Source organism: Heterodontus francisci, chromosome 34 (genome assembly GCF_036365525.1).
Source record: "Heterodontus francisci isolate sHetFra1 chromosome 34, sHetFra1.hap1, whole genome shotgun sequence".
Classification (NCBI taxonomy): Eukaryota; Metazoa; Chordata; class Chondrichthyes; order Heterodontiformes; family Heterodontidae; genus Heterodontus; species Heterodontus francisci.
In genome coordinates this window covers 48,810,157-48,882,245 of record NC_090404.1, presented here as the reverse complement: position 1 = coordinate 48,882,245, position 72,089 = coordinate 48,810,157, and positions in this window count along the sequence as shown.

The window sequence follows — 72,089 nt, the reverse complement described above, 5'->3', positions numbered from 1 at the left end:
TCAATGGTGAAGCCTCCGTGAATAGTTTAATGCTGCTACAGATTTCACAAACCTCCAACTGCTCAGCTAACAGATCACTTCATCTACAAGGCATGTAATAAATAGAATTGACAGCCTCTTCTAGCCACACCTCACAATCATTGAAATTTCTCCTCCTAAGATTATAATGTACATCATTAGATAGTGGGATTGTTTAACTCATAAAACACCAACATCTCTGCTGCTGCATGTAATGCACAGAGAAGTAGGACTCGTGATTCCAATAGATACAGTGTAAACTGATACAACATCACATCAGCACATTTCATTTAACAATGTAGCCTAGTGATAGTGAATGCATGCTCAGTAAAGCAGAGAAGGAGATGTGAAAGATTCAGCAGCAAACTCAGTTCAGTGGCCATACATCTGCAGCAGCGTAAGACATACACAGCATGAAATAAAATTTCATAACAGTGATAACCAATAAATACATTGAAATCCCAGTTAAACTGAAACATATCACTGGGGAGGCAAGACATCTACTGCCTCCTTGTAACACTGAGACTGTGAGCTGTCTCATTATCAATCACTGAAAATACATTCATAACAATATTCCAGGACAGGTTAGTTCCACAACATAAAACTGTTAACAGCTCCTAATGGTCTGACTCCTGCTCCTATTCCAGGCACCTGATTCCAATTCATTCAATAGAGAGAACAATCCAATAACAATACCAGGGTGGGATAATCAAAAATTACTATTGTGAGATACAACGCAGTTTATAGAAGATTGAAAAAGCAGAAACTGAGAACTTTCCATCATTAAACTGCTGGAACAGACAGCTGTGTAAAACACACAGTGAGACAAAAAACCGTGTACAGCAGCAGAGTTGACACTGATTACACAATTAACAGCTGAGATAACAGCTTACCAGGAACTCCAACAGCTGCAAGAATTGGATAATGAATACATCCTATCTGACCCATTACTGGATGCCCCATTTCTGTGGGAAGCAATGACTTCTGTTGGTCTGCAACCGACAGCTCCGGCAGGCACTCTGAGCTGATCCATTCCAATGGGTCCTGATTTATACAGGGGATAAGTCTGCACTGACATGGTTCCCTGATCATTGCGATGAGATTGCGATGAGTTACACTCAATTAAAAAAGAAACATTGAGGGAGGGACAGGACTGGCAGCTCAATATTCCAGGATATAGAATCTTCAGGTGCGACAGACGAGGGGATAAAAGAGGAGGTGGCATTGCACTGTTGATCAAGGAGTCACTTACTGCAGTAAGGAGGGATGACATCTTGGAAGCTTCCTCAAATGCGGCCATTTGGATAGAACTTTTTAAAAAATGGTGCAATCACTTGGCTGGGAATGTACTCAAGGCCTCCAAACAGTCAGGAAGAGATAGAGGAACAGATATGGAGGCAAATCTCTGAGAAGTGCAAAAATAATAAGGTAATAATAGTAGGAGATTTCAACTTCCCCAATATTAACTGGGATAGTCTTAGTGCAAAAGGCTTAAAAGGGGTAGAATTCTTAAAATACATGCAGGAGAGCTTTTTGAGCCAGTATGTAGAAAGTTATACAAGAGAAGGGGCAGTACTGGACCTAATCCTCGGGAATGAAGCCGTTCAAGTGGTAGAAGTGTCAGTGGGGGAGCAGTGGTTGGCACCTCAGCCTCACAGCTCCAGCGACCCGGGTTCGATCCTGGGTACTGCCTGGAGTTTGCAAGTTCTCCCTGCGTCTGCGTGGGTTTCCTCCAGGTGCTCCGGTTTCCTCCCACATGCCAAAGACTTGCTGGTTGATAGGTAAAGTGGCCATTATAAATTGCCCCGAGGATAGGTAGGCGGTAGGGAAATATAGGGACAGGTGGGGATGTGGTTGGAATATGGAATTAGTGTAGGATTAGTATAAATGCGTGGTTGATGGTCGGCACAGACTAGGTGGGCCGAAGGGCCTGTTTCAGTGCTGTATCTCTAAACTAAACTAAATTCTGTAAGACTTAAGGTAGTTACAGAAAAGGACAAAGATAGACTGGAAGTAAAGGTAATGAATTGGGGGAAGGACGATTTCAATATGATAAAACAGAATCTGGCCAAAGTGGACTGGGAACAGCTCCGTGCAGGAAAGTCTACAGCACATCAGTGGGAGTCATTCGAAGAGGAAATTGTGAGAGTTCAGAGCCAATATGTACCCATTAAGGTGAAGGGTAGGACCAACAAGTCCAGGGAATCCTGGATGTCAAGGAATATAGAGGGTTGTATCAGGAAAATAAAAAAGAGGCTTACGGCAGGTCCCAAGCGCGGAAAACAGCGGAGCCACTGAAGGAGTATAGCACGTGTAGGGTGACACTTAGAAAATAAATCAGGAGACTGAAGAGGGGACATGAAAAAACACTGGCGGGAAAGATAAAGGAAAATCCCAGGGCGTTTTCTAAGTATATTAGGGGTAAGAGGAATAATCATTGTTTGGAGCCGGAGGACATATTTGAGGTTTTAAATGATTACTTTTCATCGGTGTTCACTATGGAGAAGAACGATGTAGGTGTAGAGATCAGGGAGGGAGATTGTGATATACTCTAACATATTAGCATTGAAAGGGGGGAAATATTAGCTGTTTTAGCGGGGTTAAAAGTGGATAAATCCTCAGGCCCAGATGCAATGTATCCCAGGCTGTTATGTGAGGCAATGGAGGAGATAGCAGGGGCTTTGACACAAATTTTCAAATCCTCTCTGGCCACAGGGAGGTACCAGAGGACTGGAAGACAGCGAATGTGGTACCATTATTCAAGAAGGGTAGTAGGGATAAACCAGTTAATTACAGGCTGGTGAGTCTAACATCAGTGGTTTGGAAAATATTGGAAAACATCTGAGGGACAGGATTAATCGCCACTTGGAGAGGCAGGGATTAATCAGGAATAGTCAGCATGGCTTTGTCAGGGGAAGATCGTGTCGAACTAACTTGATTGAATTTTTCGAGGAGGTAACTAGAGGGTAAAACAGTAGATGTACTATACATGGATTTCAGTAAGGCTATTGATAAGGTCCCTGAGGGGAGATTGGTGAAGAAGGTAAGAGCCCATGGGATCCAGGGCAAATTTGGCACATTGGATCCAAAATTGGCTTAGTGGCAGGAGGCAGAGAGTAATGGTCGAGGGCTGCTTTTGCGATCTGAAGCCTGTGACCAGTGGTGTACCACAGCGATCTGTGCTGGGACCCTTGATGTTTGTCGTGTATATTAATGATTTAGACATGAATATAGGAGCTATGATCTGTAAATTCACAGACGACGCGAAAATTGGTGGTGTTGTAAATAGTGAAGAGGAAAGACTTAGATTACAGGGAGATATAGATGTGGTGGTAAGATGGGCAGCGCAGTGACAAATGGAATTTAATCCTGAAAAGTGTGAGGTAATGCATTTTGGGAGGAATAAAAAGACAATGGATGGTAGGACCCTAAGAAGTACAGAAGGTCAGAAGGACCTTGGTGTGCTTGTCCATAGATCACTGACGCAGAAACACAGGTAGCTAAGGTCGAAAGGAAGGCATATGACATGTGTGGGAGAATTTTGCTGAGCTTTTCTAATTATTACTTAACTTTGTAGAAACAGAAAAACAGGACACAACTTGTAGCTAATCTAACCAAAACCAACGGTCATAAATTGTACACAGTGCAACTAACCACAATCAGACGTTACGGCCAGTAATGGTGCCTGGAGTGGGCATTGAATTAAGGAACTCGCTTATTATTGTTAAAACTGATGTTTTGCTGACCTCGGACTCTGCATGGTGCACAGTTCAGTAGGCGGTCTTGTGATCATCTTGTGGGCGTTTATCTAATTGTGAAATTGTTAGCTCTGCCTCTGTTCTCCTATATAAATCCACGGCGATCTTTGGGAGGAGCACTGGACCGCCTTTAGGAAAGGTGTGCACCCCATGATATCATGCAATAAAGTGTTTGTTCTTAACGTTTGAGTCCGGAGAATTTGTTCAACAATTGGGCACAATCTGAATTTTCTCCAACAGATTTGGCGTAGTCGGCAGGCTCCCTTTTGGACGGGATCCTGAATGAACCTAACGGGGATAAGGAACCTAAAGTAGAAAATCCAGTAAAATGTGGCGAATTCAGTGTAGTAGTAGTACCAAATTCCGGGAATTTGGTTATCCTAATTTCAGTTTGCACGAGCTGTTCCTCCACTGGGTGGAGTAAAGAGGCTGTGGGACAAAAGGAATTAGGACAACTGTCTGGGACGGTGAACGACTGGGGCTGTAACTAAATTTAATACCAAACTGATACGACAGGCACGTGATCGTTGCTCCTGAGTGCACGAGCTGGAATCTGGCCCGAGAGAGAGAGTCAGTGGGACGGAGGGAGAACGAAAGTACGCTGGCCTGAGAGACAGGGGTGTGCCGGTTAGCTGACCTTGAGAATTTAACATTAACTGCGCCTGTTCATATCCTTGTGTCTATTCGTTTTGTTGTGTCTTGTTTGATTTCCTTTGTTTTAATGCTACTTGATTCATAGAAAAGAACTCGTTAGATTAGAAGGTTTTGAGAAAGTAGGAGGAGTAGAAGGAAGAGTGGACTGAACGGCTTCCAAGAAGGAAGGGTTGCCCCCGGGGACAAGTAAACCATGTCCTCTGGAAAAAGGCGACCCACGTCCGTTTGCCTCATCGAAGGAGACGCAGAAGCGCCACGGTAGATATGTGTTTTAAAGATAGGTATGTTTTAGAGTAAAAACAAGTTACTGTGTCTTTGATTCGTCTGTGAGAATGTTGGAAGCTTCCATGAATTGAATATCTGGGTTTTACAGTTTGTGTTCTGTACAGCTTGTGTTCTGTAGAACTGACTGTCGTTAACTCTTTGTTGTCTGGCTTTAATGTTAAAAACATGAGTTTATTAAGTTATTTGGAATTCAATGAGTGTGAAAAGTGATTGTTGAGTGTGTTCATTTCGATTTAAGATTGTGCACCCAGGAATGGGATATAAAATTGAATTATATTTTAAGTTAAAGTTTTATTTTTAGTTGGTTTTGCAACTGTGAAAAGGCAATGAACAATTTTCTGAGGGATAAGCTTCAGCCTTGAAGGTCTGAAGATGTCTGGCAGAAATCTAATTTGGGGTTTGGAACATTGTTTTAATTGGAAACTCTGCTATTATTTTATTTTACAGTCTAAATTTGAAGACATGTTTTATTGACTGTTATATTGTTTTAAGGGAGAGATAAATAAACAAAGGAGATATAGGAAAGATTCTGTCTGTTTAAAAAGCTGGTGTTAAATCTTTTGTTGCAAGAATGTTGAATAACTTTTTCTTTAGCTTTTGGTTTTATTACAGTCATTTGAAAAGGCGCCTGAAGAAAGAGCAAGAAAATGACGTAATTTACCTCTGTTTTAAAATAAGCAAGTGCTATTCTGTTCTGTGTGTAGTTAATAAGTATTATAAGTTAGTAAGTCTGAATTGAATTAATACTGTTAAGGTCAATTGACCTGTTTAAGTTGAAGAACTGGAAATGTCATTTGCAACCATAATGAACTTTCAAGTTGAGCATGTCGAGTTTTGGAGGAGTCTTATGTTCCGGACAGAGGACTCATTCATATAACATCGGCAGTTTTGATTTAAATATTTATTGCAGTGAATTGGAATTGGAATCATCTTTGTTATAAAAATCCTTGGATTAGGAACCTCTTACAAGAGATACAAAAAGTTTGGAAACAATTGGAGTTTAATCTAAAATGCTGTCTTTCCTATTGGAGATGCTTTCGTTTGAAGTTGAAAATGTTACACATGATTTTGTTGTTTTTTTAAACCCTAAGGATACCAAAAGTATTGAAAAGGTTTAAAATAGATAGTTCTTTTCGATCAGAAAAGAAAGGTTTCGGAAAGTGACGAAGCTGAGAATGTTTGCTCCGCCCTCTTGGAGACAAACAAAGAATTTAATTCGCTGCAGCTTTTTGCATTGCTGAGAGTCAAATTTATACATATTGGACATTGTTAAATTTTACATTTCTAAATAGACAGATAGAATTGGACAAATTAACCCATTGGGCTCAGGGGCAGAGCCACAATGGATTCTTTTTAAGCAGGTGACGGCAGGTTCCAAGGCCACATGAGAACTGATGCCACAGCGAGAGATTCAGAAATTGGGTTTTTAAATTCTGAAAGTAGCTGAATCTCTTATCCCAGCAGCTTTGAGAATTAAAAAAATGCAATTGCAGACAATCCTCGAACTCCCCCTAGCGCAAGGTATTAAAGCTCTAAAAAAAAAGGACTGTTCCTATTTCAGGTTGTGAGATTAAACGGACAAGCACCAACCCCCACTGTTAACCCCACATTCTAATTACTAACCAGTAAGGTTACGACCCAAAAGCCACAAGTGACTGGTGTCCCTTGCCCTGCCTTGACTACAGGACCAGAAAATGGACTTGCAATAATAAAACCTAATAAAATTGTGTATGATAATATAAAGCTTGAGTTGGTACCGGTAATATTGATTTTCTCAGATATCCAGCTACCAGACTGGTGCCCTGAGAAGACCCGAGAGTTGTACAAGGTATCACTGTAACAATTGTTGAGACAGGAATTTGGTAATGAGAAAATGATAAAAAGATTACATAAAATACAATGATATTTTACCCTATGTTATGGAAATTGGAAAAGAGGTAATTGGAACAACATTGTCCATTGTCTGAGTGTCGTCTGGAAAACCAGGTGATCATATGTCCTCGTCCTATATATAAAACGGCAGAATCAAAATATGGATTTAATACCACTGTAAATTGCACTATGGAAACTAGGAAAGCATTGTCAGGACTAACCCATGTAGCATATATGGGAAAGGGGAGATATTGCTTAACCACCACAACGAAGGAATACCAGTATGGACATAAACAGACTTGTCCGGTGAGCATCAGTGCATTTTGGTTCAACCCACAAATACCAACCCGAGTAGGGAAGATGGAGTTGGTACACATACATGAGCAAAGGACAGAAACGATAACTGTGACAGAAAGTATTAAGGAGGATTTGACAAATTACCTCTGGGACTATGAATATACTATTCAGCCATTGCCCACACGCTTGGGTAAAGAGAGACAGCAGCAAGAAGTCATTGCTGTAGTGTACTAAAATTTGGAACAACAGTCGAAGATGCGACAAGATGAGATTGACAAGATAAATGATTCTACCTGGCAGGAGGACTGATGGAACTGTGGGTCAGACGTGCAGATACACCCCTGGTTTAGAATTATCTCCCATGTCCTGATAGTGGTTTTGGGTATCCTGGTGTTAGATGTGACATACTTAATTTGGCAACTTAAGAAATTAATTAGGCAATGCAAGAGGATGCATGAGCACAGGTTGGACAGCTACCCGAAAAGCAATTAGTTTCCGAACTTGCTCTGTAAAAGGAGGGACAATTAGTTATGCCATAAAAGGGTAATTGCAAAACCTTTTATATACTTAAAGTGAGCAAATGAATGATCCATGTACCTTAAGAATGAAATTGTATTAGGTTTGTACAATCGACTATGTGACAGCGATGCTTAACTGAGATGGTAATTGGACAAGTGCACCATCTTTTATGTTGTATACAAGTATTTGAAGCCCCTGCAAAACTTATGCCTTTACAGAGTTCCAGCTGCCCCCTTGTGATATAAGCCGGCAACGAATCGAATGTGACCCCTCTGGGTGTTGAAGGCTGTTTCTAGACAAATAGAGACCATTAAAGGCACCTAGGTGGGAACAAGGGAAGGATTCTTAAAAGGGATGTAGAAGAGTCAAGAGGGGACTGTGAGAACAGAATTTTAGACTTTTAAGAACAGAATATTATGGGGACATTTAAGCTGAGTTAATTAATCATGTATTGCTAGCTTGGCCTTGCAGCTGGTACAGCGCGATGGCAGAAAAAGATATTTTGCTTCAATGATTACTTTAACCCCCATACCTCTCCCCTCTACTCATGATGATGCTGTGTTATCATGGTATGATACAAGGAGGGATTGTTGGAGAATTTTGCTGAGCTTTGCTAATTATTACTTAACTTTGTCGAAACAGAAAAACAGGACACAGCTTGTAGCTAATCTAACCACAACCAACGGTCATAAATTGTAGACAGAGCAGCTAACCACAATCAGACGTTACGGCCAGATATGGTGTCTGGAGTGGGCATTGAATTAAGGAACTAGCTTGTTATTGTTGAAACTGATGTTTAGCTGACCTCGGACTCTGCATGGTGCACAGTCAAGTAGGTGGTCTTGTGATCATCTTGTGGGCGTTCATCTAATTGTGAAATTGTTAGCTCTGCCTCTGTTATACTATATAAATCCACGGCGATCTGTAGCTCTTTGGGAGTAGCACTGGACCGCCTTTAGGAAAGGTGTGCACCCCATGATATCATGCAATAAAGTGTTTGTTCCCAACGTTTGAGTCCGGAGAATTTGTTCAACAATTGGGCACAATCTGGATTTTCTCCAACAACATGTCTGCCTTTATTAACCAAAGCATGGAACATAAGAGCAGGGAGGTTATGATGCAGCCATATAAAACGTTAGTTAGGCCACAGCTGGAGTACTGTGGACAGTTCTGGTCACCACACTATAGGAAAGAAGTGATTGCACGGAAAGGGTGCAGAGGAGATTCGCCGGGATGTTGCCTGGGCTGAAGCATTTCAGCAATGAAGAGAGTCTGAAAAGGCTAGGATTGTTTTCCTTGGAGCAGAGAAGGCTGAGGGGTGACATGATTGATGTGTACAAGATTATGAGGGGCATTAATAGGTTCGATAGGAAGCATCTTTTTTCCCTTAATGGAGGGGTCAAGAACCAGGGGTCATAGATTTCGGGTAAGGGGCAGGAGGTTCGCGGGTATTTGAGGAAGCATTTTTTCACCCAGAGGGTAGATGGAATCTGTAGTTGCACTGCCTGAAGAGGTGGTGGAGGCAGGGCCCTCACTACATTTAAGACGTATTTAGATGAGGACTTGAAACTCCATAGCATACAGGGCTACGGGCCAAGTGCTGGAATATGGGATTATCATAGTTGGGTGCTGTATGGCCGGCACAGAGACGATGGGGGAAGAGCCTGTTTCTCTGCTGTATTACCCTATGACCCTGTTACATCAGCAGCTTTGACACTGATGCAAATGCTTGGGTGCATAAAACACAAACATCTCAGTATCCAGTGTACTTTCTTCGTTAGATCAATCTCAGGAATAAAGCTGAAAGCCGTATTCATACAGGACTAGTCCCACAATAATGTGTAGGTTAATTTAGAATTTTCATATGATTGTATTGTCCATGTTTAATCCTGTCGGTTCAATGATACATGTAACTGATTTGCCTGCAGTTTACACTGAAAACACGATGGTTTCTCAGATATTAAACACTGTGGTTACTCATATATTAAACACTGTGGTTACTCTGATAGTAAAGACTGTGGTTACACTGATATTAAACTCTGTGGTCACTCTGATAGTAAACACTGTGGTTACTCTGATAGTAAACACCGTGGTTACACTGATATTAAACACTGTCATTACTCAAATGCTAAACACTGTGGTTACTCTGATGTTAAACACTGTGGTTACACAGAAATTAATCACTGTGGTTACACTGATATTAAACACTGCGTTTACTCTGAAAGCAAACATTGTTGTTGCACTGATATTAAACACTGTGGCTACACTGATAGTAAACACTGCGGTTAATCGAATATTAAACAATGTGGTTACTCTGATAGTAAACACTGTGTTTACACTGATATTAAACACTGGTTTTCCTGGAAATGAACACTGTGGTTACTCTGATGGAAAACATTGTGGTTACTCTGATATTAAACACTGTGGTTACTCTTATAGTAAACACTGTGGTTAACCTGATATTAAACGTTGTGGTTACTCTGACACTAAACATTGTGGTTACTCTGATATTAAACACTGTGGTTACTCTTATAGTAAACACTGTGGTTAACCTGATATTAAACATTGTGGTTACACTGATATTAAACACTGTGGTTACTCTAATATTAAACACTGTGGTTTCTCTGATATTAAACTCTGTGTGTGTCTCTGATATTAAACATAGTGGTTACTCTGATACTAAACACTGTGGTTACTCTAATATTAAACATTGTGGTTACTCTGATAGTAAACACTGTGGATACGCATATATTGAACACTGTGGTTACTCTGATATTGAACACTGTCGTTGCACTGATATTAAACAGTGTGGTTACACTGATATTAAACACTGTGGTTACTCTGATATTAAACACTGTGGTTACACTGGTATTAAACACTGTGGTTACTCTGATATCAAACACTGTGGTTACTCTGATATTCAACGTTGTGGTTTTTCTGAAAATGAACATTGTGGTTATTCTGATATTAAACACTGTGGTTACTCTTATAGTAAACACTGTGGTTAACCTGATATTAAACATTGTGGTTGCACTGATATTAAACACTGTGGTTTCTCTAACATTAAAAACTGTGGTTTCTCTGATATTAAACTCTGTGTGTCTCTGATATTAAACATTGTGGTTACTCTGATATAAAACACTGTGGTTAGTCTGATCGTAAACACTGCCGTTACACTGACATTAAAGATTATGGTTACTCTGATATTAAACTCTGTGTGTGTCTCTGATATTAAACATTGTTGTTACTGTGATATTAAGCACTGTAGTTTCACTTATATTAAACACTGTGGGTGGCTCTGATATTAAACATAGTAGTTACTCTGAAACTAAGCACTGTCGGTTACTCTGATAGTAAACACTGTGGTTGCACGGATATTAAACATTGTGGTTACTCTGATATTAAACATTGTGGTTACTCTGATATTAAACATTGTGGTTACTCTGATATTAAACACTGTGGTTAACCTGATATTAAATATTGTGGTTACACTAATATTAAACATTGTGGTAACACTGATATTATTCATTGTGGTTTCTCTGATATTAAACTCTGTGTGTGTCTCTGATATTAAAGACTATGGTTACTCGGATATTAAACACAATGGTTACACTGATAGTAAACACTGTGTTTACACTGATATTAAACATTGTGGTTTTTCTGATAATAAAAATTGCGGTTAGATTGATAGAAAACACTGTGGTTACTGTGATATTAAACACTATGGTTATCTGGTATTGAACACTGTGGTTACACTGAAATTAAACACTATATTTTCTCTGATAGTACACGCTGTGGTTTCTCTGATAGTATACACTGTGGTTACCCTAATATTAAACTCTGTGGTTTCTCTGATAGTACACACTGTGGTTTCTCTGATAGTAAACACTGTGGTTACACTGATATTGTACATTGTGCTTACTCTGATATTAAACACTGTCGTTGCACTGATATTAAACAGTGTGGTTACTCGGAGAGCAAACACTGTGGTTACACTGATATTAAACACTGTGGTTACACTGATATTAAACACTGTGGTTACTCTGATATTAAACACTATGGGTACTCTGATATTAAACGTTGTGGTTACTCTGATAGTAAACATTGTGGTTACTCTGAGATTAAACACTGTGGTTACTCTAATATTAAACATTGTGGATACTCTGATATTCAACGTTGTGGTTACTCTGATAGTAAACACTGTGGATACGCATATATTGAACACTGTGGTTATTCTGATATTGAACACTGGGCTGACTCTGATATTAAACACTGTCGTTGCACTGATATTAAACAGTGTGGTTACTCGGATAGCAAACACTGTGGTTACACTGATATTAAACAGTGTGGTTACTCTGATAGTAAACACTGTGGTTACACTGGTATTAAACACTGTGGTTACTCTGATATTAAACACTGTGGTTACTCTGATATTCAACGTTGTGGTTACTCTGATATTAAACACTGTGGTTTTTCTGAAAATTAACATTGTTGTTACTCTGATAGAAAATTCTGTGGTTTCTCTGATATTGAACATCCTGGTTGTCTCTGATATTAAACACTGTGGTTACTCTAATATTAAACACTGTGGTTTCTCTGATAGTACACACTGTGGTTTCTCTGATATTAAACACTGTGGTTACTCTAATATTAAACACTGTGGTTTCTCTGATAGTAAACACTGTGGTTACACTGATATTAAACATTGTGGTTACTCTGATATTATACATTGTGCTTACTCTGACATTGAACACTGTGGTTACTCTAATATTAAACACTGTGGTTACTCAGATATTAAACGTTGTGGTTACTCTGATAGTAAACACTGTGGATACACAGATATTGAACACTGTGGTTATTCGGATATTGAACACTGGGCTGACTCTGATATTAAACACTGTCGTTGCACTGATATTAAACAGTGTGGTTACCCGGATAGCAAACACTGTTGCTACACTGATATTAAGCACTGTGGTTACTCGGATAGTAAACACTGTGGTTATACTGATATTAAACACTGTGGTTACACTGATATTAAACACTGTGGGTACACTGATATTAAACGTTGTGGTTACTCTGATAGAAAACACTGTGGTTTCTCTGATATTAAACATTGTGGTGACTCTGATATTAGACACTGCGGTTACTCTTATAGTAAACACTGTGGTTAACCTGAATTTGAACATTGTGGTTAGTCCGATCGCAAACGCACTGTCATTACACTGATATTAAAGTCTTTGGTTACTCTGATATTAAATTCTGTGTGTGTCTCTGACATTAAACATTATTGTTACTCTGATATTAAGCACTGCGGTTTCACTGATATTAAACACCGTGGGTGTCTCTGATATTAAGCATAGTGGCTACTCTGATACTAAACACTGCGTGTTACTCTGATAGTAAACACTGTGGTTTCGCTTATATTAAACACTGTGGTTGCACTGATATTAAACACTGTGGTTACACTGATATTAAGCACTGTGGTTACTCTGATAGTAAACACTGTGGTTACATAGATATTAAAAATTGTGGTTACTCTGATATTAAACACTGTGGTTACTCTTATAGTAAACACTGTGGTTAACCTGATATTAAACATTGTGGTTACACTGAAATTAAACACTGTAGTTACTCAAATATTATACATTGTGGGAACACTGCTATTAAACATTGTGGTTTGTCTGATATTAAACACAGTGGTTACTCTAATATTAAACACTATGGTTGCGCTGATAGTAAATACTGTAGTTACACAGATAGTAAACACTGAGTCTAAACTGATATTAAACACTGTGGTTACACTAATATTAAACACTGTGGTTACTCTGATATTAAACACTGTGGTTACACTAATATTAAACACTGTGGTTACTCTGATATTAAACACTGTGGTTACACTTATATTAAACACTGCGGTTACTCTGATATTAAACATTGTGGATGTCTCTGATATTAAACACTGTGGTTACTCTGATATTAAACACTGTGGTTACTCTGATATTAAACACTGTGGTTAAACTAATATTAAACACTGTGTTTACTCTGATATTAAACACTGTGGTTACACTTATATTAAACACTGTGGTTACTCTGATATTAAACACTGTGGTTACACTAATATTAAACACTGTGGTTACTCTGATATTAAACACTGTGGTTACACTTATATTAAACACTGCGGTTACTCTGATATTAAACATTGTGGATGTCTCTGATATTAAACACTGTGGTTACTCTGATATTAAACACTGTGGGTGTCTCTGATATTAAACACTGTGGTTTCGCTTATATTAAACACTGTGGTTGCACTGATAGTAAACACTGTGGTTACACTGATATTAAGCACTGTGGTTACTCTGATAGTAAACATTGTGGTTACATAGATATTAAAAATTGTGGTTACTCTGATATTAAACACTGTGGTTACTCTTATAGTAAACACTGAGGTTAACCTGATATTAAACATTGTGGTTACACTGAAATTAAACACTGTAGTTACTCAAATATTATACATTGTGGGAACACTGCTATTAAACATTGTGGTTTGTCTGATATTAAACACAGTGGTTACTCTAATATTAAACACTATGGTTGCGCTGATAGTAAATACTGTAGTTACACAGATAGTAAACACTGAGTCTAAACTGATATTAAACACTGTGGTCACACTAATATTAAACACTGTGGTTACTCTGATATTAAACACTGTGGTTACACTAATATTAAACACTGTGGTTACTCTGATATTAAACACTGTGGTTACACTTATATTAAACACTGCGGTTACTCTGATATTAAACATTGTGGATGTCTCTGATATTAAACACTGTGGTTACACTGATATTAAACACTGTGGTTACTCTGATATTAAACACTGTGGTTACACTAATATTAAACACTGTGGTTACTCTGATATTAAACACTGTGGTTACACTTATATTAAACACTGTGGTTACTGTGATATTAAACACTGTGGTTACACTAATATTAAACACTGTGGTTACTCTGATATTAAACACTGTGGTTACACTTATATTAAGCATTGTTGTTACTCTGATAGTAAACACTGTGGTTACACTGATATTAAACACTGTAGTTAGTTTGATCCTAAACACTGTGGTTACTCTTATATTATAAATTGTTGTTACTCTGATATTTAACATTGTGGTTACAGAGATATTGAACACTGTGGCGAATCTGATATTAAACACTGTGGTTGTACTTATATTAAACTTTGTGGTTACTCTGACATTAAACATGATGGTTGCTCTGATATTAAACACTGTGGTTACTTTGATATTAAACATTGTGGATGTCTCTGATATTAAACACTGTGGTTACTCTTATAGTAAAAACTGTGGTTATACTGATAGTAAAAATTGTGGTTACTCTGATATTAAACATTGTGGTTACTCTGATATTAAACACTGTGGTTACACAGATATTAAACAATGTGGTTACTCTGATATTAAGCACTGTGGTTACACTGATATTAAACACTGTTGTTAGTTTGATAGTAAACACTGTGGTTACTCTTATATTATAAATTGTTGTTGCTCTGATATTAAACATTGTGGTTACACAGATATTTAACACTGTGGTGACTCTGATATTCAACACGGTGGTTGTACTTATATTAAACTTTGTGGTGACTCTGACATTAAACATGATGGTTGCTCTGATATTAAACACTGTGGTGACTCTGATATTAAACACTGTGGTTTCTCTGATATTAAACACTGTGGTTACACTGATATTAAACATTGTGGGTGACTCGAATATAAAACACTGTGGTTGTACTTATATTAAACTTTGTGTTACTCTGAAATTAAACATGATGGTTGCTCTGATATTAAACACTGTGGTTACTCTGATATTATAGACAGTGGTTACACTGATAGTAAACACTGTGTTTACACTGATATTAAACATTGTGGTTACACTGATATTAAACACTGTGGTTACTCTGATATTAAACACTGTGGATGTCTCTGATATTAAACACTGTGGTTACTCTGATATTAAACACTGTGGATGTCTCTGATATTAAACACTGTGGTTACTCTTATAGTAAAAACTGTGGTCACACTGATAGTAAAAATTGTGGTTACTCTGATATTAATCATTGTGGTTACTCTTATCATAAACACTGTGGTTAACCTGATATTAAACGTTGTGGTTACTCTGATATTAAACACTGTGATTACTCCAATATTAAATATTGTGGTAACACTGATATTAAACACTGTGTGTGTCTCTGATATAAACACTGTGGTTACTCTTATCATAAACACTGTGGTTAACCTGATATTAAACGTTGTGGTTACACTGATATTAAACACTGTGATTACTCCAATATTAAATATTGTGGTAACACTGATATTAAACACTGTGTGTGTCTCTGATATAAACACTGTGGTTACACTGATGTTAAACACTACGGTTACTCTGATATTCAACATTGTGGATGTCTCTGATATTAAACTTTGTGGTTACTTTGATATTAAACACTGTGTTTACACTGATATTAAACACTGTGGTTACTCTGATATTAAACACTGTGGGTGTCTCTGATTGTAAACAATATGGGTGTCTCTGATATTACACATTTGGGTTACCCTGATAGTCAACACTTTGATTACACTGATATTAAACACTGTCGTTACACTGATATTAGCATTGTGGGATAATCAGATATTAAACACTATGGGTATATCAGATATTAAATACTGTAGTTACACTGTATTAAACACTGTGCGTTACTCTCATAGTACGCACTATGATTACACTGATATAAAACACTGTGGTTACACTGATATTAAACACACTGGTTTACTCTGATATTAAACATTGTGGATGTCTCTGATATTAAACACTGTGGTTACACTGATATTAAACACTTTGGTTACTGTGATAGTAAACATTGTGCGTGTCTCTGATATTAAACACTGTGGTTACACTGATATTAAACACTTTGGTTACTGTGATAGTAAACATTGTGTGTGTCTCTGATATTAATCATTGTGGATACTCTGATATTAAACACTGTGCGTGTCTCTGATATGGAACATTGTGGTTACTCTGATATTAAACATTGTGGTTACTCTGATATTAGACACTGTGGTTACTCTGATATTTAACACTGTGCGTGTCTCTGATATTAAACATTGTGGTTACTCTGATATTAAACATTGTGGTTACTCTGATATTAAACATTGTGGATACTCTGATATTAAACACTGTGCGTGTCTCTGATATGGAACATTGTGGTTACTCTGATATTAAACATTGTGGTTACTCATATTAAACATTGTGGTTACTCTGATATCAGACACTGTGGTTACTCTGTTATTTAACACTGTGCGTGTCTCTGATATTAAACACTGTTGTTACGCTCATATTAAACATTGTGTGTGTCTCTGATACTAAACTCTGTGCTTACACTGATATTAAACATTATGGTTACACTGATATTAAACACTGTGGTTACTCTAATATTAAATATTGTGGGAACACTGATATTAAACACTGTGGTTTCTCTGATATTAAACTCAGTACGTGTCTCTAATATTAAGCATTGTGGTTACTCTGATATTAGACACTGTGGTTAGTCTGATAGTAAACATTGTCGTTACACTGATATTAAAGACTTTGGTTAATCTGACATTAAACTTTGTGGGTGTCTCTGATATTAAACATTGTTGTTACTCTGATCTGAAGCACCGTTGTTTCACTGATATTTAACATTGTGGGTGTCTCTGATACTAAACACTGTGGTTTTTCTGATAATAAACATTGCGGTTACTCTGATAGAAAACACTGTGTTTACTGTGATATAAAACACTGTGGTTATCTGGTATTAAACACTGTGGTTACATCGATATTAACCAATGTGGTTACTCTGATATTAAGCACTGTGGTTACTCTGATAGTAAACACTGTGGTTACTGTGATATAAAACACTGTGGTTATCTGGTATTAAACACTGTGGTTACACTGATATTAAATACTGTGGTTACACAGATATTAACCAATGTGGTTACTCTGATATTAAGCACTGTGGTTACTCTGATAGTAAACACTGTGGTTACACTGATATTAAACACTGTTGTTAGTTTGATAGTAAACACTGTGGTTACTCTTATATTATAAATTGTTGTTACTCTGACATTAAACATGATGGTTGCTCTGATATTAAACACTGTGGTGACTCTGATATTAAACACTGTGGTTTCTCTGATATTAAACACTGTGGTTACACTGATATTAAACATTGTGGGTAACTCAACACTCAACGCACCCACACTTTTTGGGATTTTCTTCTCCCTGCTGCTTTCACATGCGTTCAAATCCTCTGAAGAAGGAATTTTCCTCCACACAAGATCAGGGGGCAGGTTGTTCAACCTTGCCCGTCTAAGAGCGAAGTCCAAAGTACGGAAAGTCCTCATCAGAGAACTCCTCTTTGCTGACGATGCTGCTTTAACATCTCACACTGAAGAATGCCTGCAGAGTCTCATCGACAGGTTTGCGTCTGCCTGCAATGAATTTGGCCTAACCATCAGCCTCAAGAAAACGAACATCATGGGGCAGGATGTCAGAAATGCTCCATCCATCAATATTGGCGACCACGCTCTGGAAGTGGTTCAAGAGTTCACCTACCTAGGCTCAACTATCACCAGTAACCTGTCTCTAGATGCAGAAATCAACAAGCGCATGGGTAAGGCTTCCACTGCTATGTCCAGACTGGCCAAGAGAGTGTGGGAAAATGGCGCACTGACACGGAACACAAAAGTCCGAGTGTATCAGGCCTGTGTCCTCAGTACCTTGCTCTACGGCAGCGAGGCCTGGACAACGTATGCCAGCCAAGAGCGACGTCTCAATTCATTCCATCTTCGCTGCCTTCGGAGAATACTTGGCATCAGGTGGCAGGACTATATCTCCAACACAGAAGTCCTTGAATCGGCCAACACCCCCAGCTTATACACACTACTGAGTCAGCGGCGCTTGAGATGGCTTGGCCATGTGAGCCGCATGGAAGATGGCAGGATCCCCAAAGACACATTGTACAGCGAGCTCGCCACTGGTATCAGACCCACCGGCCGTCCATGTCTCCGTTATAAAGACGTCTGCAAACGCGACATGAAATCGTGTGACATTGATCACAAGTCGTGGGAGTCAGTTGCCAGCATTCGCCAGAGCTGGCGGGCAGCCATAAAGACAGGGCTAAATTGTGGCGAGTCGAAGAGACTTAGTAGTTGGCAGGAAAAAAGACAGAGGCGCAAGGGGAGAGCCTACTGTGCAACAGCCCCAACAAACAAATTTCTCTGCAGCACCTGTGGAAGAGCCTGTCACTCCAGAATTGGCCTTTATAGCCACTCCAGGCGCTGCTTCACAAACCACTGACCACCTCCAGGCGCGTATCCATTGTCTCTCGAGATAAGGAGGCCCAAAAGGAAAGGGTAACTCTGATATTAAACACAGTGGTTGTACTTATATTAAACTTTGTGGTTACTCTGACATTAAACATGATGGTTGCTCTGATATTAAACACTGTGGTGACTCTGATATTAAACACTGTGGTTTCTCTGATATTAAACACTGTGGTTACACTGATATTAAACATTGTGGGTATCTCTGATATTAAACACTGTGGTTGTACTTATATTAAACGTTGTGGTTACTCTGACATTAAACATGATGGTTGCTCTGATATTAAACACTGTGGTTGCTCTGATATTAAACACTGTCATTACTCCAATATTAAATATTGTGGGAACACTAATATTAAACACTGTGGTTTCTCTGTTATTAAATTTTGTGTGTGTCTTTGATTTAAACACTGTGGTTGTACTGATATTAACCACTGCGCCTACTCTGATATTAAACTTTGTGGTTACTCTGATATTAAACACTGTGTTTACACTGATATTAAACACTGTGGTTACTCTGATATTAAACACTGTGGGTGTCTCTGATTGTAAACAATATGGGTGTCTCTGTTATTACACATTTCGCGTTACCCTGATAGTAAACACTTTGATTACACTGATATTAAACACTGTGGTTACACTGATATTAGCATTGTGGGATAATCAGATATTAAACACTATGGGTATATCAGATATTATATACTGTAGTTAACCTGATATTAAACACTGTGGTTTCTCTGATATTAAACTCTGTGTGTGTCTCTGATATTAAACATTGTGGTTTCTCTGATTTTGAACACTGTGGGTGTCTCTGATATTAAACATAGTGGTTACTCTGATACTAAACACTGTGGGTTACTCTGATAGTAAACACTGTGGTTTCTCTTATATTAAACACTGTGGTTGCACTGAAATTAAACACTGTGGTTACACTGATATTAAACAGGATTTCCAGTAATGTATCAGATAGAAGACATTGACTGTCCTGTACTTGTAGCAATTGGAGTTGCTGGTAAGCCAGTATCTCAGCTGTTAATGGTGTAAATCGATGTTAACTGTGCTGCTGTACTGGGTATTATTTCCCTCTGTGTGTGTTACACAACCACCTGTTCTTTTCCAGCAATTTACTGATCGAATCTCCTCTTTGTCTACTCTTTCATTCTTGCAGCAACTGCATTTAATGTTTTTGTTTTAAGTAACTGTGGCAATGTTCCTGGATTATTCTGTGTATTGAACGTATTGGAATGAGATGTTTCAGTGAGGATCTATAATCAGACCACCAGGAACTTTTGACAGTTTCATGATGTGGATCTAACCGGTCGTGGAATAGTTTTATGATTTTTTTTCATTGATAATGAGACATCTCACGGTCTCAGTGTTACAAGGTGACAGAACAATATCCTCTCTCCCCAATAACATGGCTTAGTTTAACTGGGATTTCAATGTATTTTTTGATTATCACTGCTACCAAATATTATTTCATTCTGTGTGTGTCTGACGCTGCTTCAGAAGTCTGGCTACTGAACTGAGTTTGCTGCTGACACTTCCACTTCTCCTTCTCTGCTTCACTGTGGACCTTCACTGTCACTGGACTACATTGTAAAATAGAAAGTAGTGATGTGATGTTTTACTGGTTTTCACTTATCAGTTGTAATCAAGAGTATTTCCATTTTTCTGTAGATTATCAGCTGCAGCGCTGGTGTTGCTGTTTTATTAATTAAACAATCCCACTTTCTAACAGATTACTTTATAATTCCAGGAGAAGGAATTTTAATGATTGTGATGTTTGTCTGGAAGTAGCTTTCGATCCTGTTTATTCCATGCATTGTAAATGAAGTGAAGAGCGTAGGTGAACAGGTGGAGACTTGGCTGTTCTGTAGATACAATAAATTATTCACAGAGGTTTCACCATTGAACAAACTGACTCTGAGAATAGAATCATTGAACCTGGGGCAGGTGAACAGAACACAGGTGCAGAATGTTAGGAATAAATTATATGTGAAAAGTAGCATTAAGTATCAGTTTGCAGAGTGTGAGTACTCCAGAGAAATAGGGAAGGATGAAAGGAGCAGGGAGAACGAAACCGAGGGAAAGAGATAAGCAGAAGTAAAGAGAAGGGCAAAGAAGCAGCAGTGTGAATAATTCACTATCATAAAGTACTGGAATGTCCAGAACAATTAGTGAGAGAAACTGGGAGTTGAGGTTGCCTGTTGTCAGATTGTGTTCATTTTCCTGTTGGACTTGATCCTCTGTTTTGATGTCTGTCAGGTCCTCATTTTGTTTTGTAGAAAGTTCCTATTCTTTACTTAGTGACTGAATGAATAATATAGAATCAGTTCTTCACAGATGGTAATTCATTATTTAAATACTGCACTTTAAAATCTCTACAACTACTGAATTCAATGAAGAGCGAGGCTGAAATCAGATATATATTTAAATTTATATTTAATTGCCTTTACAAACTAATTATATTGACTATATAGTATAAACAAGGAACCGTTCTGCAACACCAATAACCATAGGGATTATTGTTTGAATGTATTAATTGAGTTGTATTACTGGGATCGAATTACTTGACTCAAGATGGCTCCTGGACTGTAAGCTCCCTAGGAAGCTCCCTTGCTGCTCAACTATATCCATGACCATCCGCTCCTATTCTTAGTGTTTGCTCCCCCAATCTACCCTCTTAAACTGTTTAAACTCCCGGGCTCTTTAATTAGTTCATTTTAGCCCTAACTGCAATCTAACAGCTAGTTTATGTTACCTGGGCCCACTGCCCTCCCCCAGTCATACCTGCTCTTTGTTTTCTCAATGAAATTGAACGTAATCCAGATGAAACTGCAAAGTACAGCTGGTGATACTTTGATCTCCGATCCTGCTGTCTACACCATCCAGAGTGTCCGCGTCCACGACGTGCGGTAAGTCCATTGCAGAGAAGAAGGAGCAGCGGGATCCAAGGGAAATAAGTATCACAGAGTGGAAGCCCCAAACACGCGAAAAGCCACGAACGGCTCCTCGGCCACTACTTCAAAATGCCCACGGGAGATGACTCGGAGAGCATCTACAGCGCACTGTCAGCAATGCTGGTACCGGCGCCCTAGGATGGCGCTCACCTCCCCAAGGACGCGGATGAGCTTTCCAAATCGTCAATGGTGGGAACTGAGGAAATGGCTTATCACCTGCATGCCCTTTCCTCTTCCCCTTCCACTGCCCCCTTCCCCTTCCCAGCTCCACTCTCTCAGCTCACCCGCCCCCCGCAACCCATTCCCCCTTACAACCCCTTCCCAGCCCCCCTCACACAATCTTGCTCCTGCACCCCCCTCCCCTGCACCCCCCCACTCCCTGACAGCCCCCTTCCCAGCTCCCCCTCGCACCCCCAACCTCCACCCCGCCCCCTCGCACCCCGTCCTCCCACCGGCATCCTCTTACACCTGGGTAGGTGCCCTAACAACCCCACTGCCTTGTGGGCATCTCGGGAGAGACCAAGGCTAAGGGAGTAAACCCTAACAGATAATCCAGAGCGGAACCCCGTAGGCGGACATGTGTCACCTTTGGCATGTTTCTGGCAGTTTCTGCAGCCATACCAGTGCCAAAAGCCGTGCTCTGCACTCCTTTGGACCACACCAGAAAGGCCGAGAGGGGGGTTTTGACGCTTGGGCAACTGTCAATCTCCATACATTCACCCAGGCATGCGCCATGGAGGTCACTCCATAGTCGCCTCACAGCGACTGAAACAACACGGAAGGCAACAATTACGGGTTATAAGTTAGCTAAATTGGGGTCGAGATTGGGCGCCACGGGTTGCCTTTGTCGGTGGGAGAAGTCATCGCACCTCACTGGACAGCTACCGCCCGTCTCAAACCGTGCAGCCCCGGTCAATAAGGTTCTGTCCCGCCACAGTCCACCTGCTTCAATGGGTGCTTGGCGCTCAGGGTCACTGCCCGTAAAGTGGACTGCAACACCGCACCAAACAACATGAAAAAAGGAAAGAAGGTACCAGCCCTTTGCTTTTCAAGCTGGAACATCAGTACTATGTGTCCTGGCCTGTCGGAAGACCTTACACAAATCAACGATTCTCGTAAGACCACCATCCTTAACAACGAGCTCAGTAGACTCAAAGTAGACATTGCAGCACTTCAGGAGACACGCCTCCCCGCGTGTGGATCTCTAGCAGAGCAAGGCTACACCTTCTTCTGACAGGGCAGGGATCCTGAAGAACCAAGACAGCATGCAGTGGGCTTCGCCATCAGAAACTCCTTGCTCAGCATGATGGAGCCTCCCTCAAATGGCTCAGAACGCATACTGTCCATCCAACTGCTCACCACGGCTGGTCCAATACACCGACTCAGCATCTATGCTCCAACACTCTGCTCCCCACCTGAAGCTAAAGACCAGTTCTATGAGGAACTCCATAATATCATTAGTAGCATCCCCAACACCGAACACCTATTCCTGCTGGGGGAATTTAAAGTCAGGGTTGGGGCCAACCATGACTCATGGCCCTCCTGCCTTGGGCACTATGGCGTTGGAAGGATGAACGAGAATGGGCAGAGCCTGCTTGAGTTGTGTACTTTGTCATAACCTCTGCATCACCAAATCGTTCTTTCACACTAAACCCTGTCACCAGGTTTCATGGATGCACCCGTGATCGCGCCGTTGGCACCAGCTGGAACTCATCGTCACAAGGAGAGCCTCCTTAAACAGTGTTCAAATCACACGCAGCTTCCACAGTGCGGACTGCAACACCGATCACTCCCTGATGTGCAGCAAGGTTAGACTCAGACCAAAGAAGTTGCATCATTCCAAGACCCGCGCATCAACACGAGTTGAATTTCTCATCCACAGCTGTTACAAAAAATTATAAATTCACTTGTAACAGCCCTTCAAAACACTCCCACAGGGGATGTTGAGACCAAGTGGGCCTACATCAGAGACGCCATCTATGAGTCAGCTTTGACCACCTACGGCAAAAGTGCGAAGAGGAATGCAGACTGGTTTCAATCTCATACTGAAGAGCTGGAACCTGTCATAGCCACTAAGCCCATTGCACTGTTGAGCTACAAGAAAGCCCCCAGCGATTTAACATCCGTAACACTGAAAGCAGCCAGAAGCACTGCACAAAGAACAGCCAGGCGCTGCGCAAATGACTACTGGCAACACTTATGCAGTCATATTCAGCTGGCATCAGACACTGGAAACTTCAGAGGAATGTATGATGGCATTAAGAGAGCTTTTGGGCCAACCATCAAGAAGATCGCCCCCCTCAAATCTAAGTCAGAGGACATAATCACTGACCAACGCAAGCAAATGGACCGCTGCGTTGAGCCCTACCTAGAACTGTACTCCAGGGAGAATGTTGTCACCGAAACTTCCCTCAATTCAGCCCAGCCGCTACCATTCATTGATAAGCTGGGCATACAGCCAACAAAATCGGAACTCAGTGATGCCATTGATTCTTTAACCAGCGGAAAAGCCCCTGGGAAGGACAGCATTACCACTGAAATAATCAATAGTGTCAAGCCTGCTATACTCTCAGCACTACATTAACTGCTTTGCCTGTGCTGGGACGAGGGAGCAGTACCTCAGGACATGCGCGATGCCAATATCAGCACCCTCTATAAAAACAAAAGTGACCGTGGTGACTGCAACAACTACCATGGAATCTCCCTGCTCAGCATAGTGGGGAACGTCTTTGCTCGAGTCGCTTTAAACAGGCTCCAGAAGCTGGCCGAGCGCGTCTCCCCTGAGGCACAGTGTGGCTTTCGAGCAGAGAGATCGACCACTGACATGCTGTTCTCCCTTCGTCAGATACAGGAGAAATGCCGTGAACAACAGATGCCCCTCTACATTGCTTTCATTGATCTCACCAAAGCCTTTGACCTCGTCAGCAGACGTGGTCTCTTCAGATTACTAGAAAAGATTGGATGTCCACCAAAGTTACTAAGCATCATCACCTCATTCCATGACAATTTGAAAGGCACAATTCAACATAGCGGCACCTCATCAGACCACTTTCCTATCCTGAGTGGCGTGAAACAGAGCTGTGTTCTCGCACCAACACTTTTTGGGATTTGCTTCTCCCTGCTGCTCTCACATGCGTTCAAGTCTTCAGAAGAAGGAATTTTCCTCCACACAAGATCAGGGCAGGTTGTTCAACCTTGCCCGTCTAAGAGTGAAGTCCAAAGTACGGAAGTCCTCATCAGGGAACTCCTATTTGCTGACGATGCTGCTTTAACATCTCACACTGAAGTGTGTCTGCAGAGTCTCATCGACAGGTTTGCGGCTGCCTGCAATGAATTTGGCCTAACCATCAGCCTCAAGAAAACGAACATCATTGGACAGGATGTCAGAAATTCTCCATCCATCAATATTGGCGACTACGCTCTGGAAGTGGTGCAAGAGTTCACCTACCTAGGCTCAACTATCAACAGTAACCTGTCTCTAGATGCAGAAATCAACAAGCGCATGGGAAAGGCTTCCACTGCTATGTCCAGACTGGCCAAGAGAGTGTTTGAAAACGGCGCACTGACACGGAACACAATGGTCCGAGTGTATCAAGCCTGTGTCCTCAGTACCTTGCTCTATGGCAGCGAGGCCTGGACAACGTATGTCAGCGAAGAGCGACGTCTCAATTCATTCCATCTTCGCTGCCTCCGGAGAATACATGGCATCAGGTTGCAAGACCATATCTCCAACACAGTAGTCCTCGAGACGACCAACATCCCCAGCTTATACACACTACTGAGTCAGCGGCGCTTGAGATGGCTTGGCCATCTGAGCCGCATGGAAGATGGCAGGATCCCCAAAGACACATTGTACAGCGAGCTTGCCACTGGTATCAGACCCACCGGCCGTCCATGTCTCCACTTTCAAGGCGTCTGCAAACGCGGCATGAAGTCCTGTGACATTGATCACAAGTCGTGGGAGGCAGTTGACAAAGTTCGCCAAAAATGGCGGTCAGCCATAAAGGCGGGGCTAAAATGTGGCGAGCCGAAGAGACTTAGCAGTTGGCAGGAAAAAAGACAGAAGCGCTTGGGGATAGCCAACTGTGTAACAGCCCCGGCAAGCAAATGTTTCTGCAGAACCTGTGGATGAGTCTGTCACTCTAGAATTGGCCTTTAGAGCCACTCCAGGCACTGCTCCACACACCACTGACCACCTCCAGGAGCTTACCCATTGTCTCTCGAGATAAGGAGGCCAAAGAAGACTGTGATCTATAGATTAGATTTCCTCTAACACTCTACTGGAGTCTCTCTCTGTGTATCTCAGCCTCTCCTCTCACTGTACTGAATCTTCAGTCTCCTCATCCATTGCTTCAGTTTATCCACTTTCCCAAACCATCTGCTCCAGTCTCCCCTCCTGCTCCAACATGTCCTTTTCCTTCTCTCCCTCCCATCTCTACCTCCAGCTGCCTCGTCCAACCTGATAGGAATACAGTAACATAGGAACAGGAGGAGACTATTCAGCCCTTCGACCCTGCTCTGCCATTCTAGATCATGGCTGATACTCAAACTCGTCGCTGCAGTTTTCAGCCTTTTCCCATTTGGTAACATTCCCTGACTGTTCCCTGAACCCACAGCAATAAACCAGCTACACATCCCGCTCTCCCCAAACCTTCCCAACCAACAGTCTGGAGACAAATTCACAATTAAGTCATTGTATTCCATCTCTGAAAAAGCCCTTCTCATTTCTCCACTGGCACTGCATCCTCACTCAGTAATGCCATTAGACCCTATGCTGAATGTATTCACTTTCTGTATCAATTTCCCAATTCATTATTAATAATTGTGTTTTCAAACATTTCACTGCCCAGGTCAATGAATCAGTTTTCACTGCTCGAAGCAGCATCAGAGCTGGAAGTTTCAGCCCAGTTCCTGTCAAAATGCTGCTTTGTCTCCAGGTCTGATCAGTAATTTCTCTGCTTCCTTTTCTATCTCTCTTCCAGTTAACTTGGTGGCGATTGTGATCCTGTCCCGAGGAAAGTGCGGTCTCTCCAAATGTATCAGTGTCTACCTGGTGGGAATGGCAGTGTCTGATCTCCTGGTCGTTATCACGGATCCCTTATTGACCTGGATTGTTTCAATTTATTTTCCATATTCATTCCTGAGAATTACTCCTGTCTGTTGTCTCATTGTTGTTCTGCTTTCTGCATCCACAGTTGTTTCTGTCTGGCTCACAGTCACTTTCACCTTTGCTTGATTTGTGGCTATTTGTTGTGAGAAGCTGAAAACAAAATATTGCAGCGAGAAAACGGCGGCTGTGGTTGTAGGAGCTGTGAGCGTGCTGGGCTGTTTAGAGTCTCTCCCCTGGTGCTTTACATTGGAACAATACTACATTATTGATAATGTTCCCATGGATTGTGTTTATAAACTGAGCTTCTTTACTTCCCCCATATGGGGGACATTTGAATTGTTTGACCTAATTTTAACCCCTTGTATCCCGGTCTTTCTGATTTTGCTGCTCCATGTTCTGACTGTCAGACGGATTTTATTCTCCAGTAAAGTCCGAAAGGGATTCCCCTGCCACAGCAATGGAGAGAATTACGAGGACCCAGAGATGGAGAAAAGCAGTAAATCAATTATTTTACTCTTCAGTACATCATGCAGTTTTATACTGTTATGGGTGACCCGGGTTGTGTATACTATTTATAAGTGGATTGCAGATATTCAGGATTATTCTTCTGACACTGACCGTGTCTTTATCACAGACAGCACATCAAAGATGCTGCAGCTTCTCAGTTCCTGCACCAACACATGTATTTACACTGTGACCCAGACTAAATTCAGACAGGAGCTGAAGAAGGCGGTGAAATACCCTCTCAATATCATTGCTAAATTAGTGAAATCATAGAAAGAGCTGAAGGGTTTCAAACACTGAAACTAAATCCCATCGTTCGTCCTGGCAGCTGCCTGAACGTGGCAGACACTGATGTTCAACTGGAGCCGTGTACATTTGCGCATGTGCCAGTACAGCGCCACCTAGTCGTTGCTTTGTCTACAAACGCCGCCAGTCGAGAAACTGAAAATCGCAGTGATTGTGAGGTGCTGAGAGGGGCAGAAACTGCTGTGAGGCAGGGACAACAGCAGATGGAGATGGTGAGAGGGGACAGTAACTGCAGTGAGAGAGGGACACCAGCAGATGGAGATGCTGAGCTATTACTGATGGGAGAATATGTTGCTGAGTTTGAACGTTTCCACAAATCTGAGGAATTTACTTTATTGTAAACTTGAGATGCTGAATAAAATAATTTCATTGCAAATTTTGTAAAACTGTTCTTTTCCACTATGTAAGCAGTTGTAATATGAAACTCATTCCTGTTTGCAAAGTTATGTTTTAGTTTTAGTTTTTGAGATACAGCACTGAAACAGGCCCTTCGGCCTACCAAGTCTGTGCCGACCATCAACCACCCATTTACACAAATCCTACACTAATCCCATACTCCTACCACATCCCTACCTGTCCCTATATTTCCCGACCACCTACCAATACTAGGGGCAATTTATAATGGCCAATTAACCTATCAACCTGCAAGTCTTTGGCATGTGGGAGGAAACCGGAGCACCCGGAGGAAACCCACGCAGACACAGGGAGAACTTGCAAACTCCACACAGGCAGTACCCAGAATTGAACCCGGGTCGCTGGAGCTGTGAAGCTGCGGTGCTAACCACTGCAGCACAGTGGTGCAGTGGTTAGCACTGCAGGCTCACAGCTCCAGTGACCCGGGTTCAATTCTGGGTACTGCCTGTGTGGAGTTTGCAAGTTCTCTCTGTGTCTGCGTGGGTTTCCTCCGGCTGCTCCGGTTTCCTCCCACATGCCAAAGGCTTGAAGGTTGATCGGTTAATTGGCCATTATAAATTTCCGCTAGTATAGGTAGGGAAAGGTGGGGATGTGGTAGGAATATGGAATTAGTGTAGGATTAGTATAAATGGGTGGTTGATGGTCGGCACAGACTCAGTGTGCCGAAGGGCCTGTTTCAGTGCTGTATCTCTAAAATAAAGTACTCGTTTCGAATCTTACCCATTTTCTCTGACTCCAAGCATAACTTTCCTCCTTTATTCTTGAGTGGGCCAATCCTTTCTCTAGTTACCCTCTTGCTCCTTGTATATGAATAAAAGGCTTTGGGATTTTCCTTAACCCTGTTTGCTAAAGATATTTCAAGACACCTTTTAGCCCTCTTGATTGCTCGTTTCAGATTGGTCCTTCATTTCCGATATTCTTTCAAAGCTTCGTTTTTCTTCAGCCTCCAAGACCTTATGTATGCTTCCTTTGTCCTCTTAGCTAGTCTCACAATTTCACCTGTCATCCATGGTTCCCTAATCTTGCCATTTCTATCCCTCATTTTTACAGGAACATGTCTCTTCTGCACTCTGATCAACCACTCTTTAAAAGCCTCCCACATATCAAATGTGGATTTACCTTCAAACAGCTGCTCCCAATCTACATTCCCCAGCTCCTGCCGAACTTTGGTATAGTTGGCCTTCCCCCAATTTAGCACTCTTCCTTTCGGACCACGCTCGTCTTTGTCCACGAGTATTCTAAAACTTACGGAATTGTGATCACTATTCCCAAAGTAGACCCCTACTGAAACTTCAACCACCTGGCCGGGCTCATTCCCCAACACCAGGTCCAGTATGGCCGCTTCCCAAGTTAGACAATATACAAACTGCTCTTGAAGTCCCTCCTGGATGCTCCTTACAAATTCTGCTCCATCTAGACCTCTAACACTAAGTGAATCCCCGTCAATGTTGGGAAAATTAAAATCTCCCATCACCACCACCCTGTTGCTCCTACATCTTTCCATAATCTGTTTACATATTTGTACCTCTATCTCACGCTCGCTGTTGAGAGGCCTGTAGTACAGCCCCAACATTGTTACTGCACCCTTCCTATTTCTGAGTTGTGCCCATATTGCCTCACTGCTCGAGTCCTCCATAGTGCCCTCTTTCAGCATAGCTGTGATATCCTCTTTGACCAGTAATGCAACTCCTCCACCTCTTTTACGTCCCTCTCCATCCCGCCTGAAGCATCGATATCCTGGAATATTTAGTTGCCAATCATGCCCTTCCCTCAACCAAGTCTCAGTAATAGCAATAACATCATACTCCCAGGCACTAATCCAAGCCCTAAGTTCATCTGCCTTACCTACTACACTTCTTGCATTAAAACAAATGCACCTCAGACCACCAGTCCCTTTGCGTTCATCATCTGCTCCCTGTCTACTCTTTCCCTTAGTCACGCTGACTTCATTATCTAGTTCCTTACAGGCTTTAGTTAATACCTCCTTACTGTCCACTGACCTCCTCATTTGGTTCCCATCCCCCTGCCACATAAGTTTAAAACCTCCCCAACATCGTTAGCAAACGCACCCCCAAGGACATTGGTTCCAGTCCGGCCAAGGTGCAGACCGTCCAATTTGTAATAGTCCCACCTCCCCCAGAACCGGTCCCAACGTCCCAAAAATCTGAACCCCTCCCTCCTGCACCATCTCTCAAGCCACGCATTCATCCTGACTATTCTTTCATTTCTACTCTGACTATCACGTGGCACTGGTAGCAATCCTGAGATTACTACCTCTGAGGTCCTACTTTTTAACTTGGCTCCTAACTCCCTAAATTCTGCTTGTAGGACCTCATCCCGTTTTCTACCTATATCATTGGTGCCTATGTGCACAACGACAACTGGCTGTTCACCCTCCCCTTTCAGAATGTTCTGCAGCCGATCTGCGACATCCCTGACCCGTGACCCTGGGAGGCAACATACCATTCGGGAGTCTCATTTTCGACCACAGAACCGCCTATCTACTCCCCTTACAATCGAATCCCCTATGACTATAGCCCTTCCACTCTTTTTCCCGCCCTTCCGAGCAGCAGACCCAGCCACGGTGCCATGAACCTGGCTACTGCTGCCTTCCCCTGGTGAGCCATCTGCCTCAACAGTATCCAAAACGGTATGCCTGTTTTGGAGGGAGATGACCGCAGGGGACACCTGCACTGTCTTCCTGCTCGTTCTCTGCCTTTTGGTCACCCATTCCCTTTCTCCCTCAGCAATCCTAATCTGCGGTGTGACCAATTCAATAAACGTGCTATCCACGGCCTCCTCAGCATCGCGGATGCTCCAAAGTGAGTCCATCCGCAGCTCGAGAGCCGTCATGCGGTCTAACAAGAGCTTCAGCTGGACACACTTCCAGCACGTGAAGGAGTCAGGGACATCAGCCATGTCCCTGCGCTCCGACATTGAGCAAGAGGAGCATAACACGGGTCTGAGATCTCCTGCCATTTTTAATCTTAAGCTTAACTTAGTCTCAACTTAGATAAATGAGGCTTACTTGGAGCATTTAAGGTAGCAGCTTACTTTGAATTTTGATGGACATTCTAAGATATTTTGTGGTAACATTGTCAAGGTTGAATTTTTAGATTCTATTTTTGAAATAAGACAATGCGTCCCATCTTTTTGTAAACTTTGATATTGAAAATATACTTATCCACTTAAAAGTATGTTGCATGTTGAATGCTTTAACAAATATATATACGTTAATAAATCGTCTCATGTAGCATTCTGTACACAGCTACAAGAACTATCTCTCTCTCTGTCTCTTTAAGTGCAGAGAGACGTATTGAAAAGAATCCCCAGACCCTGATAATATCTGAGATATTTATGACTTAGCCATAATCTTTAAAAAATATATATATATAAGCTATCCGAAAGATGGTAATATTCTCTATCAGTTATCTTTCTTTGAGGAATGAGTACTTGGAACTCTGATGCTGTTGCTATTACAGAGACTTGGTTGAGAGAAGGACAGGATTGGCAGCTAAAAGTTCCAGGATTTAGAAGCTTCAGGCGGGATAGAGGGGGATGTAAAAGGGATGGTGGAGTTGTATTACTGGTTAAGGAGAATATCACAGCTGCACTGCAGGAGGACACCTCGGAGGGGTCATGCAGCGAGGCAATATGGGTGGAGCTCAGGAATAGGAAAGGTGCAGTCACGATGGGTTTACTACAGGCCTCCCAACAGCCAGCGGGAGGTAGAGGAGCAGATATGCAGACAGATTTTGGAAAGATGTAAAGGTAACAGGGCTGTAGTGGTGGGCGACTTTAACTTCTCCGATATTGACTGGGACTCACTTAGTGCTAGGGGCCTCGATGGGGCAGAATTTGAAAAGAGCATCCAGGAGGGCTTCTTGAGACAATACGTAGATAGTCCAACCAGGGATGGGGCCGTACTGGACCTTGTATTGGGGAATGAGCCGGCCAGGTGGTCGAGGTTTCAGTAAGGTATTTGTCGCGAAGGATAAGAGTAGTCCTCGGGTGAAGGTGTTAAATTGGGGGGAAGGCTAATTGGAACAATATTAGGCAGGAACTGAAGAATTTAGATTGGGGGCGGCTATTTGAGGGTAAATCAACATCTGACATGTGGGAGTCTTTCAAACGTCAGTTGATTAGAATCCAGGACCAGCATGTTCCTGTGAGGAAGAAGGATAAATTTGGCAAGTTTCGGGAACCTTGGATAACGCGGGATATTGTGAGCCTCGTCAAAAAGAAAAACAAAGCATTCGTAAGGGCTGGAAGGCTAGGAATATAAAGACAGTAGGAAGGAACTTAAGCAAGGAGTCAGGAGGGCTAAAAGGGGTTATGAGAAGTCATTGGCAAGCAGGATGAAGGAAAATCCCAAGGCTTTTTATACGTATATAAAGAGCAAGAGGGTAACCAGGGAAAGGGTTGGCCCACTCAAGGACATAGAAGGGAATCTATGTGTGGAGCCAGAGGAAATGGGCGAGGTACTAAATGTGTACTTTGCATCAGTATTCACCAAGGAGTAGGACTTGGAGGATGATGAGCCTAGGGAAGGGAGTGTAGATAGTTTCAGTCATCTCATTATACAAAAGGAGGAGGAGTTGGGTGTCTTGCAAAGCGTTAAGGTAAATAAGCCCCCAGGGCCTGATGGGATCTACCCCAGAATTAGGAGGGAGGCAAGGGAAGAAATTGCTGGGGCCTTGACAGAAATATTTGCATCCTCATTGGCTACAGGTGAGGTCCCAGAGGACTGGAGAATAGCCAATGTTGTTCCTTTGTTTAAGAAGGGTAGCAAGGTTACTCCAGGAAATTATAGGCCGGTGAGCCTTACGTCAGTGGTGGGGAAATTATTAGAGAGGATTCTTCGGGACAGGATTTACTCCCATTTGGAAACAAACGAAGCTATTAGCGAGAGGCAGCATGGTTTTGTGAAGGGGAGGTCATGTCTCACTAATTTGATTGAATTTTCTGAGGAAGTGACGAAGATGATTGATGAAGGAAGGGCAGTGGATGTTATCTAAATGGACTTCAGTAAAGCCTTTGACAAGGTCCCTCATGGCAGATTGGTATAATTGGCAGAGGTGATCTGGCAAGATGGATACAGAGCTGGTTCGGTCATAGAAGACAGAGGGTATCAGTGGAAGGGTGCTTTTCTGAATGGAGGGAAGTGGCGAGTGGTGTTCTGCAGGAATCAGTGCTGGGACCTTTGCTGTTTGAGGTATATATAAACGATTTGGAGGAAAATGTAGCTGGTCTGATTAATGAGTTTGCGGACGACACAAAGTTTGGTGCAGTTGCGGACAGTGATGAGGATTGTCAGAGGATACAGCAGGATGTGGATCGTTTGGAGACTTGGGTGGAGAAATGGCAGATGGAGTTTAATCTGGACAAATGTGAGGTAATGCATTTTGGATTGTCGAATGCAGGTGGGAAGTATACTGTAAATGGCAGAACCCTTCGGAGTATTGACAGGCAGAGAGATCTGGGCGTACAGGTCCACAGGTCACTGAAAGTGGCAACGTAGGTGGATAAGGTCGTCAAGAAGGCATATGGCATGCTTGCCTTCATCGGTCGGGGCATAGAATTTAAAAATTGGCAAGTCATGCTGCAGCTGTACAGAACTTCAGTTCGGCCACACTTAGAATATTTTGTGCAATTCTGGTCGCCACATTACCAGACGGACGTGGAGGGTTTGAAGAGGGTACAGAAGAGGTTTACCAGGATGTTGCCTGATCTGGAGGGCATTAGCTATGAGGAGAGGTTGGATAAACTCGGATTGTTTTCACTGGAACGACGTGTGTGGAAGGGCGACATGATAGAGGTTTGCAAAGTTTTTAGCGGCATGGACAGAGTGGATAGTCAGAAGCTTTTTCCCAGGGTGGAAGAGTCAGTTACTGGGGGACATAGGTTTAAGGTGAGAGGGGCAAAGTTTAGAGGGGATATTCGAGGCCAGTTCTCTACACAGAGGGTGGTGAGTTCCTGGAATCTGTTGCCGGGTGAGGTGGTGGAAGCAGTTACCATAGAGACGTTTAAGAGGCATCTTGACAAATACATGAATAGGATGGGAATAGAGGGATACGGACCCCGGAAGTGCAGAAGGTTTTAGTTTAGGCAGGCATCAAGATCAGCGCAGGCTTGGAGGGTCGAATGGCCTGTTCCTGTGCTGTACTATTCTTTGTTCTTTGTTATTTTGAAAGCTAGTTCAATTATTTGGACCCAAATTCAGTCTCTTTAAGAGTTTGTCTGGTTTGATCTTAATTAAGGGTGATTCATTAAGCTGTACTCCGGATTTGGTTTAGTCCCTATAAGGGGTTAAAGTCATAATTCACTTCAATTGGAGCACAAAACATGCCTCGTTGTTAACAGAATCCTGTACTTATCTATTTGCCTTGAATGTTTATTTTTCGGTTGGAAGTACGGAAGGAGAGTTTTACTGACAGCGGTACTAAGACCAGATTTAAGTATTACCAGGGGATGGAGCCATTTACCCGGGGATGGAGTTCTTTGTATCTAGAGACGGTAAACTCTTGATCACGGTTTGTGGATCCTAAATCAGAACTCCCACATTCTACTTTTGAGGTTTGGAAATTTCCTTTAAAGTTCACTTTAAATCTTAGCTGCAGTTTTGTCCTGCCTCATTCTCGCTCCTAGTTCAGGTTCCGTTGAGAAATAATGGCTAATGTTGAAGGGATTGACTTAATTTTCCCGTTGGGTGATCCATCAATTTGTTTTATTAATTGCAGAATCCCATTGCACTGCCTCAGGCAGATTAGTCTTTGAGATAGATCATTTTGATGTTGTTGGTTCAGTTAGAGCTCATGGTACTTTCGTGGCTGACCCCAGGAGGACGGGATAACACGAATCCAGTGGGATAATCAGACTGATACCCTAGACCCGCAACATTTAATGACAAAGTGCAACTTCTGCACAATTGGGTGGCCTAATGACTGGTGCACGGCAAGGCGGACGTATCGATGGTAGAATAGTTGGTCCTGGGTCTCTGTACGTGTGTGGTGTCCATGGTGTGGTATCAGATGGCTTATTCATAATGTGGTTCGTGATCAGAATTTGCGAGAGGATTATAGGCAGCTACTGATACATCATCTCCAAATGAAACATGTCCTTGTTCAGGCTTTTGCTAATATCGGTGCTGCAGGCTTTCCTCTGTTTGTGGGACAGTCTGTGTAATCTCAGATTACGCCCCTAGGCATTGTGAATCGTAACTCTATATATGCCATGATTCGCAAGCCTGGACTAAGCAGCCAAGATAAAGCAAGGTGAATTTTAAACAATTTTGATAGACTTGACACTTGCTGTCAAGTTTGGAGCGCTGCCCATTTATGGCAGCATCTTTCCATGATGGTAAACTCTGATCTAGCCCCCCCAATCAATAGGTGCAACAACTGGATTCAAATACATGCCTAACTCCTGACTGCAACGCAGGGTTGTCATGTTATGGGCTCCATCAAATAAATCCTTCAAAATACAATCAGGTCGAATGGCTTGTTAGCCGCCTACATATTAGGCAGGGAAGTTACACATGGAAACTGGGAAATCGTTCACGGTTGTCTGGCAAACCAGTATTAGAATTATGTACTTAGACTAGCCTATGAAGTGCATTATCAGCAGAGCTGGAATAATGTTGAATGCATTATCCGCTCAACCCATACCTTGCTCGGCCTGCCCCATACTAATCCCATGGTCCACCCGGATCCCAAGGTTAACAATAATACAGACAATGTCTCTGCTGCACACAGAAAGGGATAGGATAGGAACCGGGTTCATTCTCATGCCAGTCCCCCGCCGACTCGTTCCTTTGGCACCCCAGCTGGACGCTCTAGTCGGCCTGCACCACCGTCTCTCTGGGAGCAGCATACCTCCCTGGAACGGTGGGAATAGTCTGGCACTACAGCTCGGAGAGATAGCAGGGTCAGCTGAGATTGCTATGGGAATGAATTTTACACTGGCCGTGCCTATCAATAGGGAATGGGAGTATCCACTTTTGACAAGGTCAGGCATCGGAAAAACTCCCGACCGGATCGACATCCACCCCAAAGGGACGATAGTCGTGACTGTAAGCCTTCTGATATAGCATGTAAGGGAGGAGGAAAGCACAAGACTCCGAATAGATAGGGGCGGGCATCAGTTAAAGTCATCCTTAATCAGGACAGAATTGAAAGTCAGGACTCAGAAGAATATGACTCTCCTGAATGAAGCGCTGGCACCCAGCTAGTGTCTCTTGAATTCCCTTATGCCCAGTCAACACTACCCACTGCTGAACAGGTGCAGGCAATCTTTGATACAGGGGCTGATTACTCCATCATGAATCCTACAATTGTAAAACTCAGTGGTCAGTTTTGGGGAACCCGATGTATCAATTATCAGTAGGGGGATTCGCACAGTGTAAGACACAGCTAATTGACTTTCTTTGCAGTTCCTGTTAATATCTATGGCATTACAGTCACCCTATAGGTGGGATTGGTACCTGATTTAACTTGTGGTCTTAATATAGGACAGCCTGCTATTAAACCTTTCCTTAAGATCACGTCCAGATATGGATGCCCGCCCAACATATATTCATGCATAGCTAGACTGCACCTGCCTAGAAGGGGAGGGGGATAATGGTCACTTGGAAAAGCTTCGAAACAAGTACTACCTTATCTACAGCGTCATCCGAATCAATGTCCAAGGTAGAAATAGAACCTCATTCCTTTGATGCATGCTGGAAAAAGCCCAGGAAACAATGGCCTATTCCGGATCATAGAGGGAACTTAGATCAACTCGACACTATTATTGATTTAGAGGAGCAAGGTGTCCTAATAAGAATGCCCTCTGGAACTATTTCACCATTGTTTGGTGTCCTTAAACCTGATGGTAAATGGAGATTCGTGGCCTATTACACATTCCTTAATAAAGTTTCAGTGTCAAACACTGCTCAGCAGCAAAATTCCACTGCTCTTCTTTATGGCATAAAAATATTTTTAAAAAAATAATCTTGTATTGATTTGGCTAACGGTTTTTGGTCTCACCCACTCAAAGAGGCTGACTGGCAAAAGACAATAATGACTGCCCCGACTGCTTTCAGTACTATCGGACTAGATTCCCACAGATATTTCAAAGCAGTCCAGTTCTTTCTTCAGCTTATGTTAAGAATCTTAAAAAAACTGCCCAATGTTAACTCTTACATGGATTACATTTATCTTTCAAATAATGACCTTCAAGGAAATCTGCAAGCTGTTGACACAGTTTTATCCCGACTCACTGCTGTTGCATACTCATCAACATGAAAAAGAGTCCGTTCATTTGAGAGGAAGTAGATTTCTTAGGCCTCCATATAACTGGTAATGGTAGGTGATTAACTCAGTCCTACTAAGAGAAACTAGACACAATTTAATATCCTCGAACTTTGAAAAAACTGCAGGCAAGTTTAGGACTTCTGAACTTTGCGAGATCATTTACACCGACCTTTGCAGAGCTCTCAACACCTCTGAATGCAAGTGTCGGCGAGGCAGCGAAAGGCCCCTTCATTTTATCCCCGGATGATTACTTGAAATTGCAACAACTGTGCCGCAATGTACAGAAGGCTGCAGCTCTGGAGCAAAGGGACTTGCAGGTCCAACTTAAGATTCACGTTAAAACATCTCCTAAAGTAGCAGTAGCAGTTTTGTACAATGAAAATCGCATTGTGCCCGTTCAAAATCGCATTATGCCTGTTCAGTTTCATTATTACAATTGTTCCAATGTTGAAAGACGGTAGAACAAAAAATAAAGAGACATGACAACGATAGTTCAGTGTCTCATTAAAGCATGACCCCTTTAAGGGACACACCCCATTACAATTTATCCTGAAATGCCAGATTTGAAATCAGTTTTGCAAATGGCCTCTGATAATGACTCAAATCTGATAGGACAAATTGGCCTCCTTTTTAAAATGATCCTACACTCATTTTTACATTTCTATCCTCATGATCCTACACTCATTTTTACATTTCTATCCTCAGACATGGACTTAGAAGAACTCCCTGTTATGGAAGATAATGATACCGAGGAGGGGGTTAAACAAGTACTTATAAAACCACTTACAGATTATCACAAGGTTATTTACTGTGATGATTATAAAAGGGATATCCCAACAATCCTCAGCTGGGATGGGGATAGTCATAGGTACCTTTCCGGATTCTTATTCGTTCTATCTGGAGGAATTGTTATCCATACCCCTTGACCAACGGACAGCATAGTATGCTGAAGCTGCAGCATTACGGTATGTTTTAGAAAAGGCAGGCCCTGTTAACCCACATTGATTTGTACAGATAGTGACGACTGTAAATGGGCTCACAACCAAGACGTAGTGCTCTGGAAACAGACAGGCTTTACCAATCACAAAGGTAAAGCCATAAAGCACAAATCATCTACATTTGCAAAAGGCGAAACGTAATTGTCAGGTAATTCATGTACCCGGGCATACCACTGGTTCAGTACACTGAAAGGGTCTTGCAGATGGACAGGCAAAACATTCAGTCTGCATGACGCCACTCGCGAAGGGCCTGCTATAATTAATGTAATCACTAGGGCAGGATGAGGAACTGATGCAGCTATTGGAGCCAACCTGGAGGACGGCGTCGGAAATGACACTAATCGAACTACAACCAACTACATCGATAACTGTTCTTCCTCCATGCATGACTTTGCAATGCCTCAAGGGTTAGTTCCACAGGAAAGCGCACCCGACACAATGAGAGATAGTTTTGCCACAACAACAGAAGATGGAGAAACTGCGGGAAAGAAACAAAGCAAAAAAGTCTCTCAGTGATGGGACTTGCTCTCCTGTAAAGAAAGGATTGAGGTACTGTTGTTTTACTTCAACCTTGATTATTCTTCTGTTTGTCGCTTTAGTATGGACTATTATCAAATATGGTACTTATACTCCGACTCAAATTGCAGAAGATTTGTTTCCAGACTTCCTATCAACCATAGCAGTAAACATTTCACAGTGGCTTCCACGCTCGTTTCTCGAAGACATAGTCCTCTCACAATTTCTAATAACAGATGCATGATGTCTAAGGTACCGCTTCCTTTTGGTATTATTTCTATACCTCAGCCTCAACCACTTACATTATCACATGGCTCTATATATCAGCCTACACAAGTTGAATTCCATACCACAATTTTCGCTAAGACTCTTGAAATTCAGTCGATTCGAAAAGAAAATGAACTGGTTAACCGACTTAATGTTACCATGCATAACATTAGGGATGAAAATCTGACTTTTCAAATGTCAGCTGGTGACCTAGGTGAAAAAAGCATGCAATGAGCAATGCTTTCAACAGGTGGGACATTGCTACTTTATTGAATCGGGTAAACAGAAAACTTATCTTCACAGTGACGGAGTTGGACAACATCCTACATCACATTTCTCACCCACTGACTTTCCCCTCAACCCGATATTTTCAATTGCAAAAATAGATCCTCAAAAGGGCATGATGAGGAATCATTGTGAGTTATCTCAAGAATCAGGTGTATTTGGCTCTACTTCTCCAATTCGTCAATATGTTCCTAAAATGAGCCTATCAGTTCATCTCTGGCATCATAACAAACCTATGGTTTTATGCCCTGTGGATGGTGGCTTTCCCTATAATTCGACATTTTTTTGCTCCTCAAAATTCTACACTAAATCTTTTAAGAATTCATGGACGTATGACGGGATGGCTGAAATTAATTGAATGCTCTCTGAAAATTACAGAAAGAAGAACGCCTGCTTGTAAGACAGCAAGCATCTCCCAGCATGATCTTGCCTCCCTCGAGATTGACATCTGCAAGGCACTGGTAAATTCTTTGTTAAAGGTCTTCCGATGCAAGCAGTGCATGTGTCATGCAAGAAATGTTTTTCTACTTGGGCACCTCACACTAAATGATCACCTGCAGAAATGCAAAGATCAAACATTTCACTGCATTTGACCCGAGTGACATTTGGAGGGGAGGTAATGCATGTGATGGTCCCATTCATTATCACATTGGAAGAGTGCGTTGGCACAAAGGAAAACATGTCGGAAAGGCTGTTCTTTGTATTACTAAGTTAGCTTCTGATGGAACATACACCTGCTCTTAAGGTAATCAAGTTCCGAATGACAATTCTAACCAGGATGCATCCAAATTTCCTGATATTAAAGTCTATTCGCTTTATTTATGGTGTAAAGACGTTGGCTGGAATGTGACTAAAAATAGACTAATGCCTATTTTAGGTTTTTCCAACAATACTTTGCTGATTCAAGATCAAGTCGCAGCTACAGAATCATACTTCTCTACGAACAAGTCCGCTGGAGAGGCATTTGACAATACTTCTCTTCCAATATATCAATCTGATGATTATAGAGTGGTAATACCTAATCAATCCTCTGCATATTTCATCAAATTAGCTGATCTTTCCCGACATTGTATGAAACGTTCTACGTTAATGAACACTCGCTCGTTCCAAAGGTCTCCTCTATTGTCAGTAAAATCGGTTTATTTATTTTTTATTTATTTTATTTAGAGATACAGCACTGAAACAGGCCCTTCGGCCCACCGAGTCTGTGCCGACCAACAACCACCCATTTATACTAACCCTACAGTAATCCCATATGCCCTACCACCTACCTACACTTGGGGCAATCTATAACAGCCAATTTACTTCGCACCTGCAAGTCTTTGGCAGTGGGAGGAAACCGGCGCACCCGGAGGAAACCCACGCAGACACATGGAGAACTTGCAAACTTCTTATGTTAGATCAATGGAATCCATATCAAGACTGCAGCCTCAAAAAAGATTGGGGACTATATTAAATTTCAAAGATCATTTGTCACTGGGCTGCAAACTATTCACGAATAACTTCTCTCCCCAAATGAAGGTAATAGAATTCTATTCATGTGTCCCTATAGAAACTGCAGTCTAATAAAGTCCCTTGGTCATGGTGTAAATATTTTTAAATGGCCTCCGCCTTAGTGCAGAGCGTGAAAAATCCCTGACTAGACTTACCTCTCATGCCATACTAGATAATATTACTTCTCATCCCATAGTCAGATTATACTAGAGGTGGTGGGGGTGGGGGTGGGGGGGGGGGGCGGCGGTGGATTGTGGAGGATAGGAAATCGTCCTGCATTCAGGACAATGTTCTGCATGTTCTACACATAAACCAACATCTTATCCTTCACTGCCGTATACTATCTAGACTGGATGGACAGACGTATGCTTACACATGTACAGACGCAATCAGGGTAATTAATCTGTTATTTCCGTTTATTTTCTAAAGGGGTTCAATCCTACACCTCACAGCTCAAAGACTCACATTCTAATCAGAATCACTTGTTTAATCCTCTCAGATGAACACAAACCCATGAAGGTCCTTGCTGCAGAAAATTCCGGCCCTTTCAGGAAAATGTGATTGAAAATCTTTCCGAAAGCTGGAATGAGCAAGACTAAAGACAAGAAGCAAGAGAAGAAATTAACCCTTTCCTACCCTATCATCCTCCCCTGCCCTCCCTCCTCCCCAACCCATCTCCTCCATCCTCCATGGCCATATGCAGCTCACAGTGTTTTTACTCGGCTTTGACAGCAACTTTCCTTTGTTAGCAAAGGGAAATAAGCAACTGAAGCAGAAGCTTCAGTCTAATCAAGACCCTTGGTCATGGTATAAGGATTCCTTTTTAGATGGCCTCGGCCTTAGTGTAAAGCGTGAAAAAGCCCTGGCTAGACTTACGTTTCATGCCATACTAGATAATATTACTTCCCTTCCCACAGACAGAATTATACTAGGGGATACTGTTTGGTTAGCTGAATCTATTAAATGAAGACTTGAGTTATTTCAAGTACATAAAAACCTTTCACTATTTTATAAACTTGTTTCATTTATGCGGGCAATCTTTCCTCCAAAGGAAGTTTTGCTACAAATCATCATAAAATGGGAACAACAGCTCCTCTACATAGACTGGGCAATATTGGGCCATTGAGATCACCAATGGTCTCTGGATTATCAATATTATCTCCACCCTATGCTGGAACTCCCTCCCCATTTCCACTCTTTCTGAAGGAAATAGATTGGATGGTGAAGGTCTATCTGTAAGCAGCGAGTGGATCTGTACTGCTTGGCTTGTTACTTTCAGGACTGTAACAAATGCAGCGTCAGTGTTCTAAGTTTTAGGTTGACCACAGTAATTGTTAAGTTTAATCACTTACTACTTTTGACTCTGGATTCATGTTAATCCGTGATTAAACCTATTGGAATATCATCAAGGAAGGTATTTATTCTGAATTACTTTACTTTCCTCTCCAATAGTAAAATCATGCATTCTTCTCGCTGTAAAGTCTTGCTTGTTGATTGCTGATGCCACATTTTGGTCACTTTGCATTCAACTTTTCACACTGTAAAATCTTATGTCCATCTTTATATTTGGCATTTGGTAAACTCGTCATACTGTACTTATGCCTTCTCCCCCCGTTTGGCACTATAGCAGCAACCTGTGTGTTTCACAGCACATCCACCTATGCTGTAGACCAAGATCACTGCTCCAAGTGACTCCACTTTAATAATAAAAACTGAAATATGTCAAATTCTGTCAAAATGCATTAGTTCTTGTTACAGGCTTGGCACGTTTTACAAAGTTAAAAGCACAATATAAATGCAAGTTATTGTTGCATTATTAACAAAGTGAACAGCATAACATAGTAAGATGGGGATTGAATTACATCTGAGTCTCCCAAGCCCAGAAATCACCCACCTTCCAGACTCACTGAACTGGGAAGATGCACTTTGTCTTCATTCCATGTGTCCAATGCATGTGAGTGCAATTGGTTCCATATTAAGCAACTTATGCCTGCGTCAATGTCTTGTTCGGAAAGAAAAGCATAATTCACATGCTTCTGATTTTGTTATACGTTTCCATTAAAATTTCCTTTATTCATTTTCTAAATGAAAGTTGTATCACTACATTTGTCATGCTGATCTTGCATGCCACCGTTTAATTATAAGTCTATAATCTTACATATACATACATTTCCTGTCCACACATCCCAATAAAGAAAGAAAAACCTGACTTTGAAGCTCATGGAATTGAAGGCAATTATTGGCCTGGTAAGGAAATTGACTGAGTGACAGGAGACAGAGAGGAAGGATAATGGGCAGCAACATCAATTAGCAGGATCTAACAAGTGGTGCCCTGTAAGGATCTGTGTTGGGGCCTCAAGTATTCACTGTACTTATTAGCAAATCAGATGATGGGATAGGAAATCACATATCCAAATGTGCCAATGGCACAAAGGTAGTTGACAGTGCAAGCTGTGTAAATGGAAGCATAAGATTACAGAGATATTCACTGATTAAATGAAAGTGCAACAGTGTGGCAAACAGATTTCAATACCGGTAAATGTCATCTCCTTTGGAGCTAAAAATGATAGAACAGGAGAATATCTAAATGATGAAAAGATAGAAAAACTGGACGTCCAAAGAGACTTATGAACGCAGGTACCTGGATCATTAACATGTCATGAACAGGTGCAGAGATTGATCAAAAAGGCTAATGGAATGCAGGCCTTTATATCTGGAGGATTAGAATACAAGGTGGTTGAAGTTCTTCCTCAGGTATGCAAAGCCCTGGTTTAACTACAACTGGAGTAACGTCAGCAGTTCTTTTTTAGAACATTAGAACATTACAGTGCAGTACAGGCCCTTCACTCCTCGATGTTGCGCCGACCTGTGAAACCATCTGACCTACACTATTCCATTTTCATCCATATGTCTATCCAATGACCACTTAAATGCCCTTAAAGTTGGCGAGTCTACCACTGTTGCAGGCAGGGCGTTCCACGCCCCTACGACTCTCTGAGTAAAGAAACTACCTCTGACATTTGTCCTATATCTATCACCCCTCAACTTAAATCTATGTCCCCTCGTGTTTGCCATCACCATCCGAGGAAAAAGACTCTCACTATCCACCCTATCCAACCCTCTGATTATCTTATATGTCTCTATTAAGTCACCTCTCCTCCTCCTTCTCTCCAACGAAAACAACCTCAAGTCCCTCAGCCTTTCCTCGTAAGACCTTCCCTCCATAACAGGCAACATCCTAGTAAATCTCCTCTGCACCCTTTCCATAGCTTCCACATCCTTCCAAAAATGCGGTGAACAGAACTGCATGCAATACTCCAGGTGCGGTCTCACCAGAGTTTTGTACAGCTGCAGCATGACCTCGTGGCTCCGAAACTCGATCCCCCTGCTAAGAAAAGCTAACACACCATATGCCTTCTTAACAGCCCTATTAACCTGGGTAGCAACCTTCAGGGATTTATGCACCTGGACACCAAGATCTCTCTGTTCATCTACACTACCAAGAATCTTCCCATTAGCCCGGTACTCTGCACTCCTGTTACTCCTTCCAAAGTGAATCACCTCGCACTTTTCCGCATTAAACTCCATTTGCCATCTCTCAGCCCAGCTCTGCAGCCCATCTATGCCCCTCTGTACCCGACAACATCCTTCGGCACTATCCACAACTCCACCGACCTTCGTGTCATCCGCAAATTTACTAACCCGCCCTTCTACACCCCATTTAAAGTCATTTATAAAAACGACAAACAGCAGTGGCCCCACAACAGATCCTTGCGGTACACCACTAGTAACTGAACTCCAGGATGAACAGTTGCCATCAACCACCACCCTCTGTCTTCTTAAAGCTAGCCAATTTCTGATCCAAAGCTCTAAATCACCTTCAACCCCATACTTCCGTATTTTCTGCAATAGCCTACCATGGGGAACCTTATCAAACGCCTTACTGAAATCCATACACAAAACATCCACTGCTTTACCCTCATCCACCTGTTTGGTCACCTTCTCGAAAAACTCAATAAGGTTTGTGAGGCACGACCTACCCGTCACAAAACCGTGCTGACTATCGCTATTGAACGTATTCTTTTCGAGATGATTATAAATCCTGTCTCTTATAACCTTTCCAACATTTTACCCACAACCAAAGTTGGTCTATAATTACCAGGGCTGTCTCTGCTCCCCTTCTTGAACAAGGGGACAACATTTGCTATCCTCCAGTCTTCCGGCACTATTCCTGTCGACAATGACGACATAAAGATCAAGGACAAAGGCTCTGCAATCTCCTCTCCTCCCTAGCTTCCCAGAGAATCGTAGGATAAGTCCCATCTGGCCCAGGGGACTTATCTATTTTCACACTTTCCAAAATTGATAACACCTCCTCCTCGTGAACCTCAATTCCATCTAGCCTAATAACCTGAATCTCAGTATTCTCCTCGACAACATTTTCTTTCTCTACTGTAAATACTGACGCAAAATATTCATTTAACACTTCCCCTACCTCCTCTGATTCCACACACAACTTCCCACTACTATCCTTGATTGGCCCTAATCTATCTCTAGTCATTCTTTTATTCCTGATATACCTAGAGAATGCCTTAGGGTTTTCCCTGAACCTATCTGCCAATGACTTCTCGTGTCCTCTCCTTGCTCTTCTTAGCTCTCCCTTTAGATCCTTCCTGGCTAGCTTGTAACTCTCAAGCGCCCTAACTGAGCCTTCACGTCTCATCCTAACATAAGCCTTCTTCTTCCTCTTGACAAGCGCTTCAACTTCTTTAGTAAACCACGGCTCCCTTGCTCGACAACTTCCTCCCTGCCTCACAGGTACATACTTATCAAGGACACGCAGTAGCTGCTCCTTGAATAAGCTCCACGTTTCGAGTGTTCCCATCCCCTGTAGTTTCCGTCCCCATCCTACGCATCCTAAATCTTGCCTAATCGCATCATAATTTCCTTTCCCCCAGCTATAATTTTTGCCCTGCGGTATATACCTGTCCCTACCCATCGCTAAGGTAAACCTAACCGAATTGTGGTCACTATCACCAAAGTGCTCACCTACATCTAAATCTAACAGCTGTCCGGGTTCATTACCCAGTACCAAATCCAATTTGGCATCGCCCCTGGTTGGCCTGTCTACATACTGTGTCAGAAAACACTCCTGCACAGACTGGACAAAAACTGACCCATCTAAAGTACTCGAACTATAGTATTGCCAGTCGATATTTGGAGAGTTAAAGTCTCCCATAACAACTACCCTGTTACTCTCACCCCTGTCGAGAATCATCTTCGCTATCCTTTCCTTTACATCTCTGGAACTATTTGGAGGTCTATAAAAGACTCCCAACAGGGTGACCTCACCTCTCCTGTTTCTAACCTCGGCCCGTACTAACTCAGTAGACGAGATCTCAAATGTCCTTTCTGTCGCTGTAATACTCTCCTTGATTAACAATGCCACCCCACACCACCCCCCCACCCCACTCTTTTACCATCTTCTCTGTTCTTACTGAAACATCTAAATCCCGGAACCTGCAACATCCGTTCCTGCCCCTGCTCTACCCATGTCTCCGAAATGGCCACAACATCGAGATCCCAGGTACCAACCCATGCTGCAAGCTCACCCACCTTATTCTGGATGCTCCTGGCGTTGAAGTAGACACACTTTAAACCAGGTTCTTGCTTGCCAGTGCCCTTTTGCGTCCTTGTAACCTTATCCCTGACCTCACTACTCTCAACATCCTGTACACTGGCACTACAATTTAGGTTCCCATTCCCGTGCTGAATTAGTTTGAACCCCCCCGAAGAGCACTCGCAAATCTCCCCACCCCCCCCCCCAGGATATTGGTACCCCTCTGGTTTAGGTGAAGACCATCCTGTTTGTAGAGGTCCCACCTACCCCAGTAAGAGCCCCAATTATCCAGGAAACCAAAACCCTCCCTCCTGCACCATCCCTGCAGTCACGTGTTCAACTCCTCTCTTTCCCTTTTCCTCTCTTCGCTATCACGTGGCACGGGCAACAACCCAGAGATAACAACTCTGTTTGTTCTCGCTCTAAGCTTCCACCCTAGCTCCCTGAATTTCTGTCTTAATCCCCATCTCTCTTCCTACCTATGTCGTTGGTGCCTACGTGGACCACGACTTGGGGCTGCTCTCCCTCCCCCTTAATGATCCCAAAAACACGATCCGAGACATCATGAACCCTGGCACCTGGGAGGCAACATACCAACCGTGAGTCTCTCTCGTTCCCACAGAACCTCCTATCTGTTCCCCTAACTATGGAGTCCCCAATGACTAATGCTCTGCTCCTCTTCCCCCTTCCCTTCTGAGCAACAGGGACAGACTCTGTGCCAGATACCTGGACCCAACATCTCAAAAAGGATGTATTGACCTTGGCGGGTGTTCAGTCTAGATTTACCAGAATGATACCGAGCCTTCAAGGATAAATGGGCTTAAATTTCACAAACTACTGATGTATTGCCAGGGATTTAGAATATCAAAGGGTGATTTGATTGAAGTATTCAAATTATTAAGCGCAGCAGATCGGACAGACAAAGAAAGCATTTCCGCTGGTTCGGGTGTCTCGGGCTCTGGGGCATAATGTAAACATTACAGACAGAACTTTCAGGAGTGGAAACGGAAAAATGTCTTCGTACAAAGTGTGGTCGAAGTTTAGAATTTTCTTCTATAAACAGAAATTAGTGCTAGATCAATTATTAATTGAAATCAGAGATTGATATTTTTGTTTAATCATAGGTATTAAGGGATATGAGGTAAAGTTGGGTGCATGGAGTTAGGTCACATTTCAGCCATGGTCTCCTTGAATGGTGAAACAGGCTTCAGTGGCTAAATGTTTCTGTTCCTGTTCCTATGTTCTTTTCCATAGCATCTTTATTAACTTCCTGACACCACAAAGTGCTTCATAGCCAGTGAAATAATGCTGTAGCAGGGTTACTGCTGTGGAGTAAAATAAAAAAATCACACAATTTGTGCTCAATTCTGGGTGAAATACTGAGCTCAATTTACATGTAATATGTTTTCATGATGTTGGTTGAGGAATAAACAGTGTCTAGGGTACAGGGGCAGCTATGACATGACCTCTTCCTCACCAATCTACCTGTCATAAATACACCTATACATGGCAGAACTTGTAGGAGTGTCCACCTCATACTCCTAGTGGAGACAAAGTTCCGGCTTCAGACTGAGGATAACCTCCATTGAGTTGTGTGGCACTACCACCGTGCGAAATGGCAGAGAGTTAGAACAGATATAGAAGCTCAAAATTGGGCAGCCGCGTGGCTCTGTGGACCGGCAACAGGCAAAGAACTGTATTCCACCACAAACTGTAACCCCATGTCTCAGAATATCCCTTACTCTACCTGTAACAAGAAGCAAGATGATAAAACATGGTTCAATGAGGACTGCAGGAGATTTTGCCCAGATCAGCACCAGGCATACCTAAAAATGAGGGACCAAGCTGGGCAAGCCTCAAACGTGCTAAACAGTGCAAGACAAAGATAAGCATCCAACAGATCAGCTCAAACATATGCGCCATGCAGATCCAGTCCTGAACGATGGTGGCTAATTAGGGGCAGCACCGCAGCCTCACAGCTCCAGCGAGCCGGGTTCAATTATGGTTACTGCCTGTGCGGTGTTTGTAAGTTCTCCCTGTGGCCGCATGGGGTTTTGCCGGGTGCTCCGGTTTCCTCCCAGAGCCAAAGACTTGCAGGTTGATAGGTAAATTGGCCATTATAAATTGCCCCTACTATAGGTAGGTGGTTAGGGAATTGTGGGGATGTGGTCGGAATATGGGATTAATGTAGGATTAGTTTAAATGGGTGGTTGCTGATCGTCACAGACTCGGTGGGCTGAAGGGACTGTTTTAGTGTTGTATCTATAAATAAATAAATAATTAAACAACTAATGGGAGCAGGACGTTCCACAAACTTCTCTGTCCTCAATGATGGCAGAGGCCAGCACGTGGAAAATTGCCCAGGTACGTCCTGGACAAACAAACAAGAATTCCAATCCAGTCAATTGCCAAACATTCAGTTCGCTTTTAATCTTCAGCAAAGCGATGTCAAACAGTGTTATCAAGCAAAATTTATTCGGCAGTGACTTGCCTACCGATGTACTGTTTAGTTTCTGCCAACACTACTCGGCTCTCGTCATCATTATAGCCTTGAAACAAAATTGGTCAAAAGAGCTGAATTCCAGGAGTGAGGGGAAAGTAATCCGTTAACAACAAGACAACATTTAAATGAGTCTCACATCAAGGAGTCCGAGCAAAACTGAAGTTAATAGGAAGCAGGGAAAACTGTCCACTGGTTGGAGTAATAGCTTGCACAAAGGAAGATGGTGTTATTTGCTGGAGGCCAATCATCTCAGCCTCAGGACATTGCTGCAGGATTTCCTCGGGACAGTGTTTGAGGTCAAACCTTTTTGAGCTGTCTCAACAATAACTTTCTCTCCATCAGAAGGTTTGAAGTGGAGATGCTCTCTGATGATTTCACAGTGCTGAGTTCCATTTGCAATTCCTCAGATACAGAAGACGTCCGTGTCCATATGCATCAAGAGCCTGGACAACATTCAAGCTGATACGTGACAAGTAGCATTGATACCATACAAGTGTCAAGCAATGACCATCTCAAACAAGAAAGAATACAATTACGTTGACATTCAACAACATTAACATCGCTGAATCCCACACCCTTAACATCCTGGCAATCACCATTGACCAGAGACTTAACAGGACAAGCCACATAAACAGTGCGGTGACAAGAGCAAATCAGAGGGTGGATATTCTGCGACAAGTAACTTATCCCCTGAATTCCAAAGCCTTTCCACCATCTACATGGCTGAAGTGTGATGGAAAACTGTTCAGCTTCCTGGATGAGTGCATCTCCAATAACAATCTGGAAGCTCGACATTATACAGGATAAAGCAGCCCTCTCCATCATGTTAAAAATTCACTCCCTCCATCAGCTGCTCACAATGGCAGCATTGTGTGCCATCTATAAGATGGGCTGACACAACTTGCCAAGACTTCATTGACAGCACCTTCAAAATCCATGATCTCGGTCACCTATAAAATCTGTAAAAAAAATTATCAGAGGACACTGACGCATTCTATTGCAAAAGTTCAATTGGCCCGTGACATTAATATGGTAGTTGCCGTGGACAAAATTTATGGGACAAGGTTAGAAATATTGTCAGTCTACATTTTATAAAGCTGATGAAATTTTGTCATTCCACAATACTGCATAGTAAGGACAGAGAGTTATTTTGGACAAAGTCATGTCGAAACAGATAGGGACTGGATTTGAGACATCCAGCAAAGTTTATGACTGTTACGGAGAGACATTTGCAAATGGCGAGATTACAAACTCCATAAAAGGAATTAATACAATGATCAATGAAATACTGCGTAAAACTTTAGCTGATCCGGCACATGGCAAGTTGACAACCATGCTTGCGTGTGCGGTTCATGCAAATAATTCACTCCATTTGGTCTGAATGAACAATACTTCCCAATTAAACTATCTGCGAATTTTGAAATTCCATTCTGTTCCACATGGTAGTCCTCCTGCGTGAGAAGATACCGCAATTAATTCTGTTCTTTCTGCATATTTGAACAATTTGCATGCAGGGAGACTGGCTTTCATGAAGGCTGAGGACTCGGATAAAGTTCGAAGAGCACTGAGGCATAATGCAACGTCATTTGAAACAGGCCTCAATTCAGGGGATATAGCATCCCATAAAAGAAAGGGTCACAAGTATTGGAAAGGCCCTGGTAAGGTCATAATGACAGTCAGACAATACTTATTAAACATGGCAATCAAAATGTGAAGAACAAAGTACAAAGAACAAAGAACAGTGCAGCACAGGAACAGGCCATTCGGCCCTCCAAGCCTGCACCAATCTTGATGCCTCCCTAAACTAACACCTTCTGCACTTCCGTGGCCCATATCCCTCTATTCCTTTCCTATTCATGTATTTGTCAAGATGTCTCTTAAACGTCGCTATCGTATCTGCTTCCACCATGTCCCCTGGCAGCAAGTTCCAGGCACTCACCACCCTCTGTGTAAAAAACTTGCCTCGAACATCTCCTCTAAACTTTGCCCCTCGCACCTTAAACCTATGTCCCCTAGTAACTGTCACTTCCACCTTGGGAAAAAGCTTCCGACTATCCACTCTGTCGATGCCGCTCATAACTTTGTAAACCTCTATCATGTCGACCCTCCACCTCCGTCGTTCCAGTGAAAACAATCCGAGTTTTTCGAACCTCTCCTCATAGCTAATGCCCTCCCGACCAGGCAACATTCTGGTAAACCTCCTCTGTACCCTCTCCAAAGCCTCCACGTCCTTCTGGTAGTGTGGCGACCAGAATTGCACGCAATATTCTAAGTGTGGCCTAACTAAGGTTCTGTACAGCTGCAATATCACTTGCCAATTTTTATACTCTATGCCCCGACTGATGAAGGCAAGCATGCCGAATGCCTTCTTGATGACCTTATCCACTTGCGTTGCCACTTTCAGTGAGCTGTGGACCTGTACGCCCAGATCTCTCTGCCTGTCAATACTCCGAAGGGTTCTGCCATTTACTGTATACTTCCCACCTGCATTAGACCTTTCAAAATGCATTACCTCACATTTATCCGGATTAAACTCCATATGCCATTTCTCCGCCCAAGTCTCCAACTGATCTATATCCTGCTGTATCTCTGACAGTCCTCATCATTATCCGCAACTCCACCAACCTTTGTGTCGGCCACAAACTTACCGATCAGACCACCTACATTTTCCTACAAATCATTTATATATACTACAAACAACAAAGGTCCCAGCACTGATCCCTGCAGGACACCACTAGTCACATCCCTCCATTCAGAAAAACACCCATCCACTGATACCCTCTGTCTTCTGTGACTGAGCCAGTTCTGTATCCATCTTGTCAGCTCACCTCTGATCCCGCGTGACTTCACCTTTTGTTCCAGTCTGCCATGCGGGACCTGTTCAAAGGCTTTACTAAAGTCCATATATATAACATCAACTGCCATTCCTTCATCAATCATCTTCATCACTTCCTCAACAAACTCAATCAATTTATTAAGACACGACCTCCCCTTCACAAAACCATGCTGTCTCTCGCTAATAAATTCGATTGTTTCCAAATGGGAGTAAATCCTGTCCCGAATAATCCTCTCTAATAGTTTCCCTACCACTGACGTATGGCCCACCGGCCTACAATTTCCAGGATTATCCTTGCCACCTTTCTTAAACAAATGAACAACATTGGCTATTATCCAGTCCTCTGGGACCTCACCTGTAGCCAGTGAGGATGCAAAAATTTCTGTCAAGGCCCCAGCAATTTCTTCCCTTGCCTCCCTTATTATTCTAGGGTAGATCCCATCAGGCCCTGGGGGCTTATCTACCTTAATGTTTTGCAAGACACCCAACACCTCCGCCTTTTTGATAATGAGATGATTGAGACTCGTTGCACTCCCTTCCCTAGGCCCATCATTCACTAAGTCCTTCTCTTTGGTGAATACTAATGCAAAGTACTCATTTAGCACCTCACCCATTTCCGCTGGCTCCACACATAGATTCCCATCTCTGTTCTTGAGTGGGCCAACCCTTTCCCTGGTTACGCTCTTGCTCTTTATATATGTATAAAAAGCCTTGGGATTTTCCTTAAGACTGTTTGCCTATGACATTTCATGACCCCTTTTAGCCCTCCTAACTCCTTGCTTAAGTTCCTTCCTACTGTCTTTTTAGTCCACAAGTGCTTTGTCTTTTCCTGGTCTTCCAGCCCTTACAAATGCTTCCTTTTTCTTTTTGACTGGGCTCACAATATCCCGTGTTATCCAAACTTCCCGAAACTTGCCAAACTTGTCTTTCATCCTCACAGGAACATGCTGGTCCTGGATTCTAATCAGCTGACATTTGAAAAACTCCCACATGTCAAATGTTGAGCTTCATTCATCGTAATTCATCTAAAGTAATTCCAAAATCACGGTCCCTGGGCAGGTGACAACTTATTAGTGTATGGCACGGTCTGGCATTTGGGCTTGGGTCACGTCGTGCCGAGTCGGACACAGTCTCTCACCACTTCCAGCAACTGGCTCCAATGTCAATGCACTTTGTGGACTAGAAAGGTTGTTTGATCTGTTTTTTAAGCTTATGTAGATAAGTAACAAAGTGAACATTGGAAGATAGGTTAACTGATGGACTGGTCGGGTCGGGTTGGGCACGGGAAAAAAATGAAAGGACACAGGCCGGGTCGGGCTCGTGTTGGATGCGTGTCTGTCGGGCTCCGTTCGGGTTTCAATTGCCGACCCAAGCCGGTCTTTGCACCTCATACCTCAAATATGAACATAAGAACAGACTAATTAGAAGCAGAAGTAGGCCACTCTGCCCCTCGAGCGTGCAACACTATTCAATAAGTTAATGGCTGAACTGATTATTCCGCATTCCCTCTTATCCACCGCCCGCCCCCCCGATAACCTTCCATCCCCATGCTCATCAGGAATGTACGTACTGCTGCCTTGAAAATATTCAAAGGCTCTGCTTCCATCGCCTTTTGAGGACGAGAATTCCAAAAACTCACGACCCTCAGAGAGGAAAAAAATATATCCTTATATCTGTCTTAAATGGGCGACGCCTTATTTTTAAATAATGACCCCTAGTTCTGGAATATCCAACAAGGGGAAACATCCTTTCCACATCTATCTTGTCAAGACCCCTCAAGATCTTATAGGCTTCACTCAAGGCGCCTCTTACTCTTCTAAATTCCAGCAGATAAAAGCCTATCCTGTCCAATCTTTCTGCATAAGACAGACCACCCATTCCAGGTATTAGTCTAGTAAATCTTTTCTGTACTGCCTCCAACGCATCTACATCCTTCCTTAAATAAGGAGGCCAGTGCTGTCCTCAGTGCTCCATATTCGGTCTCACAATGCCCTGAATAGCTGAAGCATAACCTCCCTACTTTTGTATTCAATTCCCCTCACGATAAATGCTAACATTCTATTCGCGTTCCTAATTACATGCTGTACCTGCATACTAACCTTTTGCGATTCATCCACCAGCACACCCAGATCCCTCTGTATCTCAGAGCTCTGCAATGTCTCACCATTTAGGTAATACACTTCTTTGTAAGTTTTCCTCCCAAAGTGGAAAATTTCCCACTTTCTCACATTACACTCCATTTGCCAGGTCTTTGTCAACTCACTTAATCAACCTGTATCCCTTTGAGCCGCCTTGTGTCCCCTTCACAAGTTACTTCCCCTACCTATCTTTGTGTCATCAGCAAATTTAGCGACCATACCTTAGGTCCCTTCATCTAAGTCATTGATATAAATTTTAAAAACTTGAGGCCACATCACAGATTCCCGTGGTACACCATTCGTTATATTTTTCAGACCAGAAAATGACCAATTTATGCCAACTCTCTGTTTCCTGTTAGCTAACCAATCTTCTACCCTCTATACCATGAGCTTTTATTTTCTGCAATAACCTTTGATGTGGCACCTTATCAAATGCCTTCTGGAAATCTAAGTTCAACATATCCACTGGTTCCCCTTTATCCACAGCACATGTAACTCCCTCAAATAACTCCAATAAATTTGTTAGATATGATTTCCCTTTAACAAAACTATGTTGAGACTGGCTGATTACCTTGTATTTTGCTAAATGCCCCGCTATAACGTCTTTAATAATAACTTCTAACATTTTCCCTAAGACAGATGTTAAGCCAACTGGCCTGTAGTTTCCCTCTTTCTGTCTCCATCTATTTTTGAATAAAGGAGTTGAATTCGCTATTTTTCAATCGAGCAGAACTTTCCCCAAATGGACGGAATTTTGGAAAATCAAAACTAATGCATCAACTATCTCACTAGCCATTTCGTGTAACAACCTTGGATGAAGTCCATCAGGACCTGGAGACTTGATATCCCGCAACTCCAATAATTTATTCAACACCAATTTCCTGGTGATTGTAATTTTCTTGAGTTCCTCCCTCCCTTCCATTTCTTGACCAACAGCTAATACTGGGATGTTACTTCTATCCTCAATGCATGTGGATTGAGTTGAAGGTCCTGAGGAATAGAATGTGGCCGATTGTGGTCTGGATGGTGGTAATGTGAGTGATCCTGACACAAATGGCACAACCATTGAAAGTCCAATTGTCCAGAGTGGGTAGTGGGCTGACAAATATTCAGAGTGGTCGAGTGAGCAGAATGATGTCACAATTGTGGCGTTCGCAATAACTGCTTTTGGCAAATTTAAATACGGTTTGAATGTTCAGGATGACCGACACATGTACTGGCAGAATGGGCTGGGAATGAGTGGAGAGTAAGGAAGAGTATAATCAGTCCAGAGTGACACTTACATCACAAAATGATAATCGACTGCAGAAAGACCGTCTGATTGATCAAGAGGGAGATCTCGCAGTTGCAGTCGCATCAAGCATAACACTGGAAATAGAGGCCATAGATTGAAAAGATCAGTCAATATAATACAGGCTGGAGAGCAGTTTGGCAACAGAACAAGAAGCAGAAGTCGACATGATGATGACGTTGTTGCGGTAATAACGTTGAGGATATCCGAACAAGGGAGGCAAAAGAAAGAAATTTTAGATATTTTGATGTAGTCTGGAGTATATTCTGAGGAACAATTTTTAAAAATTCATTCATGGGATGTGGGCGTCGCTGACTAGGCCAGCATTTTACAATTCAATAATTTACAATACAATAGAATTTTACATTCTGCTTGAAACTGAGATAGTTCAATCTGAAGCCATGGTGTTAATTTTTTTTAAAAGGAAATTATTAATGTATGAAGGGCGGATTGGACGAGGTGGATTGGAAAAATACATTAAAAGTGATGAGAGTACATGGGCAACAGATTGTCTTTAAATAAATGTTACATCGTTTATAGCAACTATACATTCCATAAAGGCACAGAAACCCCAAATGTAAAAGCAGTCAACCGTGGATAACAAAGGAACTTAAGGCTTGTATAAGATTAACAAAAATCGCCTATAATGTTGCCAGAAATGGTAGTAAACCTGAGGATTTGGAGGATTTTTGAATATAGCAAAGGAGTACCAAGAAACTGATAAAGAATGGAAAACAGAATATTAATGTGAGCTAGAAAAAACAAAACAAAACAGAAAAAAACGGACTGTAAAAGCTTCAGAAGGTGCGTAAAAAGGAAATGTTTAGTTATGACAAATGTGGGTCCATTACAAACAGAGTGAGGAGAATTTGAAATGGGGAATAGAAAAATGTCAGAGAATCTAAATGATTACTTTCTGTCTGTCTTCACGGACGAGGATACAGGCAATCTCCCAGAATTAGGCATGCAAGAGACTAGGGAGAATGAGGTATTGAAGGAAATTAATATTAGTAAGAAGGCTGTATTGGAGCAATTAATGAGACTGAAGGTTGATAAGGCCCCAGGACCTGATATTCTACATCACAGAGTTTTGAAAGAAGTAGCTAAGGAGATAGTGAATTAATTGGTGATCCTCCTCCACAATTCTATAGAATATGGAGCAGTTTGGAAGGTCGCAAATGTCACGTCATTATATAAGAAGGGAAGGAGTGAGAAAAGAAGGAATTACATAGTCGCAGGGAAAATGTTAGAATCTATCCTAAAAGATATGAGTAATGGACACTTGGATAATAAGCGTGGATTTATGAATGGGAAATCACGTTTTACGAACCTGTTGGAGTTTTTTGAGAATATTATTAAATTAATTGAGAAAGGGGAGTAGGTGGACCTCGTAGAGCTGGATCTTCAGAAGGCCTTTGATAAAGTCCTCCACAGGAGGTTGGTTAGAAAATTAAAACACATGTTATAGGAGGTAATAAACAGCCATGGATTTGAACATAGAACATAGAACATAGAACATTACAGCGCGGTACAGGCCCTTCAGCCCTCGATGTTGCGCCGACCTGTGAAACCATCTGACCTACACTATTCCATTTCCATCCATATATCTATCCAATGACTACTTAAATGCCCTTAAAGTTGGCGATTCTACTACTGTTGCAGGCAGGGCGTTCCACGCCCCTACTACTCTCTGTGTAAAGAAACTACCTCTGACATCTGTCCTATATCTATCACCCCTCAACTTAAAGCTATGTCCCCTCGTGTTTGCCATCACCATCCGAGGAAAAAGGCTCTCACTATCCACCCTGTCCAATTCTCTGATTATCTTATATGTCTCTATTAAGTCACCTCTTCTCCTCCTTCTCTCTAACGAAAACAACCTCAAGTCCCTCAGCCTTTCCTCGTAAGACCTTCCCTCCATACCAGGCAACATCCTAGTAAATCTCCTCTGCACCTTTTCCAAAGCTTCCACGTCCTTCCTATAATGCGGTGACCGGAACTGCACGCAATACTCCAGTTGCGGCCGCACCAGAGTTTTGTACAGCTGCAGCATGACCTCGTGGCTCCTAAACTCGATCCCCCTACTAATAAAAGCTAACACACCATATGCCTTCTTAACAGCTCTATTAACCTGGGTGGCAATTTTCAGGGATTTATGTACCTGGACACCAATATCTCTCTGTTCATCTACACTACCAAGAATCTTCCCATTAGCCCAGTGTTCTGCATTCCTGTTACTCCTTCCAAAGTGAATCACCTCACACTTTTCCGCAATAAACTCCATTTGCCATCTCTCAGCCCAGCTCTGCAGCCTATCTATGTCGCTCTGTAACCTACAACATCCTTCGGCACTATCCACAACTCCACCGACCTTCGTGTCATTCGCAAATTTACTAACCCACCCTTCTACACCCTCATCCAGGTCATTTATAAAAATGACAAACAGCAGTGGCCCCAAAACAGATCCTTGCGGCACACCACTAGAAACTATACTCCAGGATGAACATTTACCATCAACCACCACCCTCTGTCTTCCTTCAGCTAGCCAATTTCTGATCCAAAGCACTAATTCACCTTCAATCCCATACTTCTGTATTTTCTGCAATAGCCTACCATGGGGAACTTTATCAAACGCCTTACTGAAAATCCATATAGACCACATCCACGGCTTTACCCTCATCCACCTGTTTGGTCACCTTGTCAAAAAACTCAATAAGGTTTGTGAGGCACGACCTATCTTTCACAAAACCGTGCTGACCATCTCCAATGAACGTATTCTTTTCAAGATGATTAAAAATCCTAAATCCTATAACCTTTTCCAACATTTTACCCACAACCGAAGTAAGGCTCGCAGGTCTATAATTACCAGGTCTGTCTCTACTCCCCTTCTTGAACAAGGGGACAACATTTGCTATCCTCCAGTCTTCCGGCACTATTCCTGTCGATAATGACGACATAAAAATCAAGGACAAAGGCTCTGCAATCTCCTCCCTGGCTTCCCAGAGAATCCTAGGATAAATCCAATCTGGCTCAGGGGACTTATGTATTTTCACACTTTCCAAAATTGATAACACCTCCTCCTTGTGAACCTCAATCCCATCTAGCCTAGTAGTCTGTATCTCAGTATTCTCCTCGACAACATTTTCTTTCTCCACTGTAAATACTGACGAAAAATATTCATTTAACACTTCCCCTATCTCCTCCGATTCCACACACAACTTCCCACTACTATCCTTGATTGGCCCTAACCTATCTCTAGTCATTCTTTCATTCCTGATATACCTATAGAAAGCCTTAGGGTTTTCTTTGATCCTATCCGCCAATGACTTCTCGTGTCCTCTCCTTGCTCTTCTTAGCTCTCCCTTTAGATCCTTCCTGGCTAGCCTGTAACTCTCAAGCGGCCTAACTGAGCCTTCACGTCTCATCCTAACATACGCCTTCTTCTTCCTCTTGACAAGCTCTTCAACTTCTTTAGTAAACCACGGCTCCCTCGCTCGACAACTTCCTCCCAGCCTGACAGGTACATACTTATCAAGGACACGCAGTAGCTGCTCCTTGAATAAGCTCCACATTTCGATTGTGCCCATCCCCTGCAGTTTCCTTCCCCATCCTACACATCCTAAATCTTGCCTAACCGCATCATAATTTCCTTTCCCCCAGCTATAATTCTTGCCCTGCTGTATATGCCTGTCCCTGCCCATCGCTAAGGTAAACCTAACCGAATTGTGATCACTATCACCAAAGTGCTCACCAACTTCTAAATCTAACACCTGGCCGGGTTCATTACCCAGTACCAAATCCAACGTGGCATCGCCCCTGGTTGGCCTGTCTACATACTGTGTCAAAAAACCCTGCTGCACAGACTGGACAAAAACTGACCCATCTAAAGTACTCGAACTATAGTATTTCCAGTCAATATTTGGAAAGTTAAAGACCCCCATAACCACTACCCTGCTACTCTCGCTCCTGTCAAGAATCATCTTTGCTATCCTTTCCTCTACATCTCTGGAACTATTTGGAGTTCTATCGAAAACTTCCAACAGGGTGACCTCTCCTCTCCTGTTTCTAACCTCAGCCCAGACTACCTCAGTAGACGAGTTGTCAAACGTCCTTTCTGCCGCTGTAATACTTTCCTTGATTAACAATGCCACACCCCCCCCTCTTATACCCTCTTCTCTGTTCCTAGTGAAACATCTAAATCCCGTAACCCGCAACATCCATGCCTGTCCCTGCTCTACCCATGTCACTGAAATGGCCACAACATCGAGATCCCAGGTACCAACCCATGCTGCAAGCTCACCCACCTTATTCCGGATGCTCCTGGCGTTGAAGTAGACACATTTTAAACCAAGCTCTTGCTTGCCAGTGCCCTCTTGTGTCCTTATAACCTTATTCCTGACCTCACTACTCTCAACAAGGATTAAGGATTGTTTAACAGGCAGAAAAGAAAGAGTAGGAATAAACGGGTCATTCTCGTGTTGGCAGGCTGTGACTAGTGGGGTACCGCATGGATCAGTGCTTGGGCTCCAGATGTTCACAATATATATCAATTATTTGGATGCCGTATTTTCAAGCTCGCAGATGACACAAAACTAGGAGGGAATGTATGTTGTGAGGAAGATGCAAAGCGGTTTCAAGGAAATTTGGAAAGACGTATTGAATGGACAACAAAGTGGCAGATGGAATACAATGTGGAAAAATGTGTGGCTATCCACTTTGGTAGGAGAAATAGATGTGCAGAGTATTTCTTAAATTATAAGAGATTTGAAAGTGCAGATATACAAAGGGACCTAGATGTCCTTGTCAATAAGTCACTGAAAGCTAACATGGAGGTGCAATATCTCAATCGGAAGGTTAATGGTATGTTACCCTTTATCATAAAAGAATTTGAGTACAGGAGAAGTGAAGTCTTTTTTAAATTGTATAGAACATTGGTTAGACCTCACTTGGAATACAGTGTGCAGTTTTGGTCCCCTCACCAGAGGAAGAATATTATTGCCATAGAAGGATTGCAACAAATGTTAACCAGGAATGTTCGCGGGATTGCGGGACTGTCCTCTGAAGAGTGATTGGGGAAACTGGGCAGGCATTCTCTAGAGTTTGGATGAATGAGAGGTGATGTCATTGAAACCTACAAATTACTTAAAGGGAGAAACAGGGTAAATGCAGGTTAGATGTTTTCCGGTGAATGAGGAGTCTAGAACCAGGGGACAGAATTTCAAAATAAAGGGGTAGCCACTTTGGACAGAGATGAGGCGAAATGTCTTTATTCAGAGTTTGTGAATATTTGGGATTCTCTACCCCAGAGGGCTGTGGAAGCTCTGTCATTGAGTATGTTTAAAGCATAGATTGACAGATTTTATATCCAACTGACATAAGTGGATGTGTGGATAGTGTGAGAAAAGGCATTGAAGTGTGAATCAGGCATGATCATATTGAATGGAGGAGCAGGTTCGATCGGCTGAATGGCCTACTCCTGCTCCTGTGTTCCTATTTCTCTATGAACCACGGCTGTAATGAGGTCATGAACTGAGTAGCCTTGGCAGAGCTCAAACTAAGCATCACCGAGCAGGTTATTGCTAAGCAAGTGTCACTTGATGGTACAGTCGATGACACCTTCCACCAATTTACTGATGATCGAGAGTAGACTGATGGGGCGGTAATTGGCAGGGCTGGTTTTGTACTTTTCTGTGTACAGGGCATATCTGGACATTTTTTTCACATTGCCATGTAGATGCCAGTGTTGTAGCTGTACTGAAGAGCCCTCACTGTGTAAATGAGCCGCCGTGATTAAGATTGAGGCGCCTCTGTGGCGTGCGGACCACACTGGTGGGTTGCCGTTTTTAGAGTCTGGAGTTGAAATCAGCGACGGGCTCATAAAATGTTGCCCCATGGCCGGAGTTTGACAGAGCTCCTGCGTTATGCTCAGTGGTGGGAGTGCTGGAAGATCATTCTGGCAGCTGCCCACCAGGGAGCCGAATGCTGGAAGGTCCAGGCCCGGTCTTCCAGACGGCAGCGAGGCCTGTGACATCCCCCTCCTCACCCGCCACTGGTCCAAGGGTCGTGGATCGCCATAATCAAATTAACACAATGTATTTATTTAAATTAAATTAAAAGCATTCTTAGTGTTGGACTGGGGTCTTCTGAGAGGCGGCCAGCACTCAGACACCTTTGCTTTTCTTCGTTTTGCAAGCTGGAACATCAGAACTTTGTGTCCTGGCCTATCGGAAGACCATACACAAATCAACGATTTTCGGAAGACCGCCATCATTATCAAAGAGCTCAGTAGACATTGCAGCGCTTCAGGAGAGACGTCTCCCTGCGAGCCGATCTGCAAGAGAGCAAGACTACACCTTCTTCCGGCAGGGTAGGGATCCTGAACAACCAAGACAGCATGCAGTGTGCTTTGCCATCTGAAACTTTTTGCTCAGCATTATAGAGCCACCTTCAAATGGCTCGGAATGCACACTGTCAATCCGACTGCTCACCGCGTCTGGTCCAGTACACCTACTCAGCTTCTATGCTCCAACACTCTGCTCCCCACTTGAAGCTAAAGACCAGTTCCTCGACGAACTCCATAATATCATTAGTAGCATACCCAATACCGACCATCTGTTCCTGCTCGGGGGCTTTAATGCCAGGGTTGGGACCGACCATGACTCATGGCCCTCCTGCCTTGGGTGCCACCGCATTGGAAGGCTGAATGAGAATGGACAGAGACTGCTTGAGATGTGCACCTATCATAACCTCTGCATCACCAACTCGTACTTACAAGCTAACCCCTGTCACCAGGTTTCTTGGATGCACCCAAGATCACGTCGTTGGCACCAGCTGGACCTCATCGTCACAAGGAGAGCCTCCTTACACAGCGTTCAGATCACACAGTGCGGACTGCAACACCGACCACTCCCTGATGTGCAGCAAGGTTAGACTCAAACCAAAGAAGTTGCATCCCTCCAAGCAGAAGGGCCGCCCGTGCATCAACAGTAGCATTATTTCTCATCCACAGCTATTGCATAAGTTTTAAAATTCACTTGAGAAAGCCCATCAAAACAATCCCACAGGGGATGCAGAGACCATGTGGGCCCACATCAGAGACGCCATCTATGACTCAGCTATGACCACCTTTGGCAAACCTGTGAAGCAGAATGCAGATTGGCTCCATAGAACATAGAACATAGAACACAGAACAGTACAGCACAGTACAGGCCCTTCGGCCCACGATGTTGTGCCGAAGATTTAACCTACTCTAAGATCAAACTAACTACCTACCTTACATTCTACTATCATCCATGTACCTATCCAAGAGTCGCTTAAATGCCCCTAATGTATCTGCTTCTACTACCACCGCTGGCAGCGCATTCCACGCACCCACCACTCTCTGTGTAAAGAACCTACCTCTGACATCTCCCCAAAACCTTCCTCCAATCACCTTAAAATTATGCCACCTGGTGATAGCCCTTTCCACCCTGGGGAAAAGTCCTTGGCTATCCACTCTATCTATGCCTCTCATCATCTTGTACCACTCTATCAAGTCACCTCTCATCCTACTTCGCTCCAATGAGAAAAGCCCTAGCATTGCTCAATCTTTCTTCGTAGGACATGCCCTCCAGTCCAGGCAGCATCCTGGTAAATCTCCTCTGTACCCTGTCTAAAGCTTCCATATCCTTCCTATAATGAGGCGACCAGAACTGAACACAATATTCCAAGTGTGGTCAAACCAGGTCCTTATAGAGCTGCAGCATAACCTCGCGGCTCTTAAACTCAATCCCCCTGTTAATGAAAACCAACACACCATACGCATTCTTAACAACCCTATCAAATTGGGTGGCAACTTTGAGCGATCTATGGACATGGACCCCAAGATCCCTCTGTTCCTCCACACTGCCAAGAATCCTGTCTTTAAGCCTGTATTCCGCATTCAAATTCGACCTTCCAAAATGAATCACTTCACACTTTTCCAGGTTGAACACCATCTGCCACTTCTCAGCCCAGCTCTGCATCCTGTCAATGTCCCGTTGCAACCTACAACAGCCTTCCACACTATCCACAGCTCCAGCAACCTCCGTGTCATTGGCAAACTTGCTAAGCCAGCCTTCCACTTCCTCATCCAAGTCATTTATAAAAATCACAAAGAGCAGAGTTCGCAGAACAGATCTTTGTGGAACACCACTGGTCACTGAGCTCCATGCTGAATACTTTCCATCTACTACCACCCTCTGATTTCTATGGGCCAGCCAATTTTGTATCCAGACAGCCAACTTTCCCTGAATCCCATGCCTCCTTACTTTCTGAATGAGCATACCATGGGGAACTTATCAAACGCCTTGCTAAAATCCATATACACCACATCCACTGCTCTTCCTTCATCAATGTGTTTTGTCACATCTTCAAAGAATTCAATAAGGCTTGAGAGGCATGACCTGCCCCTCACAAAGCCATGCTGACTGTCTCTAATCAAACCATGCTTTTCCAAATAATCATAAATCCTGTCTCTCAGAATCATCTCCAACAATTTGCCCACTACCGACGTAAGACTGACTGGTCTATAATTCCCAGGGTTATCCCTATTCCCTTTCTTGAACAAGGGAACAACATTTGCCATCCTCCAATCATCCGGTACTACTCCAGTGGACAGTGAAGACGCAAACATCATCGCCAAAGGTGCAGCAATCTCTTCCCTCGCTTTCTGTAATATCCTTGGCTATATCCCATATGGCCCCGGGGACTTATCTGTCCTCATATCATTCAAAATTTCCAGCACATCTTCCCTCCTAACCTCAACCTGTTCGAGTATATAAGCCTGTTCCACGCTGTCCTCTTAAACGACCAGGTCCCTCTCACAAGTGAATACTGAAGAAAAGTATTCATTTAGGACCTCCCCTACCTCCTCCGACTCCAGGCACAAGTTCCCTCCACTATCCCTGATCGGCCCTACCCTCACACTGGCCACCCTCTTGTTCCTCACATAAGTGTAGAATGCCTTGGGATTTTCCTTAATCCTACCCGCCAAGGCTTTTTCATGTCCCCTTCTAGCTCTCCCAAGTCCATTCTTCAGTTCCTTCCTGGCTCCCTTGTAACCCTCTAGAGTCCTGTCTGATCCTTGCTTCCTTATCCTTAAGTAAGCTTCCTTCTTCCTCTTGACTAGCTGTTCCACATCTCTTGTCATCCAAGGTTCCTTCACCCTACCATCCCTTCCTTGCCTCATCGGGACAAACCTATCCAGCAGTTGCAGCAAGTGCTCCCTAAACAACCTCCACATTTCTGTCGTGCATTTCCCTGAGAACATCTGTTCCCAATTTATGCTCCCCAGTTCCTGCCTCATAGAATTGTAATTCCCCCTCCCCCAATTAAATATCTTCCCATCCTGTCTGTTCTTGTCCCTCTCCATGACTAGAGTAAAGGTCAGGGAGTTGTGATCACTATCACCGAAATGCTCTCCCACCGATAGATCTGCCACCTGGCCTGGGACGTTGCCAAGCACCAAGTCCAACATAGTCTCCCCTCTAGTCGGCCTATCTACATATTGAGTCAGGAAACCTTCCTGGACACACCTGACAAAAACTGCTCCATCCAAACTATTTGCACTCAGGTTGTTCCAATCAATATTAGGGAAGTTGAAGTCACCCATGACAACAACACTGTTACTTCTGCACCTTTCCAAAATCTGCCTCCCAATCTGTTCCTCCCTGTTGCTATTGGGGGGGTCTGTAGAAAACTCCCACCAAAGTGACTGCTCCTTTCCTGTTTCTGGCTTCCACCCATAATGACTCCGTAGACATCCCTCCTCGTCGACCTCCCTTTCTGCAGCTGTGATACTATCCCTGATTAACAATGCCACTCCCCCACCTCTTTTACCTCCCTCCCTATTCCTTTTGAAACATCGACACCCCGGAACAACCAACATCCATTCCTGCCCCTGTGATATCCACGTGTCCGTAATGGCCACAACATCGTAGCTCCAAGTACTGATCCATGCTCTCAGTTCATCACCCTTATTCCTGACACTTATTGCGTTAAAATAGACACACCTCAACCCATCATACTGGCTGCAACTTTGTCCTGTCAATTGTCTAACCTTCCTCACAGACTCTCTGCACTCTGTATCTGCCTGTTCAACAGCTACCCCATCCACTGATCCACTTTGATCCACCAATTCACTCTCACTTTGAAGAACTGAAACCTGTCATAGCCGTTAAGCGCATCGTACAGTCGAACTACAAGAAAGTCCCCAGCGAGATAACATCTGTAGCACTTAAAGCAGCCAGAAGCGCTGCACAAAGAAAAGCCAGGCGCTGTGCAAATGACTACTGGCAATACCTATGCAGTCATATTCAGCTGGTCTCCGACTCCGGGAACATCAGAGGAATGTATGATGGCATGAAGAGAGCTTTTGGATCAACCCTCAAATCTAAAGCAGGGGACACAATCACTGACCAACGCAAGCAAATGGACTGCTGGGTGGAGCACGACCTGGAACTGTATTCCAGGGTAAATGTTGTCACTGAGACCGCCCTCAATGCAGCCCAGTCTCTGCCAGTCATGGATGAGCTGGACGTACAGCCAACAAAATCAGATCTCAGTGATGCCATTGGTTCTCTAGCCAGTGTTAAAGCCAGTGGGAAGGACGACATTACCCCTGAAATAATCAGAGTGCCAAGCCTGCTAAACTTTCAGCACTCTATGAACTGCTTTGCCTGTGCTGGGACAAGGGAGAAGTACCACAGGACATGCGTGATTCCAATATCATTACCCTCTGTAAGAACAAGGGTGACTGTGGTGACTGCAGCAACTACCGTGGAATCTCCCTGCTCAGCATAGTGGGGGAAGTCTTCACTCGAGTCGCTTTAAACAGGCTCCAAAAGCTGGCTGAGCGTGTCTACCCTGAGGCACGTGGTGTTTTTCGAGCAGAGAGATCGACCATTGACATGCTGTTCTCCCTTCGTCCGCTACAGGAGAAATGCCATGAACAACAGATGCCCCTCTACGTTGCTTTCATTGATCTCACCAAAGCCCTTGACCTCGTAAGCAGACGTGGTCTCTTCAGACTACTAGAAACGATCGGATGCCCACCAAAGCTACAAAGTATCATCAACTCATTCCATGACAATATGAAAGGCATAACTCAGCATAGCACTGCCTCATCAGACCCCTTTCGTATAATGAGTGGCGTGAAACAGGGCTGTGTTCTCGCACCTGCACTGTTTGGGATCTTCTTCTCCCTGCTGCTCTCACATACATTCAAGTCTTCAGAAGAAGGAATTTTCCTCCACACAAGATCAGGTGGCAGGTTGTTCAAACTTACCCATCTGAGAGCGAAGAAAAAGTACAGAAAGTCCTCATCGGGAACACCACTTTGCTGACGATGTTTTATTCACATCTCACACTGAAGTGTGTCTGCAGAGACTCATCGACAGGATTGCGGCTTCCAACAACGAATTTTCCCAAACCATCAGCCTCAAGAAAACGAACATCATGGGACAGGACGTCGGAAATGTTCCATCCATCAATATCGGCGAACACGCTCTCGAAATGGTTCAAGAGTTCACCTACCTAAGCTTAACTATCACCAGTAAATTGTCTCTCGATGCTGAAATGAACAGGCGCATGGGAAAGGCTTCCACTGCTATGTCCAGACTGGCCAAGAGAGTGTGGGAAAATGGCGCACTGACACGGAACACAAAAGTCCGAGTGTATCAAGCCTGTGTCCTCAGTACCTTGCTCTATGGCAGCGAGGCCTGGACAACGGGTGTCAGCCAAGAGCGACGTTTCAATTCCATCCATCTTCGCTGCCCCCGGAGAATCCTTGGCATAAGGTGGCAGGACCGTATCTCCAACACAGAAGACCTCGAGGCGGTCAACATCCCCAGCATATATAGCCTACTGAGCCAGCGGCGCTTGAGATGGCTTAGCTATGTGAGCCACATGGAAGATGGCAGGATCCCCAAGGACACAAAGAACAGAAAACACATTGTGCAGTGAGCTCGTCACTGGTATCAGACCCACCAGCCGTCTATGTCTCCGCTTTAAAGACGTCTGAAAACGCGACAGGACGTCCTGTGACATTGATCAGAAGTCTTAGGAGTCAGTTGCCAATGATCGCTAGAGCTGGCGGGCAGCCATCAAGGCGGGGCTAAAGTGTGGCGAGTCGAAGAGACTCAGCAGTTGGCAGGAAATAGGACAGAAGCGCAAGGCGAGAGCCAACTGTGAAATAGCCCGACAACCAATTTTATCTGCAGCACCTGCGGAAGAGTCTGTCACTCTAGAATTGGCCTTTATAGCCACTCCAGGCGCTGCTTCACAAACCACTGACCACCTCCAGACGCTTACCCATTGTCTCTCGAGACAAGGAGGCCAAACAAGAAGAAGTCTGCATCTGCCATGCATTTGCCCACTCACTGAACTTGTCAAAATCACATTGGGGCCGCTTTGCATCGTCCTCAAAGTTCACACCCCCCGCTCCACCCCCCACCCCACTCCCAGCTTTGTGCGGTCTGAAAACTTAGAAATATTATGTTTAGTTCCCTCATTCAAGTCATTAAAATATATTGTGAATAGCTGGGCCCAAGCACTTATCCCTGTGGTACCCCACTATGTCGCTGCCTGCCACCAAAGAAAGAAAGACCTGTTTATTCCTACACTCTGTTCCCTGTCTGTCAACAAATTCTCAATCCATGCCAGTATATTACCCCCAGTCTCATGTGCCTTAATTTTGCACACTAACCTTTTATGTGGGACCTTATCAAAAGCCTTCTGAAAATCCAAATATACCTCATCCACTGATTCTCCCTCGTCTATTCTGCTCGTTACATCCTCAAAAAAAAAACTCCAATAGATTTGTTAAGCATGATTTCCCTTTCGAAAACTCCTGCTGACTTTCTCCAATTCCGTTTATGCTTTCCAGGTGTTCTGCTATCACATCCTTTATAATAGACTCTAGCATTTTCCCCATGTCTGATGTCAGCCTTTTTGTTCTGTAATTCCCTGTTTTATTTTTCTCCCTCCTTTTTTGAAATAGTGGGGTTTGTTTAGCTACCCTCATCTGTAGGAACTGCTCCAGAGTCAATAGAATTTTGGAAGATGGCCATCAATGCATCCAATAGTGCAAGGGCCACTTCCTTTAGTACTCTGGGATGTAGACTATCAGGCCTTGGGGATTTGTTGGACTTTAACCCCATTAATTTCCCTGGCACAATTCTTTTACTAATACTGATTTCCTTCAGTTGCTCCATCTCATTGGACCCTTGGTTCCCTAACATTTCTGGGAGGTTATGTGTGTCCGCCTTTGTGAAGCAGATCCAAAGCATGTGCTGAATTGTTCTGCCATTTCTTTTTTTCCCATTATAATTTCTCCCGTTTCTGACTGTAAGGGACCTACATTTGTCTTCACTAATCTTTTCTCTTTTCCCATATTGATGGAAGCTTTTACAGTCAGTTTTTACGTTCCCCACAAGATTACTCTCATAGTCCATTTTCCCCCACTTAATCAAGCTCTTTGTCCTCCTTTGCTGACTGCTTCCAATCCCCCGACTTGCTGCTTTTACTGGCAATTTTATATGCCCCCTCTTTGGATCCAATACTGTCATTAATTTGTTTTGTAAGTCACGGTTGAGCCACCTTTTTGGTTTTATTTTTGCGACAGACCTAATTTATGTAATTAATGCACATGTTCTTTAAATATTATCCATTGCCTATCCACCGGCAACCCTTTCAGTAAAGTTCCCCAATCTACCATAGCCAACTCGCAGCTCATACTTTCGTAGTTTTCTTTATTTAGATTCATGACCCTAGCTTCAGATTCAACTACTTCACTCACCATTTTAATGAAAAAGTCTATCATATTATGGTCGCTCTTCCCCAAGGGACCCCGCACAACAAGATTGTTAATTAATCCCTTCGCATTGCACAATACCCAGTCTAGGATAGCCTGTTTTCTAGTTGGTTCCTCAACGAACTGGTCTAAAAAACAGTCACTTACACACTGCAGGAAATCCTCCTCCACAGTATTAATGCTGATTTGATTTGACCAATCTATATGTAGATGAACGACACCCATGATTACTATTGTGCCTTTATTGCATGCGTCTCTAATTTCCTGTTTAATGCCATCCCTTACATCTCCACCACTGTTTGGGGGCCTATAGACAACGCCCACCAACGTTGACTGCCCCTTGATGTTTCTTATCGCCACCCATACAGATTCCACATCATGATTTTCTGAGCCAATATCCTTCCTCATCATTGCATTGATTTCCTCCTTTATGATCAACACTACCCCACCTCCTTTCCTTTTTTGCCTGTCCTTCGTAAATATTGAATACCCCAAGATGTTCAGTTCCCATCCTTGGTCTCTCTGCAGCCATGCCTCCATAATCATAGCTATATAGTAACTGTTTACATCTATTTGCGCTGTTAATTCGTCTACCTTATTGTAAATGCTCCGCACATTAAGACACAATGCCTTTGCACTTGTCTTTTTAGCATTGTCAGTTATCTTAACTTGATTTTGCACTATGGTCCCATTTGCTTCTCGCCCTTGTTTTCTTTGCCTTGCACTTTTGCTTCTTACCTTTTAGTCTTTCAAGTCTATCCTTGTATCCCCCTCCACTGTCTCCCTGCTCAGTTTCCCATCCCCCCTTGCCATTCTAGTTTAAACCTTCCCCGACAGCACTGGAAAATACCTCCACACAGCACCCCCCACCGCCCCCACACCCCCCCGCGACCCACCGCCTCTAATCCCTGTCCAGCTTATACTGGCCCTACCGTCCCCAGAAACGGTCTCAATGTCTCAGGAATCTGAATCCCTACCCCGTGCACCATTTCTCCAGCCAGGTATTCATCTGATATATCCAGCTATTTCTGCTGTCACTAGCACGTGGCACTGGTAGTAATCCTGAGATCCTACTCTGAGGTCCTACATTTAACTTGACATCCTTGCTCCCTATATTCATCTTATAGGACCTCATTCCATCTTTACCTATGTCGTTGGTACCGATATATACCACAACAACTCGCTGCTCGCCCTCCCCCCGAGAATGTCCAGCAGCTGCTCAGAGACCTGCTTGACTCTCGCACCAGGGACGCATATACCATCCTATAGTCCCTTTTGCGGCCGCAGGAACGCATGTCTGTTCCCCTTACGATTGAATCTCCTATCACTATAGCGCTGCCACGCTTCTTCCTGCGTTCCTGTGTAGCAGAGCCACCCATGGTCGCTCTTGCTGCTGTCCACTGAGAACTCTCCCCCAACAATATTCAAAGCGGTGTACCTGTTAGAGAAGGGGATGGCCACAGGGGACTCCTGCACTACTTGCATTTCTCTAATCTGCCCGATGATCACCCATTGTGGGCTGTAGTGAAGGCTGTAAAAAGTATAATGGTGACGTTGGGGTGGGAGGGGGTGCGGGAGGGTTCATGTGAGCATGAACCTTTGCAGCATTTGCCTGTGGTGTGACAAACTCGCTAAATGTGCTATCTACAATGATCTCAGCATCGCGGATGCTCCACAATGAATCCACCCGCGGCAACAGCTTCATAATGCAGGTAGCCAGTAGCGACAGTTGGATACACTTCCTGCACACATGGTCGTCAGGTACACTGGAAGCGTCCCTGATTTCCCATATAGCACAGGAGGAATATATCACGGGCGCGAGCTCCCTGGTTACTTCCAGAACATATTGTTCAAATAAACTCAATGAACTCATCCTGCTGGCTACCTTTGCTAACTTGACTTATCCAGTCGATAGAAAGATTAAAATTACCCATGACTGTTGCACTACCTTTCTTACAAGTCGCCATTATTTCTTGACGTATAATCTCTCATATAATGCTGCTACGGTTAGGGGGCCAATAAATTAATCCGACCAATAACTTACTTTGTTGTTATTTTTTATCGCTTATCAAAACTGATTCTGCATCTCGATCTGCTGAGCAAGATCATTTCTCACTGTACCAATCTCAACCTTCATTAACAGAGCTACCCCACTTCCATCTGCTTTCCTCATATCCTTTTAAAACTTTAAAATCCTTGAATACTCAGCTACGAGCTTTGGTCGCCTTGCAGCCACATCTCTTTATTGGCTCTCATATCAGAATCATTTATTTATATTTGTGCCATCAATTTATCCATCTTGTCCTGAATGTTCTGTGCATTCACATATATAAAAAAAAGTTAGTTCTGCCTTTTATACCATGTTTTCCTACTCTGACATCATTGCTGGTGTACTCGTATGCTCTGTCCCTTCCTGTCACATTCTGGTTAGCATTACCCGTATTGCTACCTTGCACTGTTGCTTGTCCTTTCTCTTTAAATGTTCAAATCTCGGCTGAAATGAAGCCTCCTGCATCCCCCATCCCCCTTCGCCTCTCCACCCCAATGCTGCCACTATACTTTTTAAATCCTTCACTGCAGCCTTAGTTATACGATTATGCAGGATACTGGTCACGGCACGGTTCAGGTGAAGGCAGTCCCGATGGTACAGCTCGATGTTTGTCCAGTGCTGGTACCAGAGCCCCAAGAATTGAAACCCATTTCTCCCATACCAATCTTTGTGCCAAGCATTTAGCTCTCAAATCTTATTTACCCGATACCAATTTGCTCGCGGCTGTGGTAGTAATCCAGAGATTATTAATTTATTCTACTGTTCTTTTTTTTTTAAATTTTGGCCATCGGTGATCATACTCCCTCAGTAGAACCTATTTCTTAAACATACCTAAGAC